Source organism: Nannobrachium achirus (assembly GCF_963921795.1).
Source record: "Nannobrachium achirus genome assembly, chromosome: 4".
Classification (NCBI taxonomy): domain Eukaryota; kingdom Metazoa; phylum Chordata; class Actinopteri; order Myctophiformes; family Myctophidae; genus Nannobrachium; species Nannobrachium achirus.
The window spans coordinates 41,964,114-42,036,202 of NC_137813.1; the positions used below are offsets into that span (position 1 = coordinate 41,964,114).

Below are 72,089 nucleotides of genomic sequence, written 5' to 3' on the forward strand. Positions count from 1 at the left end.
TCTGGTCACCCAGGGTTACTACATACAGGCTACATACAGACCCACAGACCCACCCACCCACATACCCACATACCCACCCACATACCTACACACACGGCCACGTATAGGGAGCTTGTGTTCCACACAGCTCCAAAAACAGCAAATGTGGAGTCATAGTGAGCCAAGGTACAATCGCTGTCAATTCAAGTCAAGTCCATTTTAATTATATAGCACATTTAAAAACAACTGTGCTGTTATGTTAGAAGTACTGCAAGTTTTAACTAGGGTGGAATAAAATGTACACCCTGACCAATGTGCCCCTAGCCTCGTAAACCACCAACTTCTGGAAACCACATTGTCATTTGTTTCATCTTCTGGGATCCTTCTGCATATCTGGAAGTGGAAGTTAGTGGTTCACGAGGCTAATGTGCCCCATGTTACATGATCTAATTAGATGGTATAATGAAGTAAATAATAATATATAGTGGGGACCATAGCTGAATGGATAAAGAGGCCGTCTGGGAAACAGAAGGTCTCCGGTTCACCCCCTGGCCCTGGTCTGTAGGTCCAAGTGTCCATGAGCAAGGCACTGCTCCCCAGGTTCAGTATGAAACATGCCTGATACTCCTATTACATGGATTAAAGTCACCACCACTGATTTCAGTCATTTGGATCCCATAGCAGCCAGCACAACCTCTATGGCAGCATGTTGCACACTGTGAGAATGGCCGATCTACAATCTCACAATTTGTTGTGCTGTCACACGTTATGAGCTTGTAGATCAGCTATTTTTGGTTATTTGCTATTTTTAGATTCATGAGTATAAGTGGTCTGCTAGCAATAGAATAGATTAATGAGAATTTGAATTGATCACACTAGTCAGGTAGTTCATTATTGTAGTACATTATGGACAGGAGGTGAAGATGTCGCAAACACATTACGCCTTAGGAATGGGTTTGGTGACTAATGGCCTGGCCACATAATTCTAAGACACTGAATTACTATGGACTAGTGTAAGGTATACAATCTAGGGCTAGGCTACATAGACAAGGAAAATATCATGGCTACAATTCAAATGTTTTCCCTCAAATTGATCAAAACAAATACCAAGACAACCAGCATGTGGAAGGCACTGGTTTTAATGAGAGCATTGCAAGTTACCGTGCAGATGGGTTGTTGGCTCTAGTCTCCAGTAGGCCTACTCCCATCTCTGATCCTCCACATGCTGTGCAGGCCAGGGAATACTTCAGAGGAACTCATCAATCCTTCATCTCCTCATCATGAGACACCTGCTGGTCCTCTTGGGGAACTTGCCCAACACTGGACATGAATCATAATGGTTGTGTGAGAGAGAGACAAATACATGTTTTTTTCATCATGTGAAATACATGTGTAATATCACTAGGAGTGTTTTTATGCATTGGGTGCTCAAAATGTTTTATATCACATTCGCACTAGTGAGAATAACGTTTTGACAAGGTGAATTTAATTATGCCTTTACTAAATGCCTTGCTATGAAAAGCACAATGAACTGCCTTGTTGAAATGTGCTATATAAATGCCTCACAGCTAAACACTTCAGCTTCATTACAGAAAACCAGAATAATTAACAATTTTTCTATTTGTCTATCTCTTCATACATAAATATCGTCGTTGTGGGGTGAAAACCTTGTATGTCCAAAACTGTTTGTTTTGCATTTTTCATTTTAAAATGATTTAAACTAGTGAAAACAGCCGATGCGAGGCGTTGTGTGCTTGTGTACTTTTGTGCGACGGCCTTGTACGATGAAGCAGGGCTTTACTTTGCGAAAGAACATACACATTTGAAACTTGGAGATACAAGGTTTCTACCCGACAACGACGATATGTAAGTACATATATATGCAGTATTACTGATGTATAATCAAATCGAGAGAAAAACAAGAGTTCCCTGGTATATATGGCAGTAATAACAGTTGGCTGCAAGAGGCAGCGAATTTAAGTCAGTTGAATTGTTGGATTATACAGTGAACCATGGTGCAGTCCCTGCAGGGCAGATCTATTTGAAATATTGGTGATTTGGGAATTAACACAAATAGATGAATTCAAGCTAATTATGGCAAAACATTTAGGGTTTGTTTAATTTCAAAACACAGCGTTCAAGCTCAACAAACCACAGGTTTCACATGTACAAGATTTTTTAGTTTTCAGAAAGAAAAATAATATAAAAACATGGAATCTACAGTGATTTCTTTTCTCCAGAAAACATAACAAAAAGCAATCAAGATTAAAACTACTCACCATATCCACATGAATGAAACAATAATTTGTGCTTGCTACAGATTCTATGATGCAAATCAAAAAGCAATTCCATGGAAAAGAAATGAAAGTTTAAACTAATGTAAATTTCAACTACTTATTGTTCTTGATTTTTATAGTCTGTACAAGTCTTGCATAACAAACAATGAGATTACTACTCAAAAACAGTAAGATTGCATTAGTATAATAAACTTTTACAGAGCATAAATGAGTATCATTTAAAAAAAGGTCAGGCTCATTTCCTTGTTTGATTGCTGAGACAATCAAGGGCTGTGAACTTTACAAACAGCTCTTGAGTGAAGACAAAAGAAAAAAGGGGCTGTGTGTTTGGTGATTGGCGCAAAGGCAAGAATCACCTCTCATACTGCTCACGATGCAGCACTAAAGCACAATTATACATAATTGTCACTCGCCAATTTTTATTTTAGGTGAGTGACACCTATACAATGTATAAATGAGGCTTTAGAGAAGCCAGTTGAAACAGCAGTCAGTAGTACGAAGATTTTACTCCACATCTGAAGGATCGTCATGCTTCATATGACAAGTATAACGTCGTTGTTGGGTGGAAACCTTGTATGTCCAAAACCGTTAGTTTTGTATTTATAATTTTTAAAATTATCTAAACTAGTGAAAATAGCTGATCTACAAGCACACGAGATCTGCTATGTTCACTAGTTTTTGCAACAGTCTTGTATGGTGAAGCAGGGCTTTGCTTTATGAAAAGAGCGAACAAATTTGAAACTTGGGCGATACGAGGTTTCCACCCGACACTGACGATAAGTAGGTGGCTCCCATGAAAGAGAGGAAGTAGCAGGAAGGAATGCCATGTCATTCGCCTCCACTATCCCTGGGGTTAAAGCATACTCACATGATCCATTGGTTTTTGTATAAATCTAAATGCTAGAACACATTTGTGAGACACTATTGCTAAAGCATATACTTTTTCCTTTTCTTTGAAATTCACAGACGCCGTGACATGCATAATCTTAAAAAAACAGATGACATTTGCATTGAGATTCCTGTAGGGAATGGCTGATGTAAGCAACCCACAACAGGACAGCGAGAACAAAAAAAAAACAAAACAACAATGTTGGAGTCAGTAGAGCAGAGAGACTGGCCTCTTCTCTGCTCTGTTTAGACCTGAGGCCCTGCAAACAAATCCACTCATCACTTTACAAAAGAACATGGAAACAACAACCACAACAGATCTGGCAAAAATAAAGAGGTTGTTGAAAATAATTATCCTAAAGTCTCTAATAATGTTGCAAATGACAAGTAAATATAATTGTCCTTCTGTGCTCCAGAATCTCCGACATTAGAAGCCAGTCGTCAGTGGGTGATAGAACAGCTTGTGCTTCCAGTAGCAGAACACTGTTCTCCTGTGCTGTGACAAGTATTTCCCCCCCCCCCCCCCCCCGAAAAGAGCACAGAAGTCAAGAAACTTGGTTCATTGTGGTCTCTCTCAGATGATCAAAATAACGAAAACCGGCCTACGGTCCAAATTTGAGACGAGCAACTGCAGTTCCACTGTGCAGCTCATCCTTGTTGACGTGAGATCATCCATGAGTAGTCAAGTTCACAGCTTCAAAACACTCCTCACTTCAACTTCTATTACAGTCATTTGCGGAATAGTGGCTTATCAATCCATTGTATATACAGTACATAATAAAAAAAGAAAGAAGCCACAGGGGGGGGGGGGGGGGGGGTCACCATCCCAATAGGAAAAGGTCTATAATTTTCCAATCACATATACAGTATGTGCAATGCTGCAGAGTGCAGACAGCTGGTTCCAATTAAGACAAATGCAGAAACAAGCCAACATGTAAGCATGTTGTGCATGCTATGATAAGTTGCCATTTGACTCCTGGTGTCATCAGGAGGAAACCTGGTTAACTTGTTGTAAACCGGAGTAAACTCAGTTCCCTATTGTAAGTTTTAGTTGAGAAGTGTTCCCCACATAGCAGAAATAGATGAGGTGCTGAGATGCGGCACTGTCAAAAGTGTTAAAACCAACAGTATTCCAGTGGTGCAATTTTGAAACTCTATTTTGTTGACAGGGTTCCTTGAGGAATTACTGGTACGAGATTGTGGGGTAGGGCAGTAGGTTTCTTCCAAAGTTGTGAATAAGGCATTTCTCACACTGCCCCACAGAAGTGAGAGTATATACTACTATACTTTAACAAAGTCGGAACCAGTAGTAGTATTAAATCCTTGTTAAGTCTATGAACACTTCCACAACCACCATCATCATCATCATCATCACAGCACTGCCTAGTTAGATGAGATTTCACAAATTGAATTCAAGGAAACAAAGGTTGGAAAAAAGGAATGCCAAGTTAAAACAAAAATATGCAAATCCAGGCAAATCACAGAGTTAGAAGATAAAAACAAATAATTGATTTCATTGCCATGCAACCAGCACCAGATACAAGTTGTGGTAAACGTCAACTTTTGATTGCAGATTATAGTTAAGTAAAGTGTAACTCAGGGAGTCCCACTCCCAACAAGAGACTCAGTTGGGGGGAAAAACAAGCAAACAAAACAAAACAAAAAAAACCTGACTTTTTGCAAACATTATGTTGAATGAAATCTGAAAGATCTCTCAAGTCTTTTTTTTTTTCTTTCTTTCTTCCTTCATCCTGCACAATGATGTGCAGTATTTGGTTCTATGATGTTGAAGGTGTAAAGCCAGTGGTTGCATACAGTACATGGCTGCCTGACTGAATGAAGACATGGATTAATCACTTGGAGAGGGAGATAAACAGCCGAGGGCCTTCACATTGGTCCGCAAGGTGGGAGGAACAGGTCCAGTGTTGTCTAGCGTGCTGGGGAGGCGTTTGCATCTGCTGGTGGGCTGTTGGCCAGGTACTTGACCCTCATGCTGTTGGTGTACTGTAGGAGGACATGGAATAACAAAATGATGAGCAACTTACATCTAATGCAGTGGTTCTCAAGCGTTTTAATTTCAAGGACCTATATACTGTAGCTGAGGGTGTGCAAATGGGGTGAGGGCAGCGGTCCACATTCGGTTCCGTTTGCACACCATCAGAGCTAAAGACCTGTAAGGGTCCATTTTGCTGAACAGATCTTCAGAAAGTATAGTAAAAATATGACATCTGATTTCTAACATACTGTACACAAGACACTACTTGTAGGAATTTCGTACCAAAATGCGATTGCAATAATATACAGTTCAGCACAATCCAATGTAAAACTGTCATCATTGCGAAGAGAATATTCAAACAATTGCTTTTTTTAAATGTTAAACTTCGGCTATTCAAAAATGGCCAATTTATAAGCACACAACATGTCACATCGTGTATGCTGTGTGCTTCTTAATATGGTAAAAGCACAACATTGCAGATTCCAGTGCCTTAAGAGCGAGCTCTCAAGACAAAGAACGCATTGATCATCAGATGCTCACTAGGATTTATGTAAACAATCAGCAAAGTTGCCTTTTGACTCCTGGTGTCATCAGGACTTGAAAATATCAAAAGAAGCAGGGTGGAGGACATTGGCTATATGCTACCAGAACACACTTCACAGGTTCTACAGAACACAGTTCACGGGTCAGGCGTTAATTATATAAGCAAGTGTAATCACCTACAAACGATATTTCAAATGCATTTAAATCCAGGTACAGATATCTACAGAGACTATAAATACATCATGTAATAAACACAGACAGAGGAGGACTTCTTTTTTTGGCAGCTGAATTAAATTCCAAACAAAGTGCTCTTTGGTATAGGGGTTATGAAGTCAACGAACGAAAAAGAAAACCAACCAGGGCATTAGCCATTATAATAAAGGCTTTTTAAATGTTTCCACAAGAGTTTCTTGGTCGCTATTATTTTTTTATAAATAGATCATATTGATTAAATCAAGCAAAGGAGAACTTCAGAGTACACATCTTTCTATATATTAACACACGGACCAATAATGATCAATAATGCGACCAAAACCTTCAGTGGAGATTACAGTAAACTTCCATGCATAGGGGCGGGGCCAAACATTCATTGCCATTTCAGAAGCACCTGTGCATGCAAAACAAACAACGCAAGCACAACATGTTTGCCTTTTTATGATGACACTAAGTTGGAATATCTTTTTATTTTAGTTGTAGCATTTCAACACTTTGGTCGGTCGAGCTTCTGCATAAAGACGCGTTTGCTGAAACATGGCTTAACACTGGACATAAAAAGGTGAATGTTTTGTATTGGAATTTTACAGGAGATGGGACCGTCATAAAGCAGTGATGATGAACCATAATGACTCACGGGTCCTCAGGCTACATGGGGGCCCACAGTATTAATGTCAACATCAATGCATCTTTTAACCACTTAACCCATTTAGAACGGGTACACATTATAGTGTATCATTATTTTATGATTTAACTATTGAAAAATAGCAGATATACAAGCTCACAGCAAAGGAGCTTGTAGATATGCTATTTTTGAAAAATCGTGAAAATTTTAATTTTGACCTGATTCTATAAGTGTCTTTTGAATCCTTCTAAGATTCTTTGAAAAACCTATGTTTCTATGTCAGCAATCTGGCTGGCCATCATCAAAGAAAAGGTTCTTTTCACTTAACTCGAGCTCAGTTAGTCTATTCTTGAGAGACTACTATGTCAGTGGTGCACAAACCTTTTCACGTGAAGGACCCCCAAAATGACATGCATTTGGCCACGGACCCCCCATCTCAAAATATTTAGTTCCAGGGACCACCCAGAAGCAAAATTTGAGTTACAAACGTTCGCTTTGAAAATACATATATTCAATGATTTGCACACATTTTCACGACTTTTTCAAAAATAGCAGATCTACAAGCTCACAGCGCGGCACTCGGTGCCGCGCTGTGAGCTTGTATATCTGCTATTTTTCACTGGTTAAAGCATTCAATAATTCTAGGCCTAAATGGGTTAAACTTGATATACAGTACGTCAGTTAACCGGAGTCCCCCAGGGGTCTGTACTACTATACTATGCTGTTTTTGGACTGTAGACTAAACATTATTGCTGAATGTTTGACCCAGAATAGGGGCGCTAGGGTTCATGTGGTTAAGGGGCATATCATATCATAACATATCTCCTATCAGATATTTTTATGGGGCCCAGAATTCCTGGTGAAGACATACATACATGCTTGATCTAGAATAGTTTATCTTCTGTTATTACAATATATATAAAAAAATAAAAGGCATTCGATTTCTGTTTCTTTCACACTCTGGACACGCAAAGGTCACTTGCAATTCAAGTTAAAGACAGTCCACCGGGACTATTGCCAGAGTTCGGCTTGAGTGCTTCCCGGTACCGAGGTTGAATTGTTTGTGCGCTCAAGGGCCACGGTTACGCCTCAGGGCAGATGTTCATATGTTCCTCCTAAAAAGCTGTGGTGAGGGATAGTCCCCGATTTATACTTGGTTGCATGCCAGTGTCGCGCACAGAAAACAGCAGATTTACTGGCTTGCAGATCAGCCGTTTTCAGTACGGCAGCAGGACACAGATGTGAAACTAAGTATACGTCAGGCTTAAGGGAAACATGCAGCCCAGGGCCACAGGGAACACACATCAGGTGGCACACTAGCAAGGGTCAAGACACAGTGAGAGACCCAACGGACTCTGGTTGTATGTGGACAGGAGGGTGAGTGGAGCTGGGAGTCTTGGGGGAGCGGCACAGTACACAGGGAGGAGGAGTAGGCCAGCAAGTGGTGTTGCAGGCATGTTTAGTACCTGTTGGCCCAGCGGATGAGGCTACCAAAACGATCTTGAACTCTTGGAGGGCTTTAATTGCCAGCCGAGATGGCTGTCACTGTCCATGGGAGTCAAATACAACTGGATGGGTGTGCAAGAGAAGAAGAGAACAACGACAAAGAGAAGAGTATGTAGAGAAGATACACAGAGCGGCGTCTCGGTCCCCGGCGGACACACAGAGATGCCAGGGGAAGGGAAAGGGTGGCGGAGTCTCCAGAGGGGCTCAGGCAAGGTTTTTGTGTGAGGGAACAGTCAGTGTTTATGGTTGAGGTCCATTCACGACACACAGCCTACTAAGACACTTACGGAAATGCTTCAACCTGTGGTTGAAACGCATCAGGCTGAAGAAACAAACAACAACTGCCAACAACTGTCCTACAGGATCAATACATTGAATTAAAATATTGTTAGGGAAGATTGTTATTTAACCACTTCTTTTCTAATTAACATACAGTATGATGGTGTTGTGCGTGTGGCATAAATAGCCCATCTACAAACTCACAATGTGTTGCGAAGCGTCGAGAGCTTGTTGTTCTATTTTTGCTCTATTTTATCTGAAAGCGGTTTAACATATTCCAATGAAAAGTCTAAAGAATAAATTTAACTATGCCTTGTGGTTAAAATGTGCATACGTAACACATAACATTTGGATGTTCATTGTATTTTTTGTTTTAAGAGAGACAGCAACAACTGGGAATAAGGGCGCATGTTACACATCTCTGTAAATGTCACTGATCCCTCTAGGACTAAAGTTAAGCAGCATTATTTGAACCACTAAATATTTTACCGGAGAAAATCCTTCTTGAAGGCTGAAGTTGACTAAAACCTTTCTGACACATTAACCGTGTAAGCCCTATGTAATTCGCTGTACGACGGATAGCGAACATAATGTCTCTCTAAGCCCAAAACACGTACCGACGTGTTGTGTGTAGAGTTCTCAACGGGCCTGAAAATGAAGGCCCGGCCCTAACTGGCCCAACTAACTAGCATACATTTTAGGCCCTACCCGGCCCGAAAATGCCAGGTCAGGTCGGGTACGGTCGGGTTTGGGAAGAATTTGAGAACTCTATCATAGAGTAAAAGTAAATTAAAAGGCCTTACCCGTCCCTAAATGTTGGGTCGGGTTCGGGCAGAATTTGAGAACACTAAGTTGTGTGACCTTCTGCTCGTTTTCTTTTAAAAGTGTGAACATTTTAGAATTGTTTAAATTACAATTGTTTTTTACAATAATGACATGCCTAAATTAAGGACGCCAAGTTGAAAGTGGTTTGTCTAGGTTTGTGCTGTGACGTGGAGTGCAGGGCAGTGTTTCACTTATAATCCTCCCCACAGACAGTCTTCCAAATGACCCTGAGGTGTTCCGTTCAGCAAGACAAGCTTTCCTGGGAGCGTGCTACTTACCGAGGGGGGAGGGGACTCTCTCTCCTGCACTATCAGAGGGGTGTTCTCACAGCGGGGATTCTGGAAGTTGGCGTTCTGACTCCTGTGGGATTCAAACGTACACGTCAGTACACGGGCGCAGATCCCTCGTCCAGCTCACCTAAACATGCACTGCATAAGCCTCATAATCACATACAGCAGGGGTCTTCAACGTTTTCAGGCCAAGGACCTCTTAGTTGAGAGAGAGATGAAGCAGGGACCCCCACAACCTTCTCATAGATTCCATAGTTTCATTGTTTGACAGCACAATCATCAGAGTATTTTGGATTCATGTCAATTTGTGTTTTCAGATATTTAACCAATTGAGCCGTCAATACTTAATAAACTTGACCTTTCACTCTGTACTTAGTCTGCTCTTTTTCCCCTCTGCACGAAAGATCTTTGCCAAAAATAACCGATCTACGAGGCGTTGAGAGCTTATAGATCCGCTATTTTTGGCTAAAGTTCTCAGAATATGGACACTAGGGTTCAAGTGGTTAATATTAAAAAAAGAGAAAAAAAATAGATTTGGAGGACACCCTGTAGTAACTCTGAGGACCCCCTAGGGGTCCCGGACCCCCTGTTGAAGATCCATGACATACACCCATGCACACATTTACAGTTAAACATTGCATACAGTCAATTGCTAAGCCACAGTTCCCATCATATCAATGCCGTACCGTCCAGAAATGTCTGAGTGACCCCCCCATCCCATCCCCCATTAGTGTTCCTAATCCTGATGTTCATTCATAAGGCTGGTGGCTTTGGTTTTCAAAGGCCCCTGCAGCTGGACAGCAACAGCTGCATGTGTCAGCCACTACTCTCACTTTCTATGAGAGAACCCAGCCTCTCCGGGGACTCCTAAATACTGACTGAAGCACACAGCGCTCCATCACTTGGCGTCTCACATTCCTGGTCTCCCGAAATGCCACGACTCTGAGGTCCAGCCGAGACGACAGTGGCGAGAAAAACGGATCATCTCTCACACTTCCAGGTCTTTCACATTGCATACCTACCGCTTCTGGTCTCCGATCGGAGTTCTGGTTTTTGGAGCTGTAGCACATTTACTTAAATACTGTAGTTAAGTACAATTTTGAGGTATTTGTACTTGAGTATTTCCAATTTCAATACTTTTAATTCTACTCCACTACTTCTAGGATCCAAATATTGTACTTTTACTCCACTACATTTATTTGAGAACTTTAGTTACTAGTTACTTTGCGGATATAAATCACAACGAGCCGCCATTGCGGCGCGTTGTGAGCTTGTAGATCTGCTATTTTCAAACATTTTTGTACTTTTACTTTTGGTACTTTAAGTACATTTTGAGGCCAACGCTTTTGTACTTTTAACACAAGTACATTTTGAATTCTGGACTTTTACTTGTAAGGGTGCCCACACACCAAAATAGCTAGAGTGGAATCCGACAATGCATTTCAATGAGAATGGAGCGTTTTTTTTTGGCAGTAGAGGATTTCTGCAAAAAAACGCTCCATTCTCATTGAAATGCAGTGGCGGATTCCACTCTAGGTATTTTGGTCTGAGGGCATCCTAACAGAGTATTTCTACATTGCAGTATTGATACATTTACCCCAAGTAAAAAATGTGAGTACTTTTTTCCACCTTTGTCTGCGACTTACATGTACTCCGTTACGGGGGCGTTGCTGACGGTGTGAGCTGCAGCAGGGATGCTGGTCTCGCTGCCATAGCTGCTGCCACAGCTGTACATGCTGGGCATGTGGACCCGGTACAGGTTGTCGTGGTTCTGTCTGCCTCCGTGGGCGACGGACTCGTCCTCACTGTCCTCCTCAGTCCTGTGAACACACACAAGCTGCAAAGTCAGACACCACCACCAGGGGGACCCCCACTCACATAAGAGCAGCACAATGATAATGATAACTATAATTAATCATAATAATTACAACCGCAACATCATCACATGGTGTCATTTTGTGTTGGTTGTTCCTGGTTCTATTCAGTTTCATCAGTACCCAAAGGATTAGTAAAACTATGAGTTATATGGGATTTGAGTAGGGGATATGCAATGTTTCCACTGTGAAACCCATTATAAAGATAGGAACCCCTTTTTGTGTTTTACCCTTCAGGATGGGAACACATTTTTGTGTTGTTGATGCTATGTACAGTATATAGCAACACAATTGTTTTGTAATTTTTAAAATAAATATTTGATGTTTTTCCTGAAAACTTAGGTCAGGTTTTAGAGAGCATGTTTAGAATCGGGCTCAGGTCTAAATGGGTTAAATACAACTTCATTGCATTGGGCCCACCATCTATACATGATCCCCCCCTTTTCCTTCTACACAACATACATTTGTTGAAAATAGCAGATCTACGAGCTCAAAACTGCTGCTGTCGCAGAACGTGTGCCTGTTACGAGATGCCCAGAATAGAGACGGTAGGGTTCACGTAAAAGACATCTGGGCACTCAGATCGGGGTTCACGAGGTTAATGCAAAGGAACGAAGAATGTAAAAATAGGCCTCATATTCATGCAATTGCTTCTGTGTCCACGAGAAAATGTAAATGGCCCAATTGTGCCACTTCATTTCAGTCCATGCATTGGTTCACTTGGAGGTACAGCTTGTGCTTGAGGGCCAAACACAAGCTGTACTCTGATGATTGAGACGGGGCCAGTGAAATCGTATGAAGCAGTGTGACATTAAAACCCATTTAGAACGGGTACACATATAGTAGTGTATTATTATTTTATGCTTTAACTATTGAAAAATAGCAGATATACAAGCTCACAGCGCGGCACCGAGTGCCGCGCTGCGAGCTTGTAGATCTGCTATTTTTTGAAAAATCGTGGAAATTAGAATTTTGACGCGATTCTATAAGTGTCTTTTGAATCCTTCTAAGATTTTTTGAAAACCCTACGTTTCTGTCAGCAATCTGGCCAGCCATCATCAAAGAAAAGGTCCTTTTCACTTAACTGGAGCTCAGTTAGTCTGTTCTTGAGAGACTACTATGTCAGTGGTTCTCAAACCTTTTCATGTCAAGGACCCCCAACATGATATGTATTTGGCCACGGACCCCCATCTCAAGATATTTAGTTCCAGGGACCCCCCAGAAGCAAAATTTGAGTTACAAACGTATCGCTTTAAAAATACATTTTCACGACTTTAAAAAAAATTGCAGATCTACAAGCTCGCTGTGAGCTTCTATATCTGCTATTTTTCCCACTGGTTAAAGCATTCAATGATTCTGGGCCTAAATGGGTTAAGAAAGATGAGATAAGGATAATGCAAATAACAAAGGCTTATAAAAGCCTAGCAAAACCCATGGTGCAATGAGCCTGATACCAGGGAGGATGGCTCCCTCTAGTGTTGAGGACAGCCCCCGGGTGTTCCCCAGCATAACTAACCCATGACATCATGGAGTTGCATTCACTGCAGCATAAAAGCACATTTACCACACTGTTCAAAGGAGAAGCAGACTTTTGATGTCAGGGCTTATGATTTATAAACTATAGACGAGAGACACTGATCTTTAACATTAGGGTAAATCTTTATTATAATAACCTACTATAGAGTCTGTAAATTAATTTGTGGTTGAACATAATTTGTTATCACTGACTGTTGATTGTAATTTAAATATAATCTTTCAATTTACACTCTTTCAGAGTTAAATTGACACTCGGGATGTTGCTGTGTGGTGTTGAGTAGTACAGTGGTTCTCAAACTTTTCAACGGTGACCCCCCCAAAATAATCATATTTGAACTGAGGATCCCCCCACCCTGACAAGCACTTGTAATTGTAGGAGTTGAGGCATTACATTTAGTTTGACTCTGTTCCACAGATAAATATTGTGAAAATAGACGATCTACAAGCTCACAACGCCTCGCAAAGCGAAGCGTTGTGAGCTTGCAGGTCGGCTATTTTCAAAATGTTTGCATCTTTCTTATATTATTTGACAATTTGTCCAATGTTTGACCAGTTTTTATAGTATAGTATTTGTTGATTACTTTTGACGGAGTAATGTTTTTTCTTTCTTTCTTAATTTTTGTTGTGGTATTAAAAAGTCCTTAAATTGTCACTTCACGGTCACCCCCCGACCCACAGGTTGAGAACCACTGGAGTAGTAACGGGGCTCCTTTTCTTGATGACAGGAAACTCCAGCCGAGATGAATTGGAGAGCACCACGACCCAGCAGTTAGGAGTGCTTGTGTTAATGACACAGGGGCAGTTTGAGCTGTTGTGCCTGTGAAAAACACTTTCCTCACGGAACGTTCCACTAATCTTATCTGCTGTCGATTGGAGAAGTGAATCGGATAGATTTCATCTGAAGTATTGCACCAAGCGACACCGGTTCAGGCGACGGCTGCAATATATTCAGGGCAGCTTTTCACTATTAACACTTGGGGAGCCAAACGCGTTCAGGGACGAGTTATGGCCACTAGATGTCACCCTGCCACAGGAAGTTATATCGTCGAGGGACGAGTCAACAAATAGTTAACTTTTCGAGACCGCAGCTTCCCTTTGCATGCCCTGAATCCATTACGTCACCCAGCCAGGGCAGGAAGCCCCCTGTCTCTCCCCACACGGAAGGATTTTACATGGCTTTAGATTCTACTTTGAAACATAAGAACGGCTTTATCTGAGAATGAGGTAAAAACAGCCCCATGGAGGCAGAGAGCTGATTGTTTTCACGGCGACACTTTACCGCGAATTTACCGCGATTTTTTTACCGCGAGTTTCGCGAGCGTTTGTAAACAAATGGAGTACCTCCTCAATCTTCTCTGGACACGCACGTGCACACGCACGAAGCTTGCGGGGCTCATCAAAACATAACGTAAGTCAATGGTGGCACCAGCAACAGCTATAAATGTTATAAACCTTGGCCGCCCATGTGTTAAGGGGGCCTAACAGGAAGCAATCTATTTGAGGACGCAGCTGGAGTCTCCTGGCTATGTCCCAGTGGTAAACTCAGCCAGTCTCCCAAGGAAAAAAGAAAAGAAAGAAGCTAGTTTTAAGGCAGCTAGATGCATTTCTCAAGTGCAAAATAACATCTTTGTGATATGATCTGTTTCACCATCTTTGCTATCTTTTGTTCCGTGTCATGTAAACAAAGAACAGTTACATGGGAAATTATATAATTGTACGTTATGATACATAATTGTTTGACTTACTTGATTGTTTGAATTATTTTGGAATTATTCCTCATTGTGTGCAAACCCGACTAAACATAAACCCAGCTCAAACGTGGCTGAGTGGATCCTGTGTATTTATGTTGACAGCCTAGGCAGAAGATGTCTAGAAGGCAGTGGTTCACATGCCCACATTCTGTCGTATGACACCGTAGCAGTTTGCGTAGAATTGTGATGTTGTAGATCAGCTATTTACAGCTCCCAGACTCTGTTGTACGATTAAGTATAAACTATACATCAGCCTTAACCCATGACGACTGGGAAAGCATCTGTGTCATTTTAGATTTGAGCTATTTTCAATCATTTTAACACATCAACTGGCAGGTATTAATTCATTCATTCATCCGCCTCGTTTTTTTTTGTGTTTTTACGTTATTTATGCCGGAAACTGGAACGCACCATGTGGCCAGATGTAAACAAAACAAACAAAACAAACAAAAGAAAAACACAGCAGCGTCTTTTCTTTCTCCCGGAAAAGACAAATTGTATACACAATCTTGCGTAATTTAGTAAGGGTCCGTAGAAAAAAGGCTTGTTTTGACCCAAAAAACACATCTGGGAAAAGAATCCAAGATAAATGCGACTTTCAAAATCTGTTAACATGGAGGCGGACGGAGTGAAACATTTTGGGATGGCGTCATTTCCGTTTGCATTCTGGGACTTGCGGTCCTGGGATCACTCACGGGTGCGGGGGAGCGGAATCAAGCCTAAACCACTGAAAAAGCTAAAAGGCACTTCAACCATTATTTTCTGAAAACATGTCTTGGTGACAGTCCCCAGTAGAAGGTGTCACTTACCTCTTGGCATGCCAAGTGTGAGGCACGCCGCAGACAATGGAGCTGAACATCAGTGCGGTGATGAAGGAGAACAGGACCAGATAGATAAGACCCTCGAGACCATCATAGCACAGGCCTGTCATTGCTTGGACATAATCCTGCAACATTGAGGGGGATTGCACATATATATTTGCTTTTAGTTGATTTATAAATCCCTGTGTTGTTATTCATGTCCCTGCTGGTTTGCCTGATTCACTGTCTTTTAATGTTTTTTTATGTTGTTTTATGTATTTACCTTTCTTTTGCTTTATTGTTAATCATTTGTACTTTTTCTGTAAAGCACTCGTGCTTCATTTTTGCTCTGTAAAGCACTTTCAGCTGCATTTCATGTCATGAAAGGTGCTATACAAATCAAACACAATTCCAAAAGAAACCAGGACATGGTAGACATATTAATTAGTTCAGACACAGGGGTTTCTGTACCAGTGTTTCTAACTAACTAGCGTATAATGCTGAACAACATCTAATGCAGTTCTCTACAATGAGCCTATTATTTTTTCATATTTGTTTTTTCCAATGAATCAATTAACCACTAAGCCCTATTTTATACTCTGTTTCACAATAGTGGAAATATCAAATCTAGCTTATAAAAGCTTTTTTTTTTAATTTTAATTAGATATTTAATTCTTAGAAATCCTTCACCTATAATGACATGTTCTAAATAAATAAAGATTGATTAATAATCTTTTTTATAATCAATGAAACTGATAAGTAGTTAGTACAATTACAGTTAGTACAATTAACTGTTTCACCCAGTAGAGCCTATGTTGAAATGTGCTCAAGTTTATAGACTGAGGAGAAAACAATGCTTGCCAGTGTGCACACTGCCTCTCTCTGCAATGCTGAGACCAAAACACATCCAGTAGGATGCTGAAATTCTTATGCAATAATATTAATGAGCTCTAGCGTAGCGTAGTAAGACTCGAGGAGAGCCAGGGTTGAGTACTACAGTACAAAATCCAGGGTATTCATTTAACAACTTAAAACCCTGGCACACCTAGTATGTGCATGTATGTGGTTTACTATGACAGTGTAAGAAATTCCAATTTGTACACTGTCAAGAGTTAAATTCATACTCCGGATTTTTCTGCGTAGGCACTGCTAGTTTGAAGGCACTGCAAGCCAGTCCACTAATGTCCTACAATCAGCCTCGGAAATGGTGCATAGCCAGCGTCGACTTGACCACAGCTCATGCACAGCACAGGAAAGCAATTGTTATCAACGTTGACACGCGTGGTCGATTTAAACTGCAGCAGTTGCATAGTAGACGCTCGGTCACGTCACACAACTGGAACCACAAATATCTCATTTAGCTCAAAGTGTGCCGCACAGATAATAGAAAATGGACTCCCAGAGCCTATTCCTGTACGACATTGTTTCCTAAACAGAGTGGGCCGTGGACTAGGGCTGTCACAATTATTACATAATCGTCTAATCGTGATTATTTGACATAATCGTGATTATTTTTCATAATCGTTTCCATGTCAAAAATAGTGGAAATAGCAGATCTACAAGCTCACAACGCGTCGCGATAGATCGGCTATTTCCACTATCAATGTTCTTTTTTAAGTATAAAGTTGTCAAATATGTGAGTAATTTCTTTGTATATTTAGGTTATGTGTAATTTCTACCATGTGTAACTTCAAAGCCTAAAAGCCAAACAGAAATGTAATTATCAACGACAAAAACACAATTAAATCGTTAATCGCAATTATTTGAGAGAATATTAATCGTCATGTAAAATGTCATAATCGTGACAGCCCTAGTCGCGAGTAAATACTGCTTTAGTTTTTCATTATTATTATTACAAAATAAATAAATAAAAAATCCAAAGATTTTCAAAAGCATCCCATACAAAAAAATATAATAAATAAATAAATAAATAAGTAAATACGATAAAATACATTAGAGAGAAGTAGTAGTGAAAATAGCAGATCTACAATCTCACCATGTGTAGGCTACGACAGTCCACCAGGGCAGTCAGCTGGTGCAGGCTGATCTCTGTGCTGTTCAACACTCCCTGGATCTCTTCCAGCTTTCCCTACAAGAGACAAACCAGTTGCACACCATTTAATAACACACAACAACACATTCTTAGACCAGTGTGATATCTTTCTTGTGAATGAAATTGTCTCTGTGTATTATATTATATATGTGTGGGCGTTTTAACCACTCAAGACCTATTCAAAACAATAGCCAACCTACAAGCTCACAAAGCATTGTGCGCTTGCAGATCTGCTATTTTTTTTAAAAAGGTTTTAAATGTTTTACTTATAGTGACAACAAGCCCAATACAGGGACGCCATGTTGAAAGTGGTTAATGCCAGAGTGCATCTGAGGATAATTAGAGCTTTTAAGGGAGACTGCATCGACTCATCTGTCTTCATTAAAATGTCAATCAATCAACCCACTTCACTGTGCAGCACATCCAGTCCTTTCTCAACTCATCATATAGTCTACTGCTGAAATAAATGAAATATATTGCTGGTGTATTAAACATCCAGACACAATATAAAGCTTCATTTATATCCCCTCGCTGAAAACAAAATCTTGAAAGAACAGTTCATTTTTTCGGTGAGCGACACAACCATAGAGTATAAATAACGTATAGGGCTTATATCCTTGTGGAACTGTAAATGGAAGTCCCTCTACCGCAGAGAAAAACGCCTCTTTCTCCTTCCCCAATATCATTCCAGCGGTGGTAAACACGCGTGACAACCCGATATGAATGTTTTTTCATGCACTCAGCACGTTTCTGCTCTGTGTGGGCTGCCTGCACCAGCGAAGTATAAAAGTACGCCTCCCTCCCATTCTCTCCCATTCCCAAATGTCAGCCCTCATTTTGTCCCTCGGTGCACCCGGTGGAAGGATCGCCGGGGGACAATGCCACTGTGCTGCATTGAGAGTCAGACTGGCCAGTGACAGCACTCGCATGGACATAATGCAGCGTGGCCCAGGTGGGCTGTCTGTCAGCAGCCCTTTATCTGCTGCACAGGTGCACTGATCACTGCTCTGCAAGTCAGCAGTGGTGGATAAAAGTGCTCACATGTTTTAATTATACTGCAACGTGGAAATACTCTGTCAGTAAGTAAAAAGTCTGGCATTACAAAAAGTACAAAAACGTTGGTACCAAAAGTAGAAAGTAGTCATTATGCAGAATGTCATATTTCGCAAGTTTTCAATGTTATAAAATGTATACAAATATTTTGAAAATAGCCTAAATGTATACAGGGCTGATGTAGTTAATGTATGTTTTGTAATAATAACTAAAATCTAAAAAAGTAACAAGTAACTAAAGTTTTCAAATGATTGTAGTGGAGTAAAAGTAAATTGAGTAAATGTACTTAACTGCAAGTTAGTGCTTTGGCTCCATTCATTGAACGGATTAAATCGATACGAATGACACAAATAATGAGCATAGCTCCCCAATATTTGGAGTTACATCATGGCGGGGTTACTACACAACCCAACCTTTCGATGACCCACTCAGCTACGGCAGCTATTACCCACCCATGGCAACTACTACACTCTCAGAGTACCGTGTACAGCATGGTCTATGGCAGGGTATAGTGTGTATATATAGATAGATATTGTGTGTACTGTATGTGTGGTTAAAGTGGCTACCCTATATGTTTGGAGTTTGGAGTGGAGGAAGTGGATGGAAGGCATACAGTAAGTGAGTGGTATTGGAACAGACCCTGGTTTGTACGTATTCCCTAGTGGCAGAGCGCAGCAGTTCAGACACGTCATCCTGCATCTCCACTAATGCTTTGTGGCTCCCAGAAAGCCTCTGAAACGGAGGAAAAACACAGAGTCAGTGAGGAACACCTCAACAGAGTACCGTTTTGATTATCACTATGAGGCCTCCTCATAGTGCCAGCCCGGTGGAAGCACCGCAGGGCTTTCTGTAGCCGCCAGGAAAATTCCTTAAATTATATATAAAGCTCCTGTCCTATACAGACATAAGTAACGGTAATACCACAGGGGACAGGACTGCAGAGCACTACAGCGTTTCATTAATTCATGTGGAGTGGAAAAGGAAAGTAAACCTTGTATTACAAACAAGTCATGGATGTAGTCTTCAAGCCATGTTTTATTTTGGTATAACATATTTAGCGTAAAACATTTTAGCCCCATATGTGCTCTGACGCAATGCTGTCTTTCCTGTGAATGTGTTAGTGATGACACGTGTTAGCTTCCGGTTTCCTGTTGGCAGACTGTAAAGTATTGTAGTCTCCTGAAAAAACATTCTTTCAATCCAGGAGTGAGTCACTGCGTCTCTTGTGACTCATTAGCCAGATCATAAATAAGCAAGAGGATATGTCCGGTGCATCATCTCTACCTTACATAACAGTAATAGCAACATTTTTCTAAAGCCTGATTTATACACCAAAAATAGCCGATCTATAAGCTCACAATGTGAGCTTGTAGATAGGATCGCTTATTTTCCTGGCGTGCATTTAAGTATGAATCAGGCTTTAATCTTTCAAGTCTTGCCCAGAAGGAAATGTCTCTGGCTAGCTTGGGGAGAAAAACAGATTGAGATAATTACTTAAATGTTGAGGCGTACTGTAGGGTTTACAGCCAATTTAGTTACATGTACTACATACCTGCTGGAAGGGGTTGATTTGATCCATACTGCAGCTGAGGTAATACTGAAGGGTATCTGTGGACAAAAAGGACAATGCAATTCAATCAAAAAATGTGAGAAAAATTATAATAAGGGGATAATAAGTGAGCCGTGCCAAGCCATAGGGCAGGAGCCAATCTCCTGTTTCTAGAAGAAGAAAAAATCGGAGAAATCACACAAAAACAAAAACAGTCTGTATTGCAAATGAGTACTGGCCTATTCCGTTGTTACTATGACATGCCGTATGAAAGAAGACCCTGGGCAATGACACCCAATCCAGGTTAAACTGAACTATAGTAACAGATTGTGGTTTAACTGCTCGAAGGCCTGTCTAGAAAGCGATGAGGACATGAAACTGCCATCTCAGGGGCCAGGTAGGATGACACTCTGCCATCTCAGCTTAGCCTTTCCACAGCCTGGAGGTCATTTTGGTTCAGCTTCCGTAAACCTTGAATGGAGACTGTGAGTAATGCATTCCTAGCCTGGCGTTGCTCATAGTAATTCCTCACTGCGTGTTGGATATTGTCATTAGCTTGTTAACAAGGAGGAATGCTGCAAGTGAGGGTCAGTGGGGCAGTGGGGTCAGGGCTCTGTAAGCAGTGTTAATGTGTGGGAACAAACACATTGAACTGACAATGACTCATAGAACTGTTAGTTGTATCTTTACATCATTGGAAGTACAGCAGGGTTCCCCAATAGGCGGCCCGCGGGGGGCTACTGTCTGGCCCACACCAACCCCAGTAATAATGGTAAGAGCAGCAACAACACTAGTATATAAATTTGTACTTTCTTTCGCACAAAAGTAGTGAAAACAGCAGATCTACAAGCAGAGATCGGCTGTTTTCACTAGTTTAAAATCATTTTTAAAATGATAAATTCAAAACAAATGGTTTTGGACATACAAGATATTCACCCGACAATGACGAAAACTGTCGCTGGAGTAGTGGGAACGCCACCGTCGCCCCCTGCAATGTTGTGGCCCTCGGCTTGGTACCCTAGACATAATTCGGCCCTTGGGGAAAACTAATCGGGGAACCCTGATGTACAGGTAAGGGGTACTTGCATCATGCAATACCATGCCCACTACTGCCTACAGTCCTTTCCCAACACTGCCAAACATTGGCCAGATCATTTTCTCCTGTGTTTGTTTTGCTTACTAGCCATGTTGGAGATTGGCTACTCTAGTCACATTGTGCTTTCTAAGCAAATCCTGCACTTTGAAGACTTTGCATTGGGTTAGGCACACATTTGCTATATTGGTATAGCTGAATTTGAACCCACACTATTGTAGGATCTGGCGTACTGCTGTGGAAGAATAACTACTGGGTATAATTGTCGCTCCATTCACTACAAAACAGACTTGAACTAACTTTCATACTGCATCTAAAATCGAGGGATTAGTTACAGTCTTGTCCACTCATTATGTATTCTGTTCCAACTCTGCAGTTGCCTTGTCCAGTCCAGTCTGTGTGTGTGAGTGGAGAACTTTTCATGCACTCCTTGTAGGACACTCCATCCCCAATTTTCCTAATTGGCCTCATGGTGGCACTACACCTGGCCACTAATAGGTTGACAATAAAAAGCCCAATAAAAACTCAACTCGCCCAACCAAAAATTAGAATCTCAAATGTTTGTTGCAGAAACATGATTATTTCATTATATCGGGTTCTAATATGTCATACTGTTTACCTGTAACTGCCTTAAAGAAATGGTGGGCAGGGATTATTCTCACAAAAGAACGTCATATATCATTAACGCAACATCCAATCATGCCCTAATTGTTATTACGCTCTTTTGTAGAGCGCACTTCACTTTGCTCATAGGGTGCACCACAAATGTGAAAAGTTTAACTGTTTGTTATAGAAAACACTATTTCCCTAGCTTCCTCGTGTCCTGCGGGCCTGCAATCCACGATTGACACAGCCCTGGGTAGGCCACCCAGCCTGGCGAAGACCTGCACTCTGAGGAGCACCCTTTTCTAGTTGGCAATGTTATTATGATGACACACAGGGCAATAATGATAATTAGAGGCTAGAGCTTGTGACTTGATGTGTGTGCCACAGTAAATCACTACACAGACCTGGCATGACTGCGCTTCTGATCCTGAAATACAAGCTGTGAGAAAACCACCAGCAACCCAGCACATGGTATGGTGACGTCCATACACATGGCTCTGACACACACTTCTTTCCCACACAACTGAGGCATCAAGTCATCAAATGGAAAGAATTCTCAGTTAAGTAAATTATGACACACACGCACACGCGCACACGCACACACACACACACACACACACACACAGATAACCTGGTTATGGATGACACTGCTCCAATGTCGTAATGTTGGGCTAATTCCCAGTGTCCCTCATAAACACAGTCATTATGGCTCTGACAAGGGAAATATATTGCATGCAATTATATCCATGGCTGGCAATACACAAGGGTCTGAATGGTAGAATATTTTATGCCTTCATGATGAGGAGAGACGCTACTGAATCCCAGCAGCCGTTTTCTTTCTACTCTATGTCTTAGCACGTCAATTCATATAAATCAACTTAACGTTCAGTGCTTTATCATGTCCCCAAATCGGTGATTTCACACCAATGTCAACCTCACTAGGAAATCAATCTGAACATTCTCTCAATTCAGATCAACGATCACATCAGTCAACCTAATGTTGTCAAAGGAAAACAATATTTATCACAGAATCTGAATCTACTACTATAATTAATAATTCATGAATATACACATTCTTTTCAGTTGAAGAGCAGTTATTCTCGTTGAGCAGAGCACCATACAGTAGTCTTGTGAAGAACTATATAATTAGCTATAACCCAGCCTGAGAGAGCGGGGTAGGGGCAGTACAGTACATACTGTATAGTACAATACAGAACAGAACATATCATACATTACAGTAGAGGAAGAGATGTGAGTCATGTGTGAGTGAAATGAGGCATAGACAACAAAAGCTATGTCTGATGTACAGCCGCATACCGTAAATGCTCTAATAATATCCTATATTTAATAAAGAACCGGACCTGCTTTAATTTCCGGGTGCGCAATTGAATTAAGTAATTAAGAGCCGACGCTCCAATAAGAGCCACCTTTTTCCTCTTTTTTTTTACGTTACGTATCATTCAGGAGTACCTTTCTCCACTCTGTCTGACTGTCACTCACATCCCAAGCCAGCTGTTACGGTGATTTACCGTACACTGTCTACAAACTGCGCAGCGATATTTGGACGCCGCTCATTTCACGTTCCGTTTGGCAAAGACGGATGACTTTGGCAACTTACCGGGGCGCGTGCGTGTGCGTAGTCCTCGCGAACATCGGCGCACATGAGATCTTTAGCGTGGAAGTTTAATCCAAACAGTAAATGAAGCTCAATGAAGCTAATGCGGCTATACTAGTATCCATGCTAGTATCCTGTGGTTCCTGTTTACCAGGGAGAGTCGCATCTGAATGACGAAACGAGCCGCTGAGCTTGATGGGAAATGTAGTGTTTTTTATTCCCCAGCAGTATGCTGTGTGGACTGTATTCTATTCTGATACACATTATGAGGAGCTGATTTTCAGTATGAATTGGTTAATGCAATACAATACAGCAGAATGTTATCTCTGTATGAGCCTTTCTATGATGATTTTCCAATAAAAACGCTTTTCTTTATAAATAACCTAATATATAATATATGATATTTATATTTTTTTCCAAAAATACGGTATCTAATAAAAAAATCTGATCTGAATCATTCTGATATTTTTGAGAAATAGGAATAAAAGCCTTGTCTCTTATACTGTCCTGCTTCCAACAAGAGCCTGGTGCCCGCTACTCTTGAGACAAATAATAGCCCGGGTTCCTATAAGAGAATTTACGGTATGTACAGTTATCTGGACTGACAAAGCCTCTCTTTAGAACAAACCATTTATTCATGGAAAGTGTGATTGGTGACTTTCACCACCTCTCACAGGCATCATTCTATCATTCTATGTCTTTCAAGTTCTGCGGGATGACGGAACACCACCACCTACTCTACACTGCACATTGTACACACCCACCTACCCACCCACCCACATCCACACACAGTGGCTGTAATCACAGTTGGATATTTCTCGTAACTAAAAGCACATGTTGCATTGAGTACATAGTGAAGATAGGAGGGACGTACAATATTTTGCTCATGTGTCATCCTCCATACTGATGACCATGCTAAGGGAGAGGTCAACCTAATGTAACCTTGTGGGATTTCCCCATGCAGTCTTATTCAAGGGCACAGTCTCAAAATGGCCTGCTACTTCTTCTTCTTCTTTCGTTATCATCGTCCTTGATGATTGGTTGGCGACATTTTATTTCCCAAGATTTCTTGGGTGTGTTCGGAAATGTGCACCGGGTGTGTGCTCAGTGTAGTGAGTGCAGTGGGCGTGACATTGTAGAGTGTGTTCAGTGTGGCTTGTTTACGAACGACCAGTTAAGAGACAGCTGTGCGCTTTTTCACTCTGAACTCTGAAGTAGGGTTGTTCGATGTGGCCTAAAAATAAAATCTCGATTTATTTCTCAGAAAAGTCGATTTTCGATTCCGATTTCGATTTTTTGGTAAAAGAATAATACATTGTTTCAACTATGTTGTTTTCATTTAAAAAATGCAAGGAAATGATTTTTTTTATTATCGTTTCATTATTTAATTTTTTTATATAGCCAAATAGCAAAATGTAATAAAACAATAAGGGTAATAATAATAATAATAACTTTAGTTGCGCAACAATCACATACAGAAGTTAACTTAGCGTCCTTAGTGTTTCATTATCAAAAGTGAGTGACAAAACAGCCAAAACAAGCCAGCTATTGGAGGATGGTGAAACGGGTGAAAAAATAGCTAAGGCCACCCCTGCACTGCTCACGCACGGAGTCTCCGTGACGGAGATGTTGATTGATTGTAAACGGAGGCGAAGTGCTTTGCTTCCCGACGCAAAATTAACACAGTGACAGGGACATTAGGACTACAGTAGGTGGGTAACACAGAATTAGCTTCTTTCAAACTACAACAACAAGTAGGCTAAGTTTACCAGCTCAGCAGCTTTTTGTTGTTTGCTGCCTGTACCAGCGCGAGTGAGCGCAGTGCTGTGGTGAGCTCTGCCCAGGCGTGCGCTGCACGCGCATCAAAGAAATGACACATCAGAGATAAAGTAGTATTAATTTGGTGTCGGACCTTGTCGTCCTGCTTTAGGAGGACCGGGCTGTGTACTTTTTGCCCCGTGCAAGGCTCCAATGAGTAAGAATTACCCTAATTAAAGTGAAAATCGATTTGACGATTTCCTTTTTTTTTAAATCGTCCAATGGGAAAAACCCGGATTTCGATTAAAAATCGATTAATCGAAAAACCCTACTCTGAAGGTAAACTTTCTGAAAAGCAGAGGTTGCTAACGTAACGTTGATATTGAAAGGAGATGTAATTAGCACACCTGCTGTTAGTTTACACGTTGATGCATGTGAAACTAGGGTTAGGGTTATGGTCAAGCCCAAACGACCAATTAAGCTGCAATTGCTGCATTTTGCGGTCATTTCCTCCATTGTTCACAACTGAGAAGCGCTCGAGACAAGGCAATGAAAACCAACCAATCAAACCACCACACTGACGCACCACACCGTCAAACCCCAACTTCTGAGTAGGGTCGGTGAGTGCGTGCACTCAGCACACCGGTGCGCTGCGCACTGGATTTCAGAACGACAACGCACCAAGGGCACCGAATAAACAAACGACAACATGGCACACCAGTGCGTTGAGTGTGCATTCCCGAACGCACCCGTTACTTAGGGGAGGCCATGAGGTGGCTGTCGTCTTCTCCCCTTGATGACGTCAGGCAGGGTTTTAACCATTCACCTTCCGCCTGAAGGGAATATGCACTAACCCAGGGGTCTTCAACAGGGGGTCCGCGACCCCTAGGGGGTCCGCGGAGGTACTGCAGGGGGTCCGCGAAATTATTGCCTTAAAAAAAAAAGATTTCAAAAAATGTTTTTTTTTTTTTTTTTGCCATTTTCCAAAAATAAATCATGATTCTATCCATTTTGAATAGCTTGAATACATGATTACTATGCAATTGACATATTGTTGATATTATTGACATTTGTTCTCAGTTAATAAGTAGTATGTTTAGAAATGGTAGTGGTTACGGCCCACCCTGCTCGCTGTAACTTGTACATGTTTAAAATAAAAAATATGTCGTAGCCCCGACCCCCCCACCCTACGAGGTGGTAGGGGGTCCCTGCTCCATCTCCCCATCAGTTTGGGGGTCCCCGGCCTGAAAACGTTGAAGACCCCTGCACTAACCACTACACCAACGTCACGTCCATGGCCTGCTACAATGGATCAGTGAGTAAAACCCCAAAACTAAACTAAAGAATAAATATAAAACATATAAAAGGACAAATACATTGCAGGGAGAAATGACTTGCGTGCAGTACCTACCTTGATTCATGACTCCATATTGTTGTGCCACTTTGGTGACAAACATGTCCGGAGCAACACAGAAGTCACTCGCTCCCTGGGGAAATAAACAACATAAAGCACATTTTCAAAGCAGTGGTTCACAAACTGGGTTACTAGAGCAAATTCAGTTTTACCCCAATTTATACATCGGCTCAACACAAATCATTAATGGAAAAAAGCAGTCAGAGTATAGAGCCAACACAGAATGACGGACAGTTTCACGCTAAATGAAAACCTCCGAGATATGATCATTGTGAGCGGTTTACGACAATAGCGATTATGGTCCCATCCCTACAAGCAGCTGGATGTTAATATTCCAGTATAAAGACTCAGAGCATGGGCTTGTGTTCCCACGGAGACACTTACCGCAGACATGGCCAGCTCCAGGGCCAGGGAAGCCCAGGCGATTACAAGAGCCAACACGGCAAATAGGCATACTCTGGGGAGAGGGGGAGAGAGAGAGAGAGGGTGGCCTTTTAACCTTCCTTGTTATGGTAATTACATCTACTGCCTTCACTCAACAGAATTGTGTGTGTGTGTGTGGCGGGTTAATATACTGTAAATACAATCATTCAGGCGTTAAACACAACTTATCTATTGGGTTCAAAGATCGTTTTATTTGTCTAATTAACAGTTTTACCCGGTTCAACAGACACAAAAAGAAATGTAGGTCACCAAAGTGTGAATGGTTCTACAATGGATCAGGTTGCAGTGGAAGGGTCCTTTTGCCAGTGTTTTCAACTGTATGTGAGTGAACTACAGGCTGTTCACTCAGAGGTGCACCAAGACGGACTACATTATTGAATGTAATGGATCTCAGTGGTGAATTCCATACCACGATGGGCAGCGCTGACGTGTATCATGGTGCAAATCCATCAAATCTTTAAATAAATTCTGGCATGACTCAGATTGCTGAGATTTATTAAGTTTTAAATAATTTTTGTAGGGCCGCAATGTTTTGGGTTATGACTGATGAACCCCTCTGGATTGGCTCTGTGCAACACAGTGGGGTCCGGTGGTACTTTAAACAAACTGGGTGGTTTCATTTTACACTCTCAAGAGTTAAAGATCTGTAAGGGTTCATTTGGTTACCAACTCTTCATCATTTAGCTGGGGACCACCTGGAACCCACTGAAGGACCACTGGTGGTCCCCGGACCACTGGTTTAAAGCATTGGTCCAAATTTAACAGGATGGTTGCTTTAAACATTGGACTTTTTCCTTCGAAAGAATCCCTTAACAACCAATTCCAGCTCAGTAACTGCCGACCAAATTAAGCTATTAATTAAGCAAACCAAACATACTATATGTCCACATGTCATAAGATCTAGTTCAGCATTATCACATTATGTTTGGAGTCTTATTTCTGGAGTGTGTCTATGCATACGACCATGTGATGGAACTCACCCTATCAGAGTTCCCTTGGAGTTACGGATGAGGCCAAACAGCACTAGAAGGCAGATGAGGACATCAAACAGCAGCTGTCCTAAGTAGCCCAGCCACCTGTGTAGACAAACATAATTAAACACTCACTAACACAGCACCCATATCAACACTGGTGTAAAGTAACTTATGCTGCATTCACACTGAGAGAAGCCAAGCTAATGGTTGGCTTGGTAATTCGATGTAATCTCTCTATGCAAACCAGCTTTAAAATTGTCCAAGCTTTTTTTCCTGCTTGGAAATTTTAAAAGCTGGTTTGCATAGAGATTACATTGAATTACCAAGCCAACCATTAGCTTGGCTTCTCTGCATGTGAATGAGACATAAGGCCTGATTTACACTGGCGGCCAAATCCAGCCTGAATCAGATCTGTGCCACATCCAGATTGGAATCCGATTGATTTAAAATTAAATAATCACATGAACTAATCAGATTCCAATCTGGATGTGACACAGATCTGATTCAGGCTGGATTTGGCTGCCAGTGTAAATCCAGTCAAAGTACATTTGCTTAAGTACAATTTTGAGGTATTTGTACTTTACTTGAGTATTTCCAATTTCCAATACTTTTAATTCTACTACTACATCTCGGATCCAAATAATGTACTTTTACTCCACTACATTTATTTGAAAACTTTAGTTACTAGTTACTTTGCAGATATAAATTATAATAATATTATACAAAATCTTTAGTCCTATTTTATACCATGGCGATCTGAAAATAGACAATATACAAGCTCACAACGCATCGCGATGCAACACGTTGTGAGCTTGTAGATCTGCCATTTTCAAACATTTTTGTACTTTTACTTTGGTACTTTAAGTGTTCATCGTACATTTCGATGAACACTTTCATACACTTTAAGTACATTTTGAATTCCGCCCACTACACACATTTCCGAAGTTGAAGGTCAGATTCATTCCCAAGCTTTTAGGCTCAAAAGGGCAATGTCTGTATTTGGTGGACAAGCAGTTATGTGAATTGGTCATCTTAATTTAAGACGTTAGGGACCTCTAAATATGGCTTTGGTAATCTTAAGGGTTAGGTTTAGTTTTAATTAATGTTATTACTGGCCTCTCAATGTGGTCTTGTTTATATTGTAGGTGTAAATGTAACAAAATGTTTGCACACCAAAGCCCAAAAGAGTATTTTAACACCATGCGTTCTCCCTAAATGTGTTGCTAAGACTGAACAGGGTAGGGAGGCTGCTTATTAAAGAAGAAGCTGAACAAGTCGAACTCGAAATCCCTTCTTGTTACAGTAACAGCACTTACTGCTTCCTACTTTCCCATTCCGAGATAATTAGATGCTGGCTAACAATAGCCCCTTTTACAAAGCATGTTCCACGGCGGGAACGGTGCGCTGTTATTCCGCCTCGCTTTTCTGTATAATAAGGTACTACAGACAACCTGACGACTGTCATTAAAGACAGATAGGTTTTTTCTACTTTCCACCCTTTCAAATGTTGTACACTTTGCATAAACCGTCGCAAGTACAGAGAAAACCATGGGCGGTCAGCCGGACACCCGTCCTCTTGTGCGAGTGTGGACTCGCACACAAGTCACACGGACACAAGTAGCCGGACACAAGTTGCAGAAGCCTCTGTTGTAATTACGGTTGTTTACGGACCACTTTGTCTGTAATACGGTACAGACGGAGCTTATTTAAGTAAAGAAATACACAATTCACATTATAACTATCTAACCTTTCAGATGTGAGGACAGTCTGCACAGAAGACAGTGACCATCAAACAGGACCAGACAAAAAAGTACTAACTTTTGTAAGTTAAGGGGGAGGGTATTTGTAGAAATTATGCTTTTATTGATACCCGACTGGGTCTTAAGCATGGGCTTGTTATGCTGTAGTCACATGGATGGACAACACCTTCTATATAATGTATAATGATCGGTTATGGTGGTGACGTAGGCTATTGTTTACAAAGTTATAGTAAAGTTGCAGTTGTCTTGTATGTCTGACATATTATCCCAAGTCTGTGTGTCAAAACTGCGTGCTCTACTGATGTCAAAGACTGTCCTCCAAGTACTCAACGGGTACTGACGCCCAAGTACTGATGTCATAGCAATGACATCAGATTACTTGTGTCATGGATGACTGACATCATAGACATAGACTGTCATCGAAGTACCTTTTGCCAATTTCAACCGTGCAATAACCTGTGCAGTATGTTCCTGTAATATCATGTTATGGTATGGGTTATTGCGACCGTAGGGAGCATTTACTATCAAACGCGGCAGATCCTGACCATCAAGTTAGTAAGTAGGTAGGTAATGCCTCAATGTCTATAGCTGACCTATTGTGATGCCTGTGACGTCACATTGTTGACCCATATATGGGCGCTCCATATATGGCCAAGACGGAATTAATTTACAAATGCCTCAATGTCTATAGCTGGCCTGCCCATATATGGAGATCCCTGATGTCATCAATATTAAGCCCATAGCTTGGAATGCCCATATATGGACATATTGTGTGAGTCTCATGTGGTCTATAACATAAGACATCTATGATGTCAGATGTCAGTCAAAATTTGGGAAAATATTTTGTCAACAACCAACCGCAACTCGAATCACACTCGCAAATTAATTCCCTCCTGTGCGAATTCCATCCTGCACGACCTCGCTTTTCACCCTTAGGGCGTCTTACTGGTTCTAGTAATGCATGTAGCTATTAAATGCAGACTTAAAATTAATGTTAAATTTAAGGGAGTGAAGGGAGAACTACACTTTGTGTATCCTTGAAAAAGGTCACAACAACAAAATGAAAGCACATAGGGTGCTTATTTTCTCCTTGCATCCTGGAGCTATGTCTAGTTGTAAATTCCACTGTGGACTGGAGAACGGCAAAATAAATATATATGCCGGTAATATATATTAACTTGCAAGACCGTCTACTGTCAACGCTGCTGGTTTGCTGACACCAACTAATTTGTCTGTCTGTCCAGATCTCTTCCACTAAATAAAACACCTGGCACAGAAGTGTGACACAAGAGCTGGAACAAATGAACCTGTCATGGGGAGAGCTGCAACGTGCTGCCAGGGACCAAATGCAATAGAGAAGGCTCACTGCAGGCTTATGTGCCACAGGGGACAAAGAGGAGTAAGTAAGTAACTGTATAGGGGAGCACACACTGGACGCGGGCCGCTGCGCAGCGTCGCATCGCGCTATCGACACACGTGAAGTGCCGCGCAGTAACCCCAACTGGATGCGCTGCCCCACAGCACATCCATTTCCCCCAATAGGGAGAACCATGGGAGAACATGTTCACCGCGCGGCAACGCTGGAAAAATAGAACAGCGGCGTATCGGCGCGGCAGACGAGGTGGCAGACCCGCGGCTGTGCGCGTCTGACGCCGCCGGTGTGGGTTAGTTCATTGAAAATAACGGGGCCGTATTTTTTGACGCACCGCTTCTGCGCCGCATCCGCGTCCAGTGTGTGTTCCTCTTATGAGGGATTGTCTTGATTATTGGCCAATAATATACAATACTTCCGAACTAACAGCAGGGTATGTGTTTTGGATCAAGTGTTTAGGCCAGTGGTTCCCATAACCTTTTAGCTCATGACCCAAAAGAGAGATTAGATGTTTGGCGCGGGACACAAACCAGTGAAAATAGCACATCTACAAGCTCAAAACGCGTTGCTTCGTGCCGCATGTGAGCTTGTAGATGGGCTATTTTCACTACTTCTTAAACATTACGTTTTCTAAATTATGGAATTTCTTAGATTTTTCTTTTATTTATTATTACTTTATGAAATTACCATTAAAGAATTATTTAATTTGTTTTTTAATTCATGATTTTCTTTTTAAATGTTTTGAAATAATTAAAAACAAAATGTAGGAAACAAAAAATGAAGGGACCCATAAAAATGTGTCCGCGACCCACAAATGGGTCCCTGACTCCCCCGCCTCACTGTTTGAGAACCCCTGGTCTAGGCTACTGTGCTGTGCTTCCACTCGAGTGTCTCACCTATACCAGTCGTAGAGCTCGATCTGCACTGCCAGCTCCTCCAGGGAGATGCGGCTGTTCTCCCAGAAGGGGATCTTCCCCATCTGTCTCACCAGCTCGTCCAACTGGCCCTGGAGCTTCTGGATGATGGACACGTAATCAGTGTGCTTCTCATACTGGCCCTCCAGCTGCTGCAGGTTGCCGTCTACCGTCTGGTTCAAGGAGGACGTGCTGTCATAGACCTGCAAGATCACATCGAGTGCTTGCTTAATACCCATTCACCATGCCACTGACTGACTGGAGTTCATGCTTGGGTAAGAAAAACAAAACAAAAGAAAAGGCCAACAAATAGAGCAGGGGTCTTCAACAGGGGGTCCGGGACCCCTAGGGGGTCCTCAGAGTTACTTTTTCTCCTTTTTTATATTTAACACTTGAATCCTTGCGTCCATATCGTGAGAACTGAGCCTGAGCCAAAAATGTACAGAGTGAAAATGTCAAGTTAAGTATTGACGGTTCAAGTGGTTAAATATCTGAAAACACAAATTTACATGAATCCTAAATACACAGTGATGATTGGGCTGTCAAACACTGAAACTATGGAATCTATGAAAAGGTTGTGGGGGTCCCTGGCTCATCTCTCTCTCTCAACTAAGGGGTCCTTGGCCTGAAAACGTTGAAGACCCCTGATATAAAGGTTGAGGGGAAAATGCAGATGAATATTTCTGTCACACTTGAGTTTTATTCTGGGGAGACTCTTACCAGTTTCTGCACCCCCGTGACAGTGCGATTGGCATGGCGCAGGGAGTACGTCAGCCGATTCACTCCATCACAGGTCTCACCGTTCCCATAGAAACCGACGGCGATGCCAGCGCTGGGGGGGACACACAAAAGGAAGGGAGGAGACAGAAGGGTGGTGAGGAGGAGGGGCTGACTAAAGAGAAACACAGAGGAGACGCTAGAGAGAGAGAGAGAGCGAGACGGATACAGAGAGAGAGAGAGTGAGCACGAGAGAGGGAGTGAGGCGTGTGAACTCGGGATTAACCCTGTTCAGACCGCAGTGAACAGGCAGCATTGAACTCCGGCGGAAACCCCTCCATACAGCGCCTTAGCAACCAAGAGGAATTGGCCAGCTATGCCCCCAACCCCAAACGATGGCAGACAAAGAAAGCACTGAGACAGGACATCAGCCCTCGACCATTTATAAAGGCCTCCGATTAGAGCGGGACTCATTCTGATCATCACAGACGCACCATATAACCAGTTGGGCTTCCAGGGGCATGGCACTTAAGAGGACACTAGGACAGTCAGAAATGTTATAGTATATACTACATAAATAACCAAATCCATTGTCTAGGACTGTGCTGTTCACTCGGAACTTTGTTTCCCATTGTCTTTTATATATATATATAAAATTACATCTTTAACTAGCATATCACCTATAGACATTACACACAGTAAATCTGTCAAGCACTCCAGCATCTTTCAGACAGTTTGTTTTGATAAGAGAGGGCATAAGTTAAAAAGAAAGAAAAGAAAAGAAAAGACTAGCTTCCTGTGCTTTCAAAAACAATTTGTAGAGCATGCACCCATGCTTGGCTAACTAATGTCTCTGACACGACTCCAGCTCATTTTGCAAGCTCTTCTATTCAAGCGGCACAATCGGCTAGAGTCAGACTTGACTTTATAAGTGTCGTCCTGATAAGGTAAGCGCCTCAGGCAGAGATGGAGGAGTCCTAACTGCAACCCTCTTCACTCAGCAGCATTCAGCGAGTGAATGGGTTTGCCTGTTTCCTGAAGTACCGCTAATCTCCCTCTCACACACACTGAAGGGTGAAAAAGGTGGAATGGGGCAGGAAAAACAAATCCCGTCTTCCCTACTGGGACCAAACTGGTGGAAACCTGATCATTGTGAAGATTTGAGGCCAAAAGCAAAACACACAACATCACCGTATGCCATCAGCAGTTGGCAACATAGCCTACATTTTCGAGATTATTTCTCTTATCCCTCGAGTTTAACTAACAATATCATTAACAGTAGAGCACCTTCGTTTACCGCTCAGTTTGTGACACTTAACAAGGGATGACATCTTGTTGATTTAGAGGCTAAGTACCCCTTTGATGTCTCTTACGCACACCAATTTCACTTCAGTTCATTTTTCTAACAAAACCACATTTGCATATGTGCAAGCAGGCATGAAAGCGCACACTCACACACATGCGCACACAAGCTAACGTGCACGTACAGCCGTGCACACACACACACACACACACACACACACACACACACACACACACACACACACACACACACACACACACACACACACACACACACACACACACACACACACACACACACACACACACACACACACACACACACACACACACACACACAGCTGTAATGCAATGCTTGCACTAATCAAGTCTCTGTTTAGTGTGCTATTCTAACTGACTTAGCCACAATGTCTACTTATTGCCCCATCAGCAGAACAAGAAGAAAACAGGAAAGAACAAGACCTCAATGTAAAAAAAATAAAAACTAACCAATAAAGTAATAACAGAAGAAGTGCATCTTATACCACAGAGATAAAACTTGAGAAAAATCGTTTCCCCTTGGGGAAATTTGGAGTTGAACACCAAGTTCTCTTTTTACTGTAGATGCGTTGAACACTGAACTGAAGACTGTACTCATTACCAGATTGTCACAAGTACTAAGAAGAAATAACGTGTTTTTATACATTTTGGAATATGAAATGGTGCTGCATTATAAATGGGATATTGTGGATGTTATCTTTATATAAAATGCAAGTACCCAAGTTAAATTTAAACGCATGAGATATTAGCTGCCTACTTCTTTTGCTTCAGACAGTGCCCTTTAGCCATTCACATATAACAACAAATACTAAATAAAGAACTATTACAGCTGCATGGCTGAACAAAGGCTAGTCACTGGTAAAGTAAAGTTAGAAACAGGTGTTGGTAGGAAAACCTTAGGGAGAAATGCAGGAGGGAGACCGCTTCCTTATTTTGCATACTTCCAGTCAAACTCAAATTGGGTTGGGCCAATAATGGATTCTCAATATTTAAAATACATACAATATAGATAATACTGAGTTATAACTACTTTGTAATAATGCATTTATAAACAACGTATTTATTTACTGTATAATTAAAAAAAGGGTTTGCTTTATTTAGATAGAACAGAACAGAGACAGGAAACTGAGTGCAGAAAGGGCGAAGGACATACAATTTACACGTCTCCAGACAGAATCAACTGGGGACGATTTGAATATTGTTCGGTCAGCTAATAGTGCATGACTGCAAAGAACATTTAAATAAAAAGGGGGGGGGGGGGGGAGTATTATGACAAGAGTATGTTCACAAATTAAGGTGGTATTTCTATATGCTTTCCAGTATGCGTTTTCTTTTATTATTATTAATTTGCATTGAAGAGGAAGTCACCATAGCCTGAATTGACATTTCGTTTTACTCCAAACAAAATTTTAAAGGAGTGTGGCTAGCGATTCAGGGTCTGGAACTAGGCTAAGTCACCATAGAATTGAGTAATATTCCTAATTAAAGGCCAGTCCACAACAATGCAACTAGTCACAACTCCTTGCAACAAAACAGTTTTATGGCCAATCCACACTAATGCAACTCCTTTCAACTGCCAATGGGGATAATGGTTGCAGGTAAGGTGGTTGCATGTTCAAGGAGTTGCATTGCTGTGGACTGGCCTTTACAGTTGGTCCCTGAAATTGTACTATGATCCCAATCCCAATACACAAACTTTTACACTTAAATTATCGGCACATCACTAATGCAATTGCAAACTATACACTTGACGGTATCAATTCAACATAATATTTTTGCACTTCTTTTAATCTTGACATTTGACCATTTTGACAATCTTTTCAGGTAGCACACTGATCATTTCCCACCATCTTTTGCCTCCAGTTATTTTGTTCAGAGACACACGCACACACACACACACACACACACACACACACACACACACACACACACACACACACACACACACACACACACACACACACACACACACACACACACACACACACACACACACACACACACACACACACACACACACACACACACACACACACACACACACACACACACACACACCACCGCGGGCAAAGTAACTAAAGGAGATATTTTGACAACAAACTCCCCAAAACAAATACCATTTTGACAGGCAACAACTTCAAACTGAAGTGAAACAGCTTGAAGCAAACTATCCCGAGTGTGTTTTTGGAGGGTTTAGTACGGCTGAAGGACCTAAAACATCACAACATTCTGTGCTTACCTGCAGACAAGTGTTGCGATGATGACACACCAGGCTGTGCAGCAGCAGTCAGCGTTGGAGCGCTCCTCACCCTTGTTCTTGCGGCAGCACAGCCAGAAGGAGTAGCAGAGCAGGAACAGAAGGTCCAGCGCCAGACAGGCCAGAGCCAGCCCTCCCAGCAACAGAATGGACTGGTGGAAGTGAAACGAGAACAATGAAGCCTCATGGATGTGATGCATATGGTTCATAAAATCTGAATTGGTATAACATAACATTGAGTATGGATGATGTGGCTTCATGAAGTTCATTCATGGGCAATTTTTATGGCATGGCCGTAGGCCAAGCCATCTCTAGAACAGAGGTTTTGGTCTGTCCCCTCAAAAGTACAACAACCACACTTCATACTTCTGCTTTCTTTAAGTCATGAAACAGAAACACATTTGACCATGGATGCCTGAACTTACTGGTGGGTGTGAAAGTTGAGTCATACTTGATCTCATGTACTTTTTTTTTACACACACGCACGAGTGCACGCACACACACACCCCACTAGTTCTTATGAAGCATAATTGTTCATATGAAGTATTTACTGACTTTGTGAATGTAATTCTATTTGACGCGGCTGATTCGTGCAGCTTCGTTCACAAACTACACACAACTCAAGATTGGACAGGGCGGCAACACCGTTATTACAATGTGAAATTTGTCATACAAACATCTGTAGAAGATTAAATATACCTGTCTTTTCTTGTTATAGTAATGGCTTTGTAAAAAATGCTTCAAGCGTGTTACTGGGCAAGAACAACTAATTTGCGTACAGTATATGAATTAGGCCTTTCCTTTGTGCATACAAAGTATGGAGCCAATTTTAGATGCTGCATTTCTAATCCTCTATTCTCCAAGTTGACAACTCAAAGAAAGGAAAGCAAACGGCCTTTGACTACTTTAGAAATTTGGGGAGAAAGAAACGGTAATGAATAGTCTTCAATAGTGTAATTTGAATTGTAAGAAGCAACGCAATTTGTAGGTTCCATTGCGGCATGTGATCGTCATCTTCTCCAGAAGATGTTTCAAAGTTTGTAGCAGAGTAATAGATACACTTCATACAATATGTAGATCAGAGGAACTCATTTTATGATTCTATACACCTGAGTACACAGAGTGACACAATTGTACACGACTGTACTTCCACAGAGACATTTACAAATTCAAAATGTTACCATGTCGCACAAACTTGGTGCTTTATGTTGTACTCAGAGGGGGTTAGAAATCTTTCCAAAAAATCTTTGCCTAAACATATGCTGCTGAGTGCTGACTGTCAAACAAAACATGTCCGTCTTGCCCTACTTGCAGTCATGACTCACAATTTCCGCATTTCCAAGAAACAAACAAACAAGGAAGAAATGTATTGTGAAACAGATCACATCTATACTATAATTTTGCGAATGTCTGAGTGAGTGTCTGTCTGTCTGTCTGTCTCAGCGTTTCTCCTAAGCACCATGCAGTTAAAGTTACTTTTCATCCCTCATATACTTCGTGCACAGTGCACATCCCATAACCTACACACTGCACATCATTTCGGAGCTCATATTTTTGAAAAGGGCTAGTACTACTAACCATGGAGATCCACTTGATTGATTGATTGAGGGAATATTTGACATGCTCAGTACTCACTGTCACTGATAATAACAGGTTTACTTTAGATGCTTTACAAAAATGCCAGTCTGTTTTAAAACGCTATTTGGGGTAAAATACCCTTTTTTTGACTAGCCACAGGTTTCATTGCTCATTCTGACATTGTGCTGGGCTGCTGGCTGAAACTACACAGTAAAATCCCGATTGTTAATTTATCAGAGCGTACAAATGTTTGTACAATCTGATAAATTAACACGTCACTGAAGATTTAAAGTATAGCCAGGTCTCTTCCAGTGATGCAGGACTCTAGACTAATGTTGTAGTTGGTTGCACTGGTGTGTTTGATATTAGGTGCACCAGCATATAATGTAGGTGGATAGGTGCACCAACACATACTGTACCAGACCTGCTGAAGGCAATTACATTTTTTAGTTGCACTGGAAAGATTTTTGAGAGGATGTGCACCCAAAATGGGTACGCTCTGGAGCCCTGTGTGTGAAGACTTGGAAATTTGACACTGGCAGTTGAAAAAAAGTCGTCGTCATCACACATAAAAGACCACCATACATCCCTCTGACTCATGACTTTCCAGTCATCTTACACCTGCCTTCATGCATAATGGCCCTGCAAGTATAGGCTACTACTCCAGACAGACAGCTGTTGAATTCTTGATTTATTGCATTCCTTGAAGTCACCTCACTTCACCCCAGACAGAACACATGGGTTGGGAAGAAATAGACAATGCAACCTCTAGTGCCCATAATTATTACAGGGTCATGACGAAGGGGTCACGTGAAAGGCCCAGGGCTGCCAATTTCCCGTCATCGTACCAATAACTTCCTCCAGATGAAAAAAGTGACCTGTCATTTGCAAGAGCAGCTAAAAATCCACATTTTAGCCATAGGTGTGGCATGATTATTTGCTTACAAACTGAAAATGTACAACTATTGAGGAAATCAGCTAACCCCAAAACAGGGAGGGAGGGGACTTGTCCAACAAAGCACTAGCCAGAAGCCAGCTGGTCTGGTGTCTACATGAAGGTTGAATTCCAGGCCAGACGCAGATGATGGCAAATTGGACCAGTATTGGACCATTTAGTTACATTTGCACACTCTGTGTGAGTTCAATTATCAGTGAGGATTTGACAGTGTAAAGTAAACAGAGATCTCTGACTGTCATCATGGAGCACAAACCAGAATCGTCATTTAGATGCTCCATTAGACCTTCACTGTATGAAATATATTGTCTGCATGACATACCTTATTAGTATAGCACCACCACAACGTTATGTTAATGAACACAATTTACCTCTTGATAGGTCTGATCCTCGGGTCGAAAGTCACTGCTCGTCTGTTCGAACTTGATGTTGAAGTGAGGCAGTCTGTGGATTAGGTTCACCCACCATGGTGGGGAGTAGATGGCCACCGCTGCCATCTGTGTGCAACGGGTCTCAGTAAACAAGCGAGGTGTGAGGAGGAGGAGGAGGCTGAGTATCTAAGGACAGACAGCTGAATCCACCTCATAAAGTCTTAAAAGATTCCCCGGACTGCTTTGCTCATAACAGTTACATCCGTGCTCTGCAGTCTGCAGCAGCAGCACATCCCAAACACCCAGGCGTTGCTCAATCAATATCACTTCCTCATTCAAACGCAGTATAATAATGTCAGACCTTGCTCTTCGTACATGACTGCACGTCAACACAACCACCCAGGCACAGACAGCAGGATGTCACAGCTTCACACCTTGACAAAAAACCCGTCACCTTGCTAGCTAAACCTGCTAATTTTAAGCTTAGCAAATCCAGGAGGAAGCTAGTTTGCTATGATGAAGCGGTCAACTTGGTCCCGAGAGACCGAGTCAGACCAACCCTGGCGCAAACTGGCCTTTGTTTGGGAACAGAAACTACCGAGTGTCGGTTTGATGCAGATGTCATTGAGCAGAAACAGCAGCAGTCAGTCGGTCCTCCTCATCGGTCCACTGTTGGGTTTCTGCTCGGCTAGCATCCAGCTACGTTACGTTAGCATGTCGCTGGTTAGATCAATCCAAGTCTCTTTTGTTCCACTTTGACATATCTTCGTCCTCCGTGTGTGAGCGACACCGAATACCCGAGGGTTTGTTTACGACGACGTTGCTTTATTCCTGAAATCAGATCAATGAGAAGAGGCTTTCTCCCCTAAACACAAGCTCCTCTCTGGCTGCCACACAGATCCATCATAAACATCGTACAGATGGATTTGGAACTGAAGACCAAACTCATTTGTATTCCGTAGTACGGCGGTGTCGCTCGCTTTAAAAAAATAATAGCTTTACTCGCGCGCCATCTAGAGGCCCCTCGCAGCTCCTGCAATGGTTTTCAAACTTTCCATGTAGTCTATGGTCAAGGACCTCCAAATTGACACTTATTAGCCAGCGGACCCCCATTTCAAGACATGCCAGGGACCCCCAGGCCCCATAAGAGAAGATTTTTGCGATGCGACGCATTGTGAGCTTGAAGGTCTACTATTTTCGAGGAAAAAAGAAAAGAAAACTTGAAATGGGACGTTCTGCATAACGAGTAGGCTACTTTTACTTTTGGCAGTACTTTTATTCAAATAAACTTTGAATTCCGGACTTTTACTTGTTGTACGTTTCAAGTAAAAGTTACAAGTTGTAACAGAGTATATCTACATTGCAGTAGGCCTATTGATACGTAATTGATACTTTTAATCAACATATTTGAGTACTTTTAAATACCACCTCTGCTCATTGAAAATAGCTGATGCATCCATCCAAGGCAAGCTCATAACGCGTCGCTTCATGCCACAACAAGCTCATCCGCGACGCGCTGCGAGCTTGAGATTTGCTATTTTCGTCCAAGCGACACTGGCATACGAACGAAGTATAATTCAGGTTTAGTTAAAAAATAAATAATATAAATGAAATTCGCAATGAATACAAATCATTACAGGTAACAGAGTGCACTAGTGCACATTCAACAACACTGTTCACTAATGTTGTTGGACTTTGTCCAAGGTTCGCTACAACTTTAAGAAGTCAATTCCCCCGTTTGTTTTTTTCCTCGTTTCTTCAGGAAATCACATGGAGGTGCTGTGGCGCTCACATGACGAGCAGCACAACTATGGCAGGAGAGATCACTGAAGGTAATGTGTGTGTTTCTCCTCGAACGACAGCACTCGCTTGACTTTACTGAACTTAACTTTAGCATCATTATTGTGTTTGTCACTTGTCAGTCCTCTAAAGTGATCGTTTGTTTTGCTAGAATAATGTTTACTATATATGTTTGGAAGGAGCTGAGATGCCGCAGATGTGGTGATGTAACGAACGAAAGCCATGACAACTTTTTTTTAGGTAGCTACAGTATATCGTTGCGAATCGATCGGTCGGTCCACGTTCTACCTCAGTACCTTTTACGATTGGTTCGTGCATTCCCTCAAACGTCAAACGCCAATAATCGATGCAGTCAGACGTGGGTTGAGAGTCACCTGTTGTGATTTTCTATACGACTATAATAATGTTATATATACCGCCAATTGGGGACTGATCTATCAATTAGAATAGGACCCTAAGTGGCATAATTGCACATATTTCGATTGTACATCGTGTTATGGGACAAGTCCTTGAAATGTTGCTGCAGGACTAAGGATCACAGCTGAGGTTCTGTTATTATGTAATGAAGGCTAAGGCTGTGATTAAGTATCTGGATGATCACAGTTCAGTTGAGGTTCTGTCTTTATCAATGTCCTATATGGAATCAGGATCACAGTTGAGGTTCTTTATTTGATGTATGGTGATAAAGTATCAGGATCACAGTTGAGGTTATTCTATATTCATTTAATTTACTGTGAGTAATGTAATGGCATGTATGCATTGATGTGAGGTGGCACTCATTTGAATTTGGTGAATCATTTGATTCAATGGATATTGCTGTGGACAGTCTATATTTCAGATATATTTATGTGCTCAACTCAATTGTGTCACAGTTGGGCAAATATTGATGTTGTCTAATAGGTGGTGTTGTTCCTCTCTAGGCTCAGTTCCCTCATACTACAGGGAAGTATACGAGGCCATCCGCTGTAGGGCAGAGGAGAGAGTTCAGGTTGAGGTATTCCATCGGTTGCTGGAAAGGACAGACCTCCACAAGGCTGTTCTAAGCCAGGTGAGGAGAGTAGACCTGCAAAGTAAAAATCCATTTAACTCTGAGACAAATATAACCCTTACTGGTCCATGTTCACTCTGACAGTGAGTGCACATGAAGTTCAATATCAGAACTACAAATTGATCAATTATATTATGATATTAGGCTTTTGGTCATCTGCTTAAAGGACCACTTCACCCATTTTCAACATACTGTATCTTCATAACTGGTCCTTACTCACATTATGCTCATTATAAAAATAGACCATTTCTGTCTACATGGTCTTTGTCTCAGAGGAGAGCTGTGGACAGTTCAGGTTTTGGTCATTTCAAACAATAATGTTTTATTTACATTAAATTTAAAATATTAGCTTGGATTTGAAGATGTCACTGATTGGTAGGTTTCTGAACTGTCCACAGACCTCATCTCAGACACAGACAAAAATGTGGGCCTACATATGAAGATAAGTTGAAAATGGGTGACGTGGCAAAGTGTAAGTTGTTTTTATATGAGGCAGTATAGATAAAATGCATTTATGCTGGCACCTGTTAATGCAAGCTTTGTGAACCCTATGTGACCTGAAATGACATGGGTATTGAAAACTAGTCAACCATTATTTTGGCTTTTCCTTTAAAACATTTATCTAGAATTTCTACTACAGTATGTTGTTACTGTATGTACAGTCAAATTCTATATCATACTACGACACAGTATGTGGCTATATAAAATTGGCCAGGATTCAATGTATAACTTTGTCTATGGAGGTATGGACTATGGAAATACCTCAGAAAACGTCTAATTCAGCTGTGGCTCGTGGTCAAGTTGGATTCCCGCTTTGTGTTTGTAGAATTTTTTAGCATATCATTGTGTCCAGAATTTTTCTACTGCGGAATGCAAGCCACAGTTGAATTTAGTCCTTGGATTTAAAAAAAAATGTGACCTTTATGACATATTATGTGTTTGTTTTCCAGATTGCTGAGCATGTTGATTTCAGTGATGGATTCCTAAGCAAGTTGTCCCTCTATAAAGCACTAGCTTTGATTGCTCTTGCTCAGCAAGGGAAGCAGCCAAGTCCCAAACTGTTAGAGAACTGCATACAAGGTAGGTGGAAATGTGTACATGATAGTACTGCAGTAAATGTATTGCTTAATGAGTAGCCTTGAAACTCTTCAGTGTGTCTAAGGGCAACTTTGGCTCCCCGTAAAGTTTACTAGTGTAGGACTCAAAGGACTCAATTGTAGTTTATTGTGACATACCTGTAACCTCCTAGTTGTAATGATTTGGGGGATTAGTTGGCCTGTGTGATGTTAAAAGACTTGAGAAAGCTCTGATCAGATTGATAGTCTATAGTTTTGTGGTTGACCTATTTTTGATGAAATTTGATGCGTTAATTCTGGCTTTATATCTGTTCTCGATATTATGTTTTCTATTTAAGAGGTGTAAAATACTTTGCCCTGGCTTTGTAAAGTCCTATAACGTTTAACCTTTTACTGTGCATGTGGACCTGGGAAGGAGGATGTAGTAGTAGTAGTAATTTACATGAATCAAGTGATGCTTGCAAACAACATCTTAAGGGTAAAACATCATAAAGTCATGGACTTATCTCCACTGGGGTTCTTTCTGTAAAAAAAAAAAAGAAATGTACATATACATACATACACACACACACACACACACACACACATACGCATGAATATACCAAGATAACACGAAGCGGTCGAATGTCATAATTTTAGTATCTACAACAACGCTATTTTCAACAATAAACAATGAATCAAAAGCAGACCACTTGTCATAAAGGATTGAAATAACAAAACAGAAATGGCTCTTTTGAGAAAATAGTTTCTTCACTCAGCACAGTATATTTCTTTCACTAGTGTTGTTGTTCTTTTACCAGAACTGTAGTGGGAAAGATGAGAGGGAAGGGTTTCATGGTTTTCATCGAGGTTGCCATTATACTGGTCTGAGACTCTTGAGTTAGCTCCGTTTCAAACATACTATGATTATAAGGCCTTCTATGTTATTTCAGGTGTTGCCAATATGGCAGCTGACTGCATACTATGAAACTGGTGTGTCACGTCTGCAAGTTTACCATTTGACACAGAACGTCTCATTCTGTTCATTTTTCTCTGGAATGTGGGAGAAGTGGTAAATTGCTGATCACATGCATTTTAGCCACAACAGCAGTCTGGGCACCACTGGTTTGTACTGGCTATATAGTGACTGGATTCAGAGAAGTGATTTCAACACAACCACTACACTGTTTAGAGTTTATTGTTGGTTTCATCATAAAATCTGCTACTATAGCGGCAGAGCTATGTGAGTCTTATCAGTCTGGTCGATCTTTTTATTATTATTATATATACTGTATATATTATTTTTTTAATGAAATCAGTATGGGGAAAATCAGGACACTGTGATCTTCAACCAGTTTCAACCTCCCATCCCTATTTGGGGCATTTAATTATTGGAGAATGTTTCAAAAGCCTTTTACTTTTTTTCCCCCCCTTTTTTTCTTTCTTTTTGACCCCCCCTTTTTTTTCCAAAAATAGGAGATCAGCTTGGCCAAAAGATTTGCATCTGTCTAGGCTCTAATTAACAGTTGTTTTTGTTTTTGGTAGAGTTGCCAAAGCCCCAGCTGGGGGAGCCCAAAGACTTGTGTACATTGAGGATGCAGCCAGCTCAGGAGGATCCACTGACGGTGTCCCAGACACTGGACAAACTGCTGACCAGGGACACAGTCAAGGTAGAGCTCATCCCCGAGAAGAAAGGCCTGTTTCTCAAACACGTGGAGTACCAGATCACCAGCCAGGCAAGGGATTTAATAATAACGTGAACATGATGATGGCCTGTTTTATTGTCGTCATTTTGAACAATTTTGTCAATTTGAACAAAATTCTTTAACATGTTTTATTATTTATTTTTGTAGTATTTCAAGATCTCTGTTTACAGACGGTACAGTGACTTTGATGTCTTCCACGAGCTTTTGATTCAGAGATTTGCCTACAGAATGGTGCCTGCTCTGCCACCTAAAAGAATGTTGAAAGGAGGTACTTAACTCTTCAAGTGCTTTTATCTGCTCTTTATTTCCGTGGCCACACCTCTCTGTTGTTCTTTTTTTTTTACATTCATAACTATCCCTGTAGTAAGGAGAACATAAGAAAATCTGCGAAGTAAATCGTTACCAAGACATTTCTTCACCAATGTGTTTCTAAAGGTGTGTAATAATATGTACTAAAAGGTTGAAATTCAACTCCCGGGGGAAACCTCATAAAAAAATGATTTGTGTTTGTGTCCCATTAACTTTTACTATACAGGAAAAAATACAAAGAATAAATATGCTTTTAGTAGCATGTAAGGGGTCAAACTAGGGTTTTTTCATGATGCTGAATCCATTGCAAGCATTTGTTTTGCACAAAAAAAAAACATTCCGTGGGCTACAAATGGCCCCTACAAAACGGTGAAAAGTGATGATTCATCACTAAACCATCGTTTTGTGGGTCCGTTTTTAGCCCAAGGAATGTTTTTCATGCAAAACAAATGCTTGCAATGGATTCAGCATCATGAAAAACCCCTAGTTTGACCCCTCACATGCTACTTAAAGCATAATGTTCTCTTTTTTTTTCCTTTTCTCTATAGTAAATTAATGGGACACAAACACAAATCAGTTTTTTATGAGGTTTCCCCCGGGAGTTGAATTTCAACCTTTTAGTACATATTATTACACATTTTTAGAAACACATTGGTGAAGAAATTTCTTGGTAACGATTTACTTCGCAGATTGGTCAAATATCTTGTAAAATCCCCTTACTACTGTATCTAGTTCCTGTTAAATAAAAAGTGCTTGACTTGATGAACAGGTTTTTTGCCATTACAATACAGCGGTCACTTGTGCCTAGAAGTTAGCCTACTGTCTGAAACGATTGCAAAAGCAAATTATGATTTTTTTAAATAAATAAATAGCATTCATGTCCAATCAATTGGTGATATCTCTAGTCTAGATTGATGAAGATGTGAAACTGTCAGAATCTTATGCTGCAACATAGTGTTCAATGTTCATCCTTATCCACTGCATCAACATGTTTCAAGTTTAGCTTGTACATCTGTCTACAGTTTTGACCTCTGTCTCGGAACGAGATTTCATAGAGGGGAGGCGACGTGCTCTTTGCCGGTTCCTTAACTTGGTTGCAAGGCACCCATTCTTCTATGAAGATGAGCTAGTCAAGACTTTCCTTACCTTTAATGGCTCGGTAAGGTGGCCTTTGTTTTCTTACACTACCTGCTTTGTCTTAAAACATTGTTTTTTTGTGTGATAATTCTCGCTGTCCACTCACCACTTTCTCCAAACAGGATGTTCAGACTAAACTACGCGATGCTTACAAGAAAATGGGTGATGAATTCATGACCAACAGAATAGCGACCCAGGCAAAGGTTTGCCACATTTGCTTCACAGGAAAAGAAATGCATTATTTCCAACAAAATGTGATTGTGGGTTCAGTTTCACATGTATTTTGTAGGAGTATCTCCCGGCCGACATTCAGGCTCAGTTCTCGGCAAGCAGAGAGTTGATTCGAAATATCCACAACAGTTTCCACAAGCTGCGAGACAGGGCCGAGAGAATGGCAGAGCGCTCAAAGGAGAATGCAACTGATCTACTCATGTTTGGCAGAGAGCTCAGGTATTTTACTGTTTGCATGGAATATTTCTCTACAGTAGAATTCCCCTATTACCACACAGTAATTCTTAGGTTTCTCACTTCTGCATTCTTTCACACACTCTAAATAAAGGAGTGGTATATGCTATCAAAATATGCAAAAGATATTCCTATATAAATAAATATGTTTTTCTGTGATGGGCTAGAGATCAAGACGTGCCCTGTAAGCGATTGCCTGTTTTAGGCCAGGTTAGACCAGGCCAAGCCAGGTCAGGCCCAAAAGAGTTGCAAACCACTGATGTATACAGTACCTAATGTTCAGGGGAAAGAACAGTACTTTTTACTTTTTATTTGAACACGCAAGTAATTTGACCTGGTGAGGTTGGTACGTTTGAATAAATAAATAGAGATACAGTCAGCATCAAAATATTACAATATTTGGGGCGCCCGTTGGCCTGGTGGTCAAGGCGCATACCACATACTAGGCTATGATGCCTGCTGGCGTCGCCGGTTCGATTCCCGATCCGGACGACCTTTGCCACGTCATTCCCCAACTCTCTCCCCATTTCCTGTCAGTCTACTATCCTATCAAATAAAGGCATAAAAAGCCCCAAAACAAATCTTTAAAAAATATATATATATTACAATATTTAGATGTGAGGTTATTAATATTTAGATAAGAGATACAAATATTTAAAGATAAACGAAATAAATATTTTCAATAAAGAAATATGCTTTCGTTGCAGTCCAAGCATACCTGAGGCCAGGCCAGACTAGCTATAAATAGACAAACATTATGAGTACTTTATGAGACCCTAACAGGTCTATTTGGTTCCATTTGTACCCTCTCTGATTTAAATGAATTAATTATTTTACTGTGCAGTGGTACACAGAGGTTCTTGTGGTGGAGCTCACATAGAAGTCCTGTTCTACAGCAGTGGTGAACCAACTTCTTCAGCAATTATGTTTTGCAAGTGATTGCCAAAGACTTTCATAGCGCATAGCTTTTTTCCAGGACAAACTACATTCATATACAAATCAACATACAGTATGATTATCTTCAAATTAAAATTAAAAATTGAAAAAGTTAAACTAAAAGTACATTTTCATTGCTTAAGTTGGCACATCACGTCATTGCACCACGTCATTGCATTGCATTGTAATGCAACCCAGAGTTGGTGCACCACTGTTCCACACCAGTGATTCTCAGACATTTTAAATTCAAGGACCCCCAGTCTGATATGCATTTGGCCATGGACCTCATTTATAAAATATTATCTCTAGGACGTGGGTACCCAATTTAAACATCTAAAAAATCCTGTAATAATTTAACTCTTGACATTGTTCAAATGGAATCAAATGGACCTGTATACTCTGAGTTACAGAAGGGTCCATTTGGTTCCTAACTATCAATCATTTAGATGGGTACCCCCTGGAACCCCCTCAAGGACATTTCCCACACTCTGTGAGGTAGTGTCACAGACTGTTGCTGTAATAATCCATGATGTTGCAGCACGTTGGGTTCAGATGCCTCGTCCATTCCTTCCCTGTCGTCTGCACCGTGCTCCTGGGGTACACTGCGTCAGTCTTTGAAAGGCCTGTCTGTGGAGTTCGCTTTGCTATCTGACAAAGCTGCCCAACAGGTACAAAGCATGATCCTTATACCTGTCACCTACTCTACTCTACCATAGCCCCCTTTCTGGAGCTGTTGCTGAGACTGAAAGTTGTTTTTTCCTAATATCCTTCCTTACAGGGCAGAAGGGAAGAAGATGATGTTGTGGAAAAACTGAATCTTTTCCTGGATCTTCTTCAGTCATACAGAGTGAGTGGCTGTTACTTTGTTGATGTTTTGATCCTTCATGCAGATGTGGTAAAAGAAAACACAAGGAATACACATAGAAAATAGACTTATCATAGGCTAGCTCAGTGGCCTTGTGCTTCCTGTACGATGCAATGCCAAAAGATAAGTGACATTCATTCAGTCATCAGTTCACAGAATTGAAGTGGCTCTTGCAAGCAGGTAAAATAATGTTCTGGTACTTGCTGTGACATCTGGGTAGTTCAAAACACAAACATTACACCCATATCTTGATCTTACCGGCATTTAGGACAATTCCCAAGTTAGCGGTCATATTCAGCAATCAAGTCACTTTATTTAGACCAGATTGATGAATCGGGCCCATTGTATTTGATAATTAATAATTGATTACAATTTGTATCTGTACAAATGGAACCACTGTAATTTCACCCTCAAATCTATTCGCGAAAATCTCTTGAGTTTGAGCATTTTCCCATGGCTACAGACAGTATGACTGTGAAGCGTGTTGGTGTTTTCCTAGGATCTGTGTGAGCGGCATGAGAAGGGGGTGCTTCATGAACACCAGAGAGCTCTGCAGAAGTACAGTGTGATGAAGAGGCAGATGATGAGCGCTACGGTGCAGCCCAAGGAACAGGTGTCTGTGGAACAGCTGGAGTCTCGCATCGTCCAGGTTGGAGTTTTATCATAATTTAGCAAGGCCAGTAATTAAATTAAAAAGTAAAAACAAATTGTTAAATTTGGATAAATGAATCTAAAATCCCAGAGAATTACATAAATAGTGTTGCAATGTGCTAAATCAAAACAATGTTGGTATTATAAAGTTAGATACTTTCTTCCTTTGTGGCTGCACTTTCTATGATGATGACTGTGTTGCTGTAAAGATAAATTATATTTAGTAGTGTGACAAATGTTGTATGACAAAAAATGTTGACAATGTTTTCAGTTGAAAGTCTTTGTCAGATGACATGGTCAATCATACTTAAATTAGGTTAAAGGCTGTGTTCATGAAAATCTGTTTTATTCCCCCTTCTTTTATAGCAAGAGAACGCAATTCAGACCATGGAATTAAGAAACTACTTTTCTCTCTTCTGCCTTCACCAAGAGACACAGCTTATCTTCACGTACCTCCCTATCACATCTCATATTCTGGGGGCCTTTGTCAACTCTCAGGTCCAAGGGCACAGAGAGGTGAGACATAATTTGAACATAAATATCATTTTTTACAGAACATTTAAAGCTTTATGATATATAGCAGAAAATGAATGCATGAACATATTGTGAATTTGTAGGTTAGTGCAGACTTATTTGAAAACATACACATAAATCTAAGGTTGACCTTTCGGTTGTGGTCCGACTGAGCTTTCTTACATGTTACCTGTGGTAGTACCTGAATCTCTGTTCTTTGTCCAGATGGGTGAAGTGTGGAATGATCTTCAGCCAAAGCTTGGGTGTCTCTTTGGTGGTAGTAACGGCATGAAACCTCCCTACTGAAGCTCAAGTGAATATCGGATGCAAGAAAGGAAACCCCACTCCCCCTCCCCACCTCGTGACAGTGATGATGACACATACTGACAAGTATTCTGCTCTCTGAGCTACAGGAAAATGTAGAATGCAGAAAATACATTCACAAAATTGCCTTTTTAGTATGACAGGATTATTGTGAATGTAGATGATCTGTCACTAATGGTGCTTGTAGTTTGTTTATATCACTGGGTTTGCTCAAGAGCCACACTAAATGGAAGGGATATTGCATAAAGGATATTCAGTTGTGAACATTCTGTTGGATCTAGTTTTTGAACATCCAATACTCATGTCTGCAGAAGTGAAGGAGAAGAACAGCATATTTGTGGGCTTAACTAATATCTTGAACCATGTTCATATAGCTGAAATGCTGTCAGAGGAACTGAAGATCCAGTATTTTATTAAGGGATTGATACTCTTTACGTATCACGTAGGTTTTTCAAACCTGTTATGAAGGCATTCTAGGAATTATTTCTGAATAACTGTAGACCAGTATATTTTTGATACAGATGTTTTTTTCTCTTTTTTTCCTTTAAAAGAAATAAATATAGGGACATTTTTATATATTTTGTGGAAAACTGCTATTCTTCTAACTAATGCAACTTTGGTTACTCTTTTATGTTTTTACAGTCTGTGTTAGGACATTCCCTGACTTTACTTTCTAGTAAAATTCATCAAGATTATTTCATGAACTGTTAAAAAATATCTATATATATATGGTGAGAGAGATATTCCATTACAACTGGCAGAGGGGATTTGAGAATAATTAAAATAAGATGTCTTTATGTTGGTTTTATGGCAGTAATAACACTAATAACTATTGATTTTTTAGTACCAAAGACAACAATGCCAACTGAATCATAATTTGTGCAATGAAATGTACTACATCACTTACCGATTGTGATGCAACTGAATTTGACAGAAAATATTTTCTGCTATTTTACAGATGTCTCTTTTTGAGTCTAATAATGCTCAACTTTATACAGTATGTGACCATTTCAGAGGGTTACCTGACTGGTATTGCACATTTCTTTTGTAGATGCATTATTGGACATTGGTAGAGAAAAAAAGACAAGACATATTGTAACAGAAGCCAGATTCACAGTTAGGTAGAAAGCAATATATATATATATTTTTTTCATTTAGAGGAAACTGATGTCAGAGAGGGGGGATGTGCTACACAGGGCACCCGCCAGTATTCATCCTGGGACGTAATTATGTATAATTGTATGTATACAGGCATCTATACAGTCACCTGCTGGCATGCCACTAATGTACATGGGTTGACATTAAATTGCTCACAGAAAATAGCTGATCTACAAGTTCACAACACACTTGAGTGCGACGCATTGTCAGCTGGTAGCTGCTATTTTCGGCGAGACGCGAGACCCTGGCGTATAACTATAAATCAGGCTTTTTTTGTACTCTCAATGAAATTACGCCTAATTTATACTTCACACCGGTGCTGCTTGCCGAAAAGAACAGATTTTTACGTGACTGTTGGCTTAAAGAGCAGTTATTTTTTACAAGCGAAGCCATCATATGTTGGCTTATGAAGTACTGTAATTAAGCTTTAATAAGCTAAACTGTAAGAGAAACTAGTAATAATTCTGTTGAAAATGTCTATGATTTTATTAGAGTTAAAACACTGATCATCAAACATGTAAGGGGTGGCATCAAAAGATATGTAAATTGAATAATTTGTTGAATAGAGATGCAGGGGCAACAAAACACCTTGATGCTTAGTGGACATTGTGTGTCTCCACAAAATATTTTATTGACATATGTAATATATAACAAATTTCCTTTGCAAAACATTTGGATTCAAGTACATAAGATGTGCACACATTCAAACACAGTAGGGGTGTACAATAGGAATCCCATTAAATTGTCTCCTGTATTGTAAATATGGTTTTAATAAACAATGCTTTTTTAAAACCTGTTTGTTAAATCAGCCATGTTGAAAAAATAAAAACAAACAAATATTTTGTGGCCTTCATTTTGAATAATGCAAGGTAGGACGTAATATATCAAAACGCTTTCAGTTTTGGGTCAACCAACATTGATTGCATTAAGAAAGAAACTACACAAAAAAATGTGCACAATTTCCAAGAACCAAAGTTATACAACATTTTATATTTATACATCATGGTAAACACAAGGCTCTGATAAGACTGCAGGGCTTGGTTACCTCTTCCTGTAAAAAACTTACAAGGAATAGCGAGCTGATGGATTTCTTCAGTATGTTCTTAGTTTTGTTTGTTTTTGTCTCCATTGTGAATAACAACAGTTCATCAGACCTTAGTGTGATCATTCATAGCTCCTCCACTTCCTCCAGTGTGTGGCTGAGCATCAAGTCATGACCCTGGAACTTGAAATACCCACTAAATTTCTTCTTCTCGAGCATGAGTGGAAACCAGAGTTCGTCGTCGACCCACATTTGATTGAAAGGTATTTTGTCACACTCAAACCACTGGGGCTTCATCTCTACAAACAAACAGAAGAGAAATTAGTTGACCTCAGAGGTGTTTATGAAGAATCCCTTCACCATCTTCATTTATATCGTAATGAAAACACAGATCTTTTTACTCTACACGTATCTACTATGTTTATTGTTTACCTGATCTAAATCATTCGTGGTGGAAGTAACCTTAACCACTCAACCCTATACTTCGTTGACAGTCGTCTATACTAAGTCCTTTTCCCTACCCCAAATATATTAAGATCGTTTAATTTTGGGGAATGTTCACCCCTCAATTGTAATGCTAGGTTTCAAGTGTTTTTCAGGCAATATATCTATATTATGATGTGATATGAGACAAGATATACAGTAGTATCGGATTTAGGATATCGTAACATATTGTAAAATTGTAACATAAGGCAAGTGTTGTCTTTCCCAGGTTTTACAGGCTGCATTATAGTAAAGTGATGTCATTTTAGCTAACTTGACTGTTATAGCTGTTCTATTATTTGCCTTGATTGATTAGATTGATGATATTGCCCAGACCTATGTGCATGGAGACATTTACAATGCAGTTAAGTTTTCTTTTACACACACATTGTGGTCTCTAATTCAATTGGTCTTTTGTGGTGTATTGGAACTCATACCATCGGATTCAACTGGCTCGCCGTTGTAGCTATCAGCTCTGAAAACATGGACATCAAGCAGCTCCTTTTCCCCAACAAATTCAAATTTTATATTTCCGATCTTCTCAAGAACATCTACCGTGAGACCACTTTCCTCAAGTAGTTCCCTGTGAATGGAGATAAGTGATCAACATTACAGTGGACCCCAGAACAAAGGAAAATCACATGACATTGATGTTGTTTTTCCAGATTAAATTATGTATTTCGGATATAGAGTTCAACCTACTCATTCTACATGCTGCCCCTTGGTAATGTCAGTCAGTGTTATGAAGATGATAGAAAGTAAAACATTGTATACCGGTATATCTTGAATCAAATCAACAGATGGATAACAAACAAAGAAGATAAAATACTAATGACCAGCAAAGAACTGGCTCATCACACTCCACATTTAACAATTTCAATTACCCTATGTGCACTTGTGCAGTTTGCTCAAAAGGGTCTATCAAAAGTATATATATATTTTTTTTTAATCATTGATCCATTCCCAAACCCCTCATTTGACCAAATCAGATTAAAGCAATTACCAAAACAGCTCGAAAAACTGATCCCACGAATGGGTACTTTTGAAATTAACTACGGAAATTCACCCTACAACACCTCAAAGAACAATATGCCAACTCATTCAAACCAGAAAATTGGAATGCACTATTTCCTCTAGATGCGTACTGATTGATTACTTAATAGCATTAAAGTGCAATATAAGCCTATCACTGATTGGCTTCCCTACTCATCTCTGCTCACATGATGCAGCAGGGCTCTGAATAAGAGCCAGAAATAGAACCTATTTCCAACCAATGAAAGTGCAAATTATGTATTACATTTTCCCTTACACTACACAGTACTATACTTTATCACACGAGTATCATTTCAGTAGTCCTGGCCTTTGGCCTGATTTGTGTTTAACACAGGGGTCTTCAATGTTTTCAGGCCAAGGACCCCTTAGTTGAGAGAGAGATGAAGCAGGGACCCCCACAACCTTTTCATAGATTCCATATTTCATCGTTTGACAGCACAATCATCAGTGTATTTTGGATTCATGTAATATGAGTCCTCAGCTATTTAACCACTTGAACCGTCAATACTTACTAAATTTGCCCTTTCACACTGTACTTTGTCTGCTCTTTTTCCCCTCTACACCAAACCTCTTTACCGAAAATTGCCGATACAAGCTCATCTGCAATGTTTGGCTAAAGTTCTCAGAATATGGATGCTAGGGTTCAAGTGGTTAATATAAAAAAGGCGACTTACAAGGCGAAAACAAATATTCTACCACACAAAGATTTGGAGGACCCCCTGTAGTAACCTTCGTTTAGCAAAATGCGCAACCAAGACAGGTTGCAGTGCATTATCAGGATGGCGAGCTGGGTCATTGGGTGCACAGATGTCAGCCATAAGGATGAGCGCATCCTCAGTGACCCTACTCACCCTCTCCATCAGTGGTTCTCAACCTGTGGGTCGGGGGCCCCCAGGGGGGTCACCACATGATTTTGGTGGGTGACAGTTAAGTGACAATTTAAGGACCATTAAAGCATCAAAAGTAATAAACTATACCTCAAAACCTGGTCAAACATTGACCAAATGAATAACTGAATATAAGAAACAAATGTTGATTTACAGCTTGATTTTGACAATATGTAACTGTTGATATGAGTCAAACAAAATGTAATGCCCCAACTCTTACATTCCAAGTGCAAGTCCAAGTTCAAATATGATTCTTTTGGGAACCACTGCTCTACATAACAGGTTCAAGGCATCATCTCAAAGAAGCAAAAGAAAATAACAGCCAGGTTAGACAAGCAATTTGTTCAGCTATTGTACAAAAGGAGAGGTAACCAATGTACAATCTCGTGGTAATGTGATCAGGTTTATTTATGTCTTTGTTTGTTTATTGAAGGGAATCTTAAACCGGTTCAGTCGAACAATTTCTAGACTTATTTTGGTAAAGCCCTTCTACTTCCACTTGATGTCCGTATGTGTTGCGCATGAGCGCAGATGTGCCGCCAAATGCACACTTAAAGTGCTATGTAGGCTATAAATTCAAGAAACAATTATCAAAATATTTAGCATAAACATTAGTGGTGGTCAACTTCACTTACCGCCTTGCAGCCTCCTCAATTGACTCTCCTGGTTGAACTTTGCCTCCAAAGCCATTCCATTTTCCTACTCCAAAACCTCTCTTTTTCATGCCCAACAACACTCTCCCCGGTTGGACCACCAGCACCAGAGTTAGCAGCTTCATCGCACCTATACGTGGAACGTGGGTAAAGTGATGAATTGTAAAATATTATAACATTGATATCCAACATTACATGAATATTCCGAAACATTCGCTTACTATTGAACTGATGAAAACAATTCCAAAGTGCTGGTTCAATCCCCCAGCGAGACCAGGGCGAGACGCTATGACACCAGCGTTCACACACAGTCACAGCACAGCAGCCTCATGTGAGAGCCACAAGTCATAAGATGCACTGATTTGCAAACAATGTGGATGGGTCTGCTCGCAACGCCCACCACACGATCTACGAGACGAGTCCCGTCCTTTGTTCTAAAGATCAGCGAACATGCGTTACTTTGAAATGTGCTCGGCCTGGAACCGTCCAAATGTGAGGTAGGAACGAATTTCAGACGCTTTATTTTAACACGGGGAAGTTCGGGGCAACGTACAGCACACACACAACACAAGAGCAAAGACAATTTAGCTTTATGCTTCCAGTGTTGATGAGTGTACATGCATGGACATAATACGAATTAAACGCATGTTGCGATTGACACTGATGAAAGATTATGTAAATATGTCATTATATAACCGCGAATAATGTGGCGTCCATCCGTGCAGAAGAGATATCTGCACACCACGCTGTGTCTCGTGAAAAAGATTCCACACAACTTGAAAGGCAAGAGCACGTCTGATCAGCGCTGGCTGACGCGGCAGCTCAACGACCCCTTTGTCAAGGCGTCCCATGTCCACAATTTCCGATGCAGGAGCGCCTTCAAGCTGCTGGAGATAGATGACCAGTTCAAGATCTTAAGACCCGGGCACAGCGTCCTGGACTGCGGCGCTGCGCCAGGGGCATGGAGTCAGATAGCAGCTCAGAGGGTCAACTCGGCAGGGACAAGTGAGTGACCACCAGAATAATGTCCCTTTTCAAGTTTTCAAATGTATAAAAAATCTTTTGAAAATAGATCTACAATCTCCTATAGTGAAGTAAAAGTAAATATTTGGATCAGAGATGTTATGGAGTAGATGTACAAGTATTGGAAATTACTCAAGTTTGATTGATTGAAGACTTTATTGGAGTTTGCATAGGAAACGTTTCATGACAGGACAGTTCCAGTGAACTGTCAGTCCAATGTCAACTAAAAGGATTCCTCCTCAAAAAAGCTTTTGGGTTTGTTTCAATTGGGGTACTTTTTTAACTCGTATAACGTAGAATGACAGTAAAATAAAAAAAATAAAGTACTAATACCGCAAAATTGTACATATGTACTTAGTTACTTTACACCACTGATAAACTGTTTAGTTTAGTACAGAAGAACCCAAACAAACAGAATATTGGCAGATAGTAGACTCAACCTTTTCAGGCCTGACCCCCCCAAAGGTTTTGTTGATTACTTTTGATGTAGTAATGGTCTTTTCTTTTCTGTCTTTCTTTTTTATTGAGGTATTCAAAGTCTTTAAATTGTCACTTCACTGTCACCTGGGTACGACTCCCCCTCCCCAATCATGTGCACAGCCACAGGATGAGAACCACTGAGTTGGTGTACACAGTCAAATCATCAGTGTTACTTTAAAATTGCACCCCCTGGTCCCATGTGGACAGTCCCTCTCTCTGATTTTAGCCAGGTGGGATATTATGTGCTTTTAGGCACTTGTGAACTAGTAGGTGTCCTACCCAACACCATGTTACATTTAACATTTCCCATTGGAAGAGTAGGTATGGAGGCCACCTATTGTATTAAAATACTCTACTGATTGGTTAAAATAATGTTTTATTCATTAAAATAAGTTCCGGGTTGCAGCTTAATTTCTGATAATATAGAAATGGAACAAACTGTTGGTTCATTGTGCACTCTTTCATTTTGTGCTAATTGATCCAACAAGTTCCATTTCTGATCTATCCTCTACTATACTTTATCTTCTACTCTAGTGGTTCTCACTCCCCAAATAATTTTGGGGGGTCTCCAGATGATTACCTTAATGTGCAGCATTGTTTTCTCACTCAACAGTAAACAAACCAAAATAATGTTTTAAGTGTATAGAGGGTATCTACACATTTCTAAAGTGACAATTTAAGGACTTTTTAATACCTCTAAAAAGACAAATTAAACATTGGCCAAATTGTCAAACATTAGTGGCAGAAATTGTGAAAATAGTCGATCTACATGCTCACAACGCCTCGCAACGCAAGGCGTTGTGAGCATGTAGATCTGCTATTTTCACAATAGAACCATGTTATACAAAATGTAATGCCTCAACTCTTTGTGCTCGTCAGGGTGGGGGGCTCCCCAGTTAAAATATGATGATTTTGGGGGTCGCGGCTTGAAAAGGTTGAGAACCACTGTTCTACTCCATTTATAACTTATACATTGATAAATTAACATTGAGGATTTTCTTGTGTATAGCAAGCAAAATGAAGCCACAGCTAACATTTTGGTCACTGTATTGCTTTCTTCTCCCCCTTAGATCCAAAGTTGCCTTGTGGTGCAGTTGTTGGGGTGGACATCCTCCTACACATTGCACCCCTGGATGGTGTCCACTTCCTGTCCAATCATGACATCACTGACCCTGTCACACATGCCAAGCTAATGGAACTTCTTCCTAATGGCCGAGCACATGTCATCCTGAGTGACATGGCACCTAACGCCAGCGGTTTCAGAGAGCTGGACCATGAGAAACTCATCTATATGTGTCTGTCTTTGATCGACTTGGCTGAAAGAATCTTGCACCCCAGAGGCTCCCTGGTTTGTAAATACTGGGACGGGGCTCTTGCACACACACTCAGAGATAAACTGTGTCATGTTTTCAGCAGCGTGAGGACATTGAAGCCAAAAGCCAGCAGAAAGGACTCTGCAGAGCTGTATTTCCTTGCTAGAATGTACAAAACCCAAATAAAATGACTGTACATTTACTACTTTTCGTATTGTTCTTCTGGGGTTTGTGCCTTGACTTTGGATAAAAAACTCAGCTCTAGGCAAAAACATAGCAGTGGAGCCTTTTGGCTTTTGTACAATGTTGATATCACCTCAAAATTCTTAACTTACAACTGTCCCAACAGACAAGTCATCCGATATATCCTGAGGGCAATGAAAATATTCTGTTGAAAAAAGAAGGGGGAAAAAAAGGCCAGCAGATGGCACTCTTTAGGCATCAGTAAGACAGCTCTGAAGCTATAGGCAAATCAGTATGGCCTGGTTCAATGAGAAGGTTATTTAATACTTAAATCTAAACAGTTGATGCAATATCAACATTAAATACAAGATTTACTGTATTCCTCAAGAACACTGCATTTTCTCTTATATTATCTTATGGGAGAGTTATATGAATTCAATCTGGTATTTGTTTTGTAGGAGAGTGTCGTTTACCATTCCTGGTTGTGTTGATAATTTGCACTGCCAGTCAAGTAGAAATATATAATCATTCTCATTAAGAGCTTATAAAGGGGAAACTGAATGCATAAAGGAATCACGTACAGCATGACTAATGAAAAACAAGAAGCTTTGCTTCTGCTGATTATAGAAGAGAGGACTTATTTGGAATAATTTCTGCTCAGTAGACGGCTCCCATCTGACATTCCCTTTTTAGTCAGTGAGCTGAATACTCTGGGAATTGCTTTTACTTTGTTTTTCTTTGTTGGAGGCTTTAATGCTTCATCTGATTCTATTCTGATCAGAGTTTGAAACTGCTGTTGGTTAAGAATTAACCGACAATGAAATAAACATGAAAATGGAAATTCCATTTGAAATGACAGAATACAGAAACGGTGTACCCAATATAGACTTTGCAAAGATAACACAACTTATACCCTATTGACAGTGGTGGACAACCCGGTAGTACTATAGTCAAAGTATTACACTCTTTTTCAAACATTGCTCATACCGGTATACAAGTGAAAGTTGCACTGTCAAATTTGTAAAACAAAACTTTCAAAATATGTATTTTAGTGATTATGTTTTAACATTTCTTTGGAATAGCTGCTCATCGTGGCATTTAAGGGTGAAACCGGATGTAGGCTTGCTAAATCTATAATTAAATAACTTTAAATTAATATAATATGTACGTTGAAATCACATTAGATCTAAAACTGAAATTGAGATGTGTGATTATCACATGATGTGAAAATCTTTAAAGGAGTAGTTCACCCCCAAAATGACTTTTTTTCTATTGATTACTCATGCCATGGAGACTAGAGTTCAATAATATTTTTAGTTTTTTGTCGCATTCCTAAGACAAAAATGTGATAACAATAAATTTACCCCCATTCATTCCGGATGGTGACCCGTTTCGAAACGGGTCACCATCCGGAAACAATGGGGGTAAATTTACTCAAATCAAATTTTTGTCTTAGGAATGTGACAAAAAACAAAAAATATTATTGAACTCTACTCTCCATGGCATGAGTAATCAATAGGAAAAAAGTCATTTTGGGGGTGAACTACTCCTTTAAAGCTATCCATGCATCTATGATGCCAATGAAAGGCATAGTTCACATGTATGAATTACTAAATCTACTTTTTGGCCTTCTGAACATTATGTCATTCACCAAAACATTATTGACCTTGTTAAGTGATCATTAAAACCAGGAAAGGACAGCACTTATGCCAGACGATATCTTGTCTCATATCATGATATCACATTCATTCACCTAGGTAACCGGAAGTCTTGCCCCAAAACACACTCCCTCCCAGCGGTTCTATTATTCTTGTATTCATTTTTTACTGAGGTTGAGATTAGGAATAAGGTTAGGTTTAGGCATAGTTTTACTGAGGTTACATTTAGGAATAAGGTTAAGTTCAGGCATAGTAGTTTTACTGAGGTTACATTTAGGAGTACCTGGGATTTGACCCGGGTCGAGCGTGTTTTGGGGAGAGCGATCTTGTATTCTTCACACCCCCACACCAAAACAGCAGAACGGTAACAGCTATGCTAAATACTAAATGACCGTTGAGTGACTGAAACATGAACATTGCCTATGACCAATTTTACTCCTCATTGCTTGTTGTTTACTCCGCATTTTGGTGTTTAGATTCAAATTATTTCAAAATCACTCTGGGATTTATGTCAATTCTATTGGAGCTCAGCCATGTGATAGGATGAAATGATGATTCATTCACAGGTTAATTCACTTTTGTCTGGCCAGCTGGTGGTTTAAGTGTAAATATTAGTAAATCATAGGGGAGCTGTTGGCATGCCACACATTCTAAATTCAGTTCAGAGTAGCTAAGGCTATAATAATCTTTATAATTGTTGTTGTTATTGTTATTATTGGCACTTTCAATTCATCATGGCTGTTTTGGCAAACAGTTTCACAGGCTCATTTCTCTGCAAACCACTGTAATGCCTTTCCAATGGTGTGGGATGGTAAAATGCACCTGTTTAGATATTGTGTTGCCAGGTTACTGCAAATTGGTTCAAGAGCACCTCACACAATTAGGTATCTTATTATCCAATGCTTCCAGGTGATGTAGTAAATTCCAGGCAATTATTAGATCAAAGAGCATAGGATGGTGAATACCCAAGTGTTCCTTCCATTCCTGTGCTGCTTCACTTTTGTTAATTTAAATAAAGAAGGAAGGAAAATTGTGGTAAAGGGAGAGTAAAAATAATCGGTTCCGCTTCAACGCATGCATCTTTATGTGCCCACATTAACTTTTTACCTGGAGGCATGCAAAAATGGTGGCAGGTGGGAGAAGGACTTCATGTTAAAAGGAGACACTTCAACCATTTTTTCATCTACATTTTGTTTATATAATATAATTGGTCCTCACTAATGCTCATTATAACTTAGCACCATTTCCTTCTACTTGCTCTGCTTCTCAGAGATGTGGACAGTTCAGAAACCTGCTTACCAACAGCATCAGAGGATTCCAAGCTAATGGAAAGTACAGCATTTCTCTTCCTGCAAAGTTAGAATGCTGATAGAGGAAAGAAATTGAAGACACATTGTTCTTTCATCAATAAAACGTTTAAGTCTGAAATCTTTCAAATGACCACCGATGATGTCATTGGTAGGCAGGTTTTCTGCAGTCCACCTCTGAGACAGAGAGTACAGAAATGTTGTCATATAATGAGCATTAGGGAGGACCAATTATATGAAGATAAGATTTAAAATGTGTGCTTGTCATACACTATGAAAGTATATTTACCTTTGGCTAAAGCAGAATGTTACTTTTTGAATCACGATTAGCCTTCTGGGCAACAGGCAGGACTACCCTGTTATTTTGTACCGCTCAACTAATCTCTGGCCAAGGGAGATATTATAGGCTTCTGGCTTCAAGGTATGGCTACTCACTGCACAAGCCTAATATATAATGGGTAAAATGGAGCCTTTGTCATGTATGGTCAAATTGTTTCTTCATTCATGCAGCAGCGTTAATTGTCCAATACAGTATGTCTGCTTAAAGATAGCTTCATAAGCACAATAGTTTTACATTTGGACAGACATTTCTTAATTAGATATTCTGTTTCCTCTCCAATTAATTAACTTTTTAAGGGACAGGTGTCTCTTTGGGGTCATTGGGCTACAGTATCTGCTGGCTGGTGGTTACAGCTGATAATGATAATGATAAAGAATGTATTTATATAGAACATTTTCCAGACATAGTCATAAAGTGCTTTACAGAGCAATAAAATAGCCACATGATATGCAATAAAAGAATCTACAACAAAAGATCAGTGAAAATAACACAGTAGGCACAACATTTAAAATAAACACATGCAAATGAAATCAATAAAACTGGCAAGCAGAATTTAAGAAAAGGTTTTAACATAAAGGGTAGGTTTTTAAAAGGGATTTAAAAGATGAGACTGAATTTGCACATCTTAGGTCAACAGGTAGGGCGTTCCACAGATTGGGGGCCCGGACTGCGAAAGGCCGGCCACCCTTTTAGACTAGCTGTGCTGTGGGAGACTCAAGGAGGCCCTTATCTGTGGATCTGAGGCTGCGCCCAGGCTTGTAGGGCTCTAACATGTCCGAAATATACTTAGGAGCCACTCCATTTACAGCTATACAGTGCCAGGCGACTTTTAGAGCAACTTTCTCACGATGGGCTTCCCTGCCAAGCGACTTTGGGCGACTTTTACTTAGAATTCTTTTTTTTTTTTTTTTTTTTTAAATCTTTTTGGACCCCATTAAATCTAGTAAACATGATTTCAATCGCGATTTTGCATGTTCCACCCCCATACAACCCCATCTTTATACAGGGCAGCCATCTTTGTTTACATAACATGTAAAACATAATGGCTGATTAGACGATAACATGACCAAATGTTTTTTTGAAAGTGAAATATCCCTTTAAGTCTGTCTGTGGGTTTTCTAAATATTTAACCAATGAAAAGTATTAGCAAGAGCTTGTGACTAAATACATACTACATTAGATCACAAGTACGTTTTTCCATTTCCTGTTAACCTTTTTGATACAATGTTGCTGCCCGACCCCGTCAGCGCGTCATGCCTTATTTTCTCAAGGCATGATATTGTTTTCAACAGATACCTACGATATTGCATCTTGGCAACATGCCACAATTTAATTGCTAAATATGATCCAAGTTAGTTAATTTTCTCCACTTAGCTACTCAGGTAATGACTAAAAGCCCCTTGGATTACTTAAAGGCAGCAGTGGAAGCAAGGGAGTGTTTTGGAGTGCACATGCATGGTCATTAATCTTTCCGAAGATGCTGAAGGCAAGATTTGACACTGTATAAGTACCCCAAAGGCCCATGTCAGCACTGTATATAGATCAGTGGTGTAAAGTAACTAAGTACATTCACCTACATTTACTGTATGTACATTAATGAGGTTTTTGTACTTTACTTGAGTAGGCCTATTTCCAATACTTTTACTTCTACTACACTACATCTTGGATCCAAATATTGTACTTTTTCTCTAATACATTTATATGATTTAGTTACTAGTTACTTGTAGATTTTGATTATGATTACAAAACATTCAGTAACACTTGTCTATGCATCCTGTGTCTATAATGCATTATACACATACGTATAATGTATTATAACCTGCTTAATTACCCACATATATACAATTACTGTGTACAAGCTCACAATGCGTCGCAATGCAACGCATTGTGAGCTTGCAGATCAGCTACTGCAAACCTGTGAAATGGGTAATTCTGCATGGTAATCTTGGTACTCTTAGTACATTTTGATACCAATACTTTATACTTTTACTCAAGTAAATTTTGAATTCCAGACTTTTGCTTTTACAGAGTATTTCTATATTGCAGTATTGATCCTTTTAGTTAAGTACAACATTTGAGTACTTTTTCCACCCCTGTATGGGGATCAGGTCATCTGAAAATGGCCCACTACTCACAAATGGTAGACAGATCTGAGTCACAGTATGAAGAATATATTGGCTCCCACAGTTCTCTGTTGGTTGCTATGGTTGGCTGATTTAATTCCTGGAAGGTACAAACATTCACCATTTGGCAGAGTACTCATTCCACCAGAGGCAGACAGGCAGTAGAAGGAGACAACAGTAAGACAGCTCTCTCACAAAGGAAAGCAGCAGCAGGTAAATGGATGAAGAGAAAAAAAAAATCACTGTTGTTTTACAAGATGTTTGCATTATAATGTTACTAGTTTTCATTTTGTTTTGGCACTCTCATGCTGTCATTCATAATTTTCTACAAATCACTAAGGTTACTGTTTCAATTTGAATATTCCATGTACTGTATGATGGCAGAGTAAGCTAAAAAACCTTATGCATGAAGTGACATAATAAAGTGACTTGCAGCACAGTTTCAGTTTGTCATGATGTTTTTGTTTTTTATGCCTTGTTTTTATTGCAGTTGCAACTAAAATCAAGGTTCAAGGTCGTACTTTATTGTTACATCTTTTGTACATGTACATAAGAGTAAAACTTATTTTTGTTTGGCTTCCTTCAGACAATGCAGCGGTATATATAATAACAGCAAACAATATAATAACGGCAAACAACAAATCAAAATAAAATCATTTCCAGTTGCTACGGTACCTAACCTTTTGTAAACAACTTCAAATATATAGTTATGTACGATTTTGCGAGAACCGAAACACCCGTCGACCCCAGGCTACATCACTGATGATACGTCCCAGTTGCATCCTTGTGATGTTTTTTTTTTTCATTATTAGTTCTATTTATAGTGGCTCATAGGAATAGACTATGTGACAACCAGGAATAGTTTGGTGACCACCGGAGACTCGGTTGACGGCCGGAATTTAGACGGCACCCGGGAGCAGGTTGGGTTAGCGCCCCAGCCTGTGTCTTCCGTGAGGAAGAAGCCCAACAAATCCACGGTGAGGCCTTTAGGAGGGCCATTCAAGTGCAGCAGCTGAATGGAATGTTTGGATTGGGGTCTGGTGCAACGCACAGGTTCTGAACCTGGTGAGAGCAGGAGAGGACCTGGTGAGACATAGGAGGAGCCCGGCCAGGAGTCAACCCATAGAGCCTAGTTCTTCCACGTGCCAGAATAGTACCCCCAATCCCGGCAGAGTAGTTCCGGTGCAGCACATTGAGTGACCCTGTCTTTCCCTAATAGGACTGATCGTGGATAGCTACTGGGACGTAAGTCGGGACTTGATCAACCCCGGCTGGGTCACCTGGACGAGGGTGTATGATGTTGCGAGACCCGAAACACCCGTCGACCCCAGGCTACATCACTGATGATACGTCCCAGTTGCATCCTTGTGATGTTTTTTTTTTCATTATGTACAGTAGGTGCAATTCAACCTCACAGCATCTATTTATGTACAGTAGGTGCAGCTCAAGCATAATAGTGAGTAAGGGACGTGTAGTGATTCCTCTTGCCCTGGATCATTCTCGTTCTTGACAGTTCGTTCATGTGCCTGATTGTGCGTGGAAAGAAGCTTTTTGCAGTCTGTTGCTTGTAGCTTTGAGACTGCGTAGTCGCTTTCCATGCGGCAACATCTTAAACAGACTGTGGTTAAGATGGTTTCAATCTTTGATGATTCCACAGGCTTTGCTGACACAGCGTTCGTCGTACAGGGTTTGGGTTGGGGGGACATCTGCTGATGCGTTCGGCTGTCCGCATGACCCTCTGCAGTGCCTTGCGGTTGAGGTCGGTGCAACTGCCGTACCGGGCAGTGAAGCAGCCAGTCAGGATGCTCTCTGTGATGCCTCTGTAGAAAGCTCTCAGGACTTTGGGACCCATCCCAGCTTTCTTCAGTTTTCTGAGAAAGTAGAGAGAGGCCTTGTTGTGCTTTCTTGACCACTCGCTCTGTCTGCACTGCCCAGGTGAGATCTTCAGGAATTTGAACTCTTTGACCCTCTCCACTGCAGCATCCCCGATCTGGATGGGTGAGTGGTCTCTAGGAGGCCTGCTGTAGTCAAGGATTTAGCTCTTTTGCCTTGTCCACCTTGAGAGATACTGTAGGTTGTTCTCCTGGATTTTTCTATCTAAAAAATAAAAAGTGTTATATTTTGTTAGTTTTCGTTATTTCTAGTTTACTATAATAACTAGCTGCTTCTCAACTGTTCGTAACAGTAAAGCAACCAACACACACTGGGATTCAAACGATGATAGCCTGCAGGGTTAGTGTATGTAGCCAACTTTTTCAAGTATTCAGAAACTATGCTTTTTTTTTTGTGTGTATAAAGACGTCCCATGATTCATTTGCTCTGGGGTGTGTCTTGTTTTGTCTTAGTGCCACAGGAACATACACATTTGCTTTGAAGTAGCTAACTTGCTACCAATCTGAGGCATGATTTAATATTCATAAAGCATTCTTTAGTATTTATGAAATTCCTCAGAACGTTTTTACATACTAATGCATCAGAGGGCAACCCACTGAAAAGTACTCTAGTTGAGATTAACAGATATCAAATATCCATACATTTCTTTAATCAAGACAGTAAAACAAGTCATTTGACATCAAAGATTTGTGAAACGGTTCTCATGAAATGTTTGCTTGTTTTTAAATATACAGAGAATGTTTGTCTCTTTAGCCTATGGTTGCATCTTTTGTGCCATTTAATTACAAACACAGTTTCTGAGTGCGTGTGCTTGTGCGTGTGCGTGTGCATGTCTTAGAAGAGTCAATTAGTATACAAGGCACATTTCTGTTCTTTATTTTAGTAAGCCTGTGCAACATATTCAGTTCATTCTGCTATTTAAGAGGCTTGTGACAACCCATCTTATCATCATGTAAAATAAAACACATTCATGGTAGTACTGCACGTAAAATACTTAGCCAACATGTATGTATAGATTATGTATTTTAATGAACATTAAAACCAAATCTTTAGTATTTATGAAAATACTAAAGATTATATCCATATCCATTTAATTATCCATTTAATTAAATGGATATTGATAAATACACAAAAATAAAATAAATAAATAATGGTGTCACTTGCCAAGAAGATCAGATCTACAAGCTCACAACATGACACTAAACGTACGACTATATATAAATGGCTCTTTAGACCCAACAGATTACTGTAGATTGTACTGTAGAAACGACTCCTGATGATGTCATTGGTGGGCAGGTTTTTGAACTGTCCACACACAGTCCACCTCAGCCAGCTGTTGAGAAGAGCCCACACTGGTGGTCACCTTTAAGACTGGACGGCATGAAAAGCATTTCCACCCGTCACATCCACCAGGCAACCATTTTCCAGTAGTGGATACAAAAAGTTGCCAGGGCCTCTTCTGGCTTGAAATCATAGTCATCTAGGTCACGGGTTTTCAAAGTGGGTGACGGGGCACCCTGGGGTGCCGCGACGGCAGTCCAGGGGTGCCGCGAGATCATTTGACAATATTTGGAATTTATTTGAACACTTGAAAAAATATTTAGTATCATTTTAAACTTAAAAACCTAAACTCAGTCAGTTCTAACCAAAATGGCTATTATCTCAACGTTTTCCTCGCAAGATAATCACTAAAATATGTGTGCTTGTAGATCTGCTGTTTTCACTAGTTTAGTACATTTTATAGATGATAAATACAAAACGAACGGTTTTGGACATACAAGGTTTCCAACCGACAACGACGATATGCTATAAATATAAGGTGCTGGGAGTGAAAATTATAATGTGGTTGCCTCGGATTAAAACAATATTCACGGGGTACCCTGAAACAAAAAAGTTTGGGAACCCCTGATCTAGGTTCCAATTTCGCAATGTTGTTGTATGGGACAGGACAGCACAGCACAGCACGGCACATCTATTAATGATATAGACCTCATGAGACGAGGAGGGAGGAATCTGGTTGTGTCGTTTTGTCTCACTCAATGTGCAAATTGAACACATCTCAGCATGGGCACTCATGAGCCTCAAGGCCTCAGTGTGGACACACCTGCCTTGTTTCTACAAGAAGTTGTTTGTGCAAACCATTCTTTATTCAGTTGAGCATGAAACGAAACAAGTGCTCCATACCCGCCCATCCAATAGAGCTAACCGCCTTTGGTACACACACACACACACACACACACACACACACACACACACACACACACACACACACACACACACACACACACACACACACACACACACACACACACACACTTTCTTTGAGCGGTGGTAAACCGCTCCATAGAGTGGCTGGGTGTGTGTCTGTAGTCACTTTTTCCTCAGCGTTTTGCCATAGCATTGTGTGTGTGTGTGTGTGCCTGTACATCCTAGACTTCAATCCTAGTCTGAAGACATTATGCAAGCACGACCACCGCTCACTTCACATTGGGTGTGATTTTTTTAATATATACTTAAAGCACCAAACATCCCACAACCTTAATTAGAATCGCCCCGTGTGTTTGTGTGTTTGTGTGTGTTTCCATCTGTAACTCCACGTTCAGCAGTTGTTCAATTGTCTAAAAAACATAATACAAAAATCAATAACGCATGTACCTTGCCCAACATCAACTTTATCACCTTCAAATGTGTCTCTACTTCTCATAATCCCCAAATGTTTAAAATATTTCCCCAAATTTTGGCCTGTAGGCGACTTTGTCCTGTGATGCGATTTACATCACAAATGGGCGTCAACAAGCGTCTGTCTGCTTCACACCAAGGGGCTGTAGGCTAGTACTCATTAAGCAGAAAAGACAAAAAATACAATACTTAGTAGGCAACATGTCAATCATAAACTGTCCATTACTTTTTCTCACAGTGCTGGCCAACAAGCTGTGGAGTGTGGACATACAATGCCAAATTCAGAACATGCCTGTGCATGCCTTGTTTTGCGGTTAGTGTTGTGTGATGTCAGACCAGAGCTCAGGCAGCCTATATAAGGTGTTGTAGGGGCTTTAAACTCTGAAAGGCGGGGACAGGAGTAGCTACGACTGAACGTGGGTTCATTTCCAGTAGATATCAACCACACAGTCGTTCATTCTTATGTTTGTTCTACACTTCTAAACTAACGTTACACAACTTTGTTGTTAAAGGTCAAGCAACATGGCATCCACCGAGATGGAAAATGTTTGTAGCGGTGAAGAAGGAGATGAACCACCCGTAATGCTAATCTTGGAGGGTTTCAATGAGAGTGCAGAGGTCCGCGCTTTAATTGCCGGCCTCCCAGAGGTCCACGTGAACAATATCACAAGGGAGTCTGCAACAGAGAAATTCCTGCTTATCATGGATAGATACCAGGAGCAGCCACATTTGCTGGACCCACATCTAGAATGGATGGTGAACATGATGTTGGACTTGATAAGGAGTGAGAAATCTATGCTGGTTCATCTGAGCTTCAAATTTCTCTACATTGTCTCGAAGGTGAGGGGTTATAAAATATTCATGCAGCTCTTACCTCACGAGGTTTCTGACATTCAGTCGGTTCTGGACCTGTTGTCTAGGCAGGATCCCAAAGACGCGGAGGTTTGGGAAACACGCTACATTCTGCTGCTGTGGCTCTCCATGACCTGCCTCATACCCTTTGACCTTTCGCGTCTGGACGGCCATCTAGACTCAGACGTCGGCCAGGCCAGAGAGCCCACCATGGATCGCATCCTAGCCATTGCCAAATCATATCTGACTGTCGGTGATAAATCCAGAGACGCAGCATCTGTATTGGTATCAAAGTTCATGACGCGCCCTGATGTGAAACAGAAGCGCCTCGGAGACTTCCTGGACTGGTGCCTCACCACAATATCCCAGACAGACGAGCAGTCAGCGGGTGGCATGGTAGTGCTGGATGGTACCCTTCAGGCCTTGGCACAGCTTTTCAAACATGGAAAACGGGATGACCTCCTACAGTATGCACCCATGGTTCTACAGTGTCTGGAGCAGAAGCATTTGTCAGAGAGCAACCATGCTATGTTGAGGAAGCTTGGGGTTAAACTAATCCAAAGACTGGCCCTCACCTTCCTCAAGTCACGCCTGGCCACGTGGAGGTACCAGAGAGGAAGTCGCTCCCTTGTTGTCAACCTGGCTGTGTCTGAGGCTACCACAAATGTCGAGGCTGTGACTCCAGACGTGGCGATGCAGGATCAGGAGGACTATGACATTCCGGAGGAAGTGGAGAACGTCATTGAGCAACTGCTGGTGGGGTTGAAAGACAAGGCAACAATTGTCCGCTGGTCTGCAGCTAAGGGCATTGGCAGAGTAACTGGGAGGCTTCCAAAAGAGCTGGCAGATGAGGTGGTTGTATCAGTGTTGAGCTGCTTAAGCTCTCAGGAAACTGACAATGCTTGGCATGGTAGTTGTCTGGCACTGGCAGAGCTGGGTAGAAGAGGCCTGCTGCTGCCCGCCAGACTTAAAGAGGTCGTCCCTCTCGTTGTGAAGGCCCTGACCTATGATAAAAAGAGGGGTAAGTGTAGCACTGGCTCCAATGTGCGTGATGCCGCCTGCTATGTGTGCTGGGCTTTCGCCAGGGCCTATGAACCTTCAGAGTTCAAGCCTTTTGTAAACCAGATTGCCAGTGCACTGCTCATCACAGCCTTGTTTGATCAAAATATCATCTGCAGAAGAGCTGCATCCGCTGCTTTCCAGGAGAATGTTGGAAGACAGGGCACATTTCCTCATGGTATTGACATTGTAACTGCCGCAGACTACCATGCTGTTGGAAATCTTAACAACTGCTACCTGTCCATTAGTGTCTACATAGCTAGTTTGCCAGAGTACACCAAGCCAATCATAGACCACCTGGTAGCCATGAAGGTCAATCACTGGGATGCAGTGATAAGGAAGCTTGCGACCAAGGCTCTTCACAACCTAACGCCTCAAGCGCCTGATTATATGGCGACAACCGTTTTACCCAAGCTGTTGTCCACAGCGATGGGTATTTACCACCAGAGTGTAGACCTTGACTGTATTGACCTAAGTGTTGACCTCCACATTACTAGCCTACACAGTCGCCATGGAGCCATCTTGGCATGTGCTGAGATCACCCATGCCCTGCACAAACTGGCCACACAGAACAACAGATCGACAGTGGACTATATCTCTTCAGAATGTGTGGACGGATTAAAGAGCATTCACCAGAGACTGTTTGACAGGAAGCAGTACCGGGGATGTGATGGTAGGCTGCTCAGGCCAGCAGTATGTACTCTCATAGAAAAGATTTCCATCTCCAAAATGCCTTTAAAAGACGACCCTGTAATTACTGGCTGGCAGTGGCTGATTGATGACACCCTAAAGAGCCTTGACCTGATGTCCAGCAAGGATGAAGTAGTGTCAGCCCTGGCCGCTCTGTGTGAGAACTACCAGACTGAGACGGGTCAAGCTGACTCCAAAATGCAAGAGGTCTTGGTTTCCCAATACATTGCAGGGCTGAACAGTACAGCAGTATTGACACGTTGCGGCTCAGCCATGGCTCTGGGATGTCTGCCACGATTTATGATCTGTGGTAAACTGCAACTAATCCTGGAGGGCCTTCAAAACACTTGTAAAGCTAGCCAGAAAGAAGCAAAGTTCACAGAGGCAAGGTCATATATGGTCAGAGCCATCGCTCAAGTGTGCTTGACAGCAGGTGTGCAAGCCAGTGGGCCCCTGGACTCTGTTGTGTGTGTGGAGAATGTAGCAAGTGTGTACGCAGCCCTGCTTGATTGCATGGATGACTATACCATAGATCATAGAGGGGACGTGGGGGCCTGGGTAAGAGAGGCAGCCATGTCCAGTCTGTTGGATGTCAGCCTGTTGGTGGCCAGCAGTGCTCCAGAGCTGCTCTCCCCAGACCTGGTGCGCCATATGATGTGTTGCCTGGCCCAGCAGGCAGCTGAAAAGACAAACCGCTACAGAGCCCATGCTGGCACAGTCTTTCTGCGCCTCCTCCACAGCACAGAGCCTGTAGTGCTTCACATCCCCCACCGGGAGGAGCTGCTGAGCATTTTCCCTGTTGAGAAGGCAGCTAGTCTAAACTGGAACGATCCCTCCCAAGCCTTCCCCCATATCACCCAGCTGCTGAGACTGCCTCAGTACCAGTATCACACAGTTCTGGGTCTCACCGTGTCAGTTGGAGGAATCACAGAGTCCACGATGCGATTTTCCTCCAAGTCGCTGTTTGACCATCTGAAAGGGATCCAGCAAAACACCACTGCTCTTGGACAGTTTGCAGACACACTGTTGAGCATCTTCAGAAACCACCAACACCATGACAGGGTGTCTGTTCCTTTCCTGAAAATGTTGGATCAGATGCTGGCTAGCAGCTGCTTTGAAATCTTCACAACTCAAGAGAATCATCAGTTCTGTTTGGACGTGTTGGCTCTGTGTTGCAA

At 41.0% G+C, this 72,089-nt stretch overlaps 5 protein-coding genes across 5 annotated transcripts in view; 3 read left to right on the top strand and 2 right to left on the bottom strand.

Moving 5' to 3' along the window:
• Positions 1 to 3,997: 3,997 nt before the first annotated feature.
• On the bottom strand, positions 3,998 to 40,088 carry ttyh3a (tweety family member 3a). Its single transcript, XM_080724070.1, has 14 exons — positions 39,227 to 40,088; positions 36,305 to 36,474; positions 32,728 to 32,839; positions 31,990 to 32,210; positions 27,968 to 28,063; positions 26,928 to 27,000; positions 26,541 to 26,616; positions 20,061 to 20,116; positions 19,148 to 19,240; positions 17,399 to 17,491; positions 15,412 to 15,548; positions 11,088 to 11,261; positions 9,430 to 9,511; positions 3,998 to 5,168 (listed from the first exon to the last, which is right to left on the bottom strand). Exons 1-14 carry the CDS (start codon positions 39,350 to 39,352, stop codon positions 5,094 to 5,096), a joined length of 1,584 nt encoding a protein of 527 aa, XP_080580196.1. The 5' UTR covers positions 39,353 to 40,088; the 3' UTR covers positions 3,998 to 5,093.
• A 930-nt stretch (positions 40,089 to 41,018) lies between these two features.
• On the top strand, positions 41,019 to 50,066 carry snx8a (sorting nexin 8a; the record flags this gene model as incomplete). The annotated part of the gene is made up of 13 exons (XM_080724394.1): positions 41,019 to 41,058; positions 41,947 to 42,074; positions 43,025 to 43,154; positions 44,675 to 44,865; positions 44,983 to 45,103; positions 46,167 to 46,303; positions 46,404 to 46,484; positions 46,571 to 46,731; positions 48,221 to 48,350; positions 48,461 to 48,529; positions 49,047 to 49,196; positions 49,565 to 49,714; positions 49,937 to 50,066. 13 exons carry the CDS (start codon positions 41,019 to 41,021, stop codon positions 50,015 to 50,017), a joined length of 1,569 nt encoding a protein of 522 aa, XP_080580520.1. The 3' UTR covers positions 50,018 to 50,066.
• Positions 50,067 to 52,272: 2,206 nt separating this feature from the next.
• On the bottom strand, positions 52,273 to 55,436 carry nudt1 (nudix (nucleoside diphosphate linked moiety X)-type motif 1; the record flags this gene model as incomplete). The annotated part of the gene is made up of 3 exons (XM_080723301.1): positions 52,273 to 52,534; positions 53,156 to 53,301; positions 55,294 to 55,436. 3 exons carry the CDS (start codon positions 55,434 to 55,436, stop codon positions 52,362 to 52,364), a joined length of 462 nt encoding a protein of 153 aa, XP_080579427.1. The 3' UTR covers positions 52,273 to 52,361.
• A 470-nt stretch (positions 55,437 to 55,906) lies between these two features.
• mrm2 (mitochondrial rRNA methyltransferase 2) lies at positions 55,907 to 58,318 on the top strand (the record flags this gene model as incomplete). Its single annotated transcript, XM_080723602.1, has 2 exons — positions 55,907 to 56,316; positions 57,885 to 58,318. Exons 1-2 carry the CDS (start codon positions 56,016 to 56,018, stop codon positions 58,316 to 58,318), a joined length of 735 nt encoding a protein of 244 aa, XP_080579728.1. The 5' UTR covers positions 55,907 to 56,015.
• Positions 58,319 to 68,832: 10,514 nt separating this feature from the next.
• The window catches only part of LOC308282913 (tubulin-specific chaperone D-like), a gene marked incomplete at both ends in the record, with an annotated part of 3,609 nt that continues 352 nt past the window's right edge, over positions 68,833 to 72,089 (top strand). Inside the window, one exon of the mRNA XM_080723302.1 lies at positions 68,833 to 72,089. This exon is cut by the window's right edge and continues 352 nt beyond it. Within this exon, the coding sequence (XP_080579428.1) occupies positions 68,833 to 72,089 (3,257 nt within the window).

Bases quoted from the DNA above. Each gene is read 5' to 3' on its own strand.
- ttyh3a (XM_080724070.1), bottom strand. From the start codon at position 39,352: ATGGCAGCGGTGGCCATCTACTCCCCACCATGGTGGGTGAACCTAATC. The intron at 32,211-32,727 runs GTAAGAGTCTCC...GTGATCTTGCAG, and splicing joins TCACGGGGGTGCAGAAACTG to GTCTATGACAGCACGTCCTC. The intron at 19,241-20,060 runs GTATGTAGTACA...CCTCCGTTTCAG, and splicing joins AAATCAACCCCTTCCAGCAG to AGGCTTTCTGGGAGCCACAA.